We start from the raw sequence: 71,576 nt of genomic DNA, 5'->3' as shown, positions 1-71,576 counted from the left end.
TTATAGAATTCCACTTTCTCCCCTTTCTTAGCATATCAATTATATTTCTTTGTTTACTTTTTGTAATGGTTGCATTTGAATTTGCAATATACATTTACAACAGATTCAAGTCTTTTTTCAATTAACACTATACCAATTCACAGGTAGTGCAAGTACTTTATAATTGAGGATTCCTAAATCCTTCCTCTTGCCCCTTACAACATTGCTGTCATTTATTTCACTTCTCTATAAACTGTCATCACTGGATATTTTGTTGCTATTTTTTTGAACAAACTTATCTATTATATCAATTAGGAATACTACAAATAAAATATTTTACTTTATCTTCACTTATTCCTTTTTTGTTAAGAGTTTATCTTTATTTGAGACAGAGAGAGAGAGACAGAACACAAACAGAGTGGCAGGCAGAGGGAGAAGCAGGCTCCTCGCTGAGCAAGGAACCCGACGTGGGACTCGATCCCAGGACCCTGGGATCATGACCTGAGCTGAAGGCAGACGCTTCACCAACTGAACCACCCAGGCATCCCTCTCACTCTTTTTAAAAGTTTTATTTATTTGAGCCCCACCCAATGTGGGGCTCAAACTCATGACCCCTGATAACTCAGGACCCATGCTTCTTTGACTGAGCCAGCCAGGCACCCTTCTTTCACTTTTTTTTTTTTTTAAAGATTTTATTTATTTATTTGAAAGAGAGAGAATGAGAGACAGAGAGCACGAGAGGGAAGAGGGCAGAGGGAGAAGCAGACCCCCTGCTGAGCAGGGAGCCCGATGTGGGACTCGATCCCAGGACTCCAGGATCATGACCTGAGCCGAAGGCAGTCGCTTAACCAACTGAGCCACCCAGGTGCCCCGTTTCTTTCACTTTTTAAAAATAATTTTTCTAGTACAGAATTCTGAGTTGGTGGGTTTTCTTTTCTTTTTTTATTGCCTTAAATTTTTCACACCACTCTCCTTTTGCTTCCATGGTTTCTGAAGAGAGGTCTGGTATAATTTGTATCCTTTCTCCTCTACAGGTATGGTATTTTTTCCCTGTCTCTTTCAAGATTTTCTCTTTGTCTTTAATTTTTAGCAATTTGAATAAGACATGTCTAGGTAAAGATTTTTTTTTTGGTATTTATCTTGTTTGATGTTTTCTGAGCCTCCAGATCAGTAGTTTGGTCAGTAATTTGGAAAATTAATTAGTTGTTATTAATTTTGGAAAATTCTCAGTCATTATTACTTCAAATATTTCTTCTTTCCTTTATTATTTTTCTTGTATTTACATTATGTGTATGTTACACCTTTTTTTTTAGTAATAGTTCTGTTTTTATTGTTCCATTGATTTTTCTTTTACTAATTAAGAATGCTGTATTTTTGCTTTACTAGGTACATTTGTAATTACAAACTTGTGTATTTTATCTTTATTTACTTAGTATCAAATACTTCCATATTACTGAACCAATGATAAAATTAATTTTTTCTCTTTTTTTTTGTAGTTTTTAATTTTATTATATTATGTTAGTCACCATACAATACATCATTAGTTTTTGATGTAGTGATCCACGATCCATTGTTTTCGTATAACACCCAGTGCTCCATGCAGTACGTGCCCTCCTCAATACCCATTACGGGGCTAACCAATCCCCCCTCCCCCTCCCCTCTAGAACCCTGTTTGTTTCTCAGGTCCATAGTCTCTCATGGTTCATCTCTCCCTCCAATTCCTCCCTGCATTTTTCCCTTCCTTCTCCTAATGTCCTCCATGTTATTCCTTTTGTTCCACAAATAAGTGAAACCATATGATAATTGACTTTCTCTGCTTGACTTATTTCACTTAGCATAATCTCCTCCAGTCCCATCCATATTGATGTAAAAGTTGGGTATTCATCTTTTCTTTTCTTTTCTTTTTTTTTTTAAAGATTTTATTTATTTTTTAGAGAGCGAGCGAGAGAGAAACAGCATGAGAGGGGAGAGGGTCAGAGGGAGAAGCAGGCTCCCTGCTGAGCCGGGAGCCCGATGTGGGACTCGATCCCAGGACCCTGGGATCATGACCTGAACTGAAGGCAGACGCTTAACCATCTGAGCCACCCAGGCGCCCGGGTATTCATCTTTTCTGATGGCTGAGTAATATTCCATTGTATATATGGACCACATCTTCTTTATCCATTCATCTGCTGAAGGGCATCTCGGCTCTTTCCACAGTTTGGCTATTGCAGACATTGCTGCTATGAACACTGGGGTGCATATGGCCCTTCTTTTCACTACATCTGTGTCTTTGGGGTAAATGCCCAGGAGTGCAATTGCTGGGTCATAGGGTAGCTCTATTTTTAAATTTTTGAGGAACCTCCACACTGTTTTCCAAAGTGGCTGTACCAACTTGCATTTCCACCAACAGTGTAAGAGGGTTCCCCTTTCTCCACAACCTCTCCAACATTTGTTGTTTCTTTCCCTGTCCATTTTTGCCATTCTAACTGGTGTAAGGTGGTATCTCAGTGTGGTTTTGATTTGGATTTCCCTGATGGCTAATGATGATGAACATTTTTTCATGTGTCTGTTAGCCATTTGTATGTCTTCTTCAGAGAAGTGTCTGTTCATCTCTTCTGCCCACTTTTTGACTTGATTGTTTTTTGGGTGTTGAGTTTGAGAAGTTCTTTATAGATTTTGGATACTAGCCCTTTATCTGTAGTGTCATTTGCAAATATCTTCTCCCATTCTGTGGGTTGCCTCTTTGTTTTGTTGACTGTTTCCTTTGCTGTGCAGAAGCTTTTTATCTTGATGCAGTCCCAAAAGTTCATTTTTGCTTTTGTTTCACTAGCTTTTGGAGATGTATCTTGAAAGAAGTTGCTGTGGCCGATGTCAAAGAGGTTACTGCCTATGTTCTCCTCTAGGATTTTGATGGATTCCTGTCTCACATTGAGGTCTTTCATCCACTTTGAGTTTATCTTTGTGAGTGGTGTTAGAAAATGGTCGAGTTTCATTCTTCTGCATGTGGCTGTCCAATTTTCCCAGCACCATTTATTGAAGAGACTGTCTTTTTTCCATTGCATGTTTTTTCCTGCTTTGTCAAAGATTATTTGACCATAGAGTTGAGGGTCCATATCTGGGTTCTCTATTCTGTTCCATTGGTCTGTATGTCTGTTTTTGTGCCAGTACCATGCTGTCTTGGTGATCACTGATTTGTAATATAGCTTGAAATCGGGCAACGTGATGCCCCCAGCTTTGTTTTTCTTTTTCAACATCTCCTTGGCGATTCGGGGTCTTTTCTGATTCCATACAAATTTTAGGATTGTTTGTTCCAGCACTTTGAAACATGTCATTGGAATTTTGATCGGGATGGCATTGAAGGTATAGATTGCTCTGGGTAGCATAGACATTTTAACAACGTTTATTCTTCCGATCCATGAGCATGGAATATTTTTCCATCTTTTTGTGTCTTCTTCAATTTCTTTTGTGAGTGTTTTGTAGTTCCTAGAGTACAGATCCTTTACCTCTTTGGTTAGCTTTATTCCGAGGTATCTTATGGTTTTTGGTGCTATTGCAAATGGAATCGTTTCTTTAATTTCTCTTTCTACAGTTACATTGTTAGTGTATAAGAAAGCAACTGATTTCTGTGCATTGATTTTGTATCCTGCCATATTACTGAGTTGCTGGATGAGTTCTAGTAATTTGGGGGTGGAGTCTTTTGGGTTTTCCACATAAAGTATCATGTCATCTGTGAAAAGAGAGAGTTTGACTTCTTCTTTGCCAATTTGAATACCTTTTATTTCTTTTTGTTGTCTGATTGCTGTTGCTAGGACTTCTAGTACTATGTTGAACAACAGTGGTGAGAGTGGGCACCCTTGACGTGTTCCTGATCTTAAGGGAAAGGCTCTCAGCTTTTCCCCATTGAGGATGATATTCGCTGTGGGTTTTTCATAGATGGATTTTATGAGCTTGAGGAATGTTCCCTCTATCCCTATACTCTGGAGAGTTTTAATCAGGAAAGGATGTTGTATTTTGTCAAATGCTTTTTCTGCATCAATTGAGAGGACCATATGGGTCTTCTCCCTCCTCTTATTAATGTGTTCTATCACATTGATTGATTTGCGAATGTTGAACCACCCTTGCATCCCGGGGCTAAATCCCACTTGGTCGTGGTGGATGATCCTTTTAATGTATTGTTGGATCCTATTAGCTAGGATTTTGTTGAGGATTTTGGAATCCATATTCATCAGGGATATCGGTCTGAAATTCTCCTTTTTGATGGGGTCTTTGCCTGGTTTGGGGATTAAGGTAATGCTGGCCTCATAGAATGAGTTTGGAAGTTTTCCTTCTGTTTCTATTTTTTGAAACAGCTTCAGTAGAATAGGTATTATTTCTTCTTTGAATGTTTGATAGAATTCCCAGGGAATCCATCAGGCCCTGGACTCTTGTTTTTTGGGAGGTTTTTGATCACTGCTTCAATCTGGTTACTGGTTATTGGCCTACTCAGGTTGTCAATTTCTTCCTGTTTCAGTCTTGGCAGCTTGTAGGTTTCCAGGAAGGCCTCCATTTCATCCAGATTGCTCGGTTTATTGGCATATAGTTGTTGATAATAATTTCTAATAATTGTTTCTATTTCCTTGGTGTTAGTCGTGATCTCTCCCCTTTCATTCATAATTTTATTAATTCTCTCTCTTCTTTTGGATAAGTCTGGCCAGTGGTTTATCAATCTTATTAATTCTTTCATAGAACCAACTTCTAGTTTTGTTGATCTGATCTACTGTGTTTCTGGTTTCTAATTCATTGATTTCTGCTCTAATTTTAATTATTTCTCTTCTAATGCGTGGCTTAGGCATCGTTTGTTGCTTTTTCTCTAGTAATTTAAGATGTAGAGTTTGTTGGTGAATTCGGGATTTTTCTAATTTTTTGAGTGAGGCTTGGATGGCTATGTATTTCCCCCTTAGGACCGCCTTTTCAGTATCCCATAGGTTTTGGACCGATGTGTTTTCATTCTCATTGATTTCCATGAATTGTTTAAGTTCTTCTTTGATTTCTTGGTTGACCCAAACATTCTTGAGCAGAGTGTCTTCAGCTTCCAAGTGTTTGAATTTCTGCCAAATTTTTTCTTGTGATTGAGTTCCAGTTTTAGAGCATTGTGGTCTGAGAATATGCAGGGAATAATCTCAATCTTTTGGTATCAGTTGAGACCTGATTTGTGACCCAGTATGTGGTCTATTCTGGAGAAAGTTCCATGTGCGCTCGAGAAGAATGAGTATTCTGTTGTTTAGGGTGGAATGTTCTGTAAATATCTATGAGGTCCATCTGGTCCAATGTATCATTCAAAGCTCTTATTTCCTTGTTGATTTTCTACTTAGATGATCTATCCATTGCTGAGAGTGGAGTATGGAGGTCTCCTACAATTAACGTATTGTTATCAATATGACTCTTTATTTTGGTTAACAATTGGCTTATGTAGATGGCTGCTCCCATGTTGGGGGCATAGATATTTACAATTGTTAGATCTTCTTGTTGGATTGACCCTTTAAGAATGATAGAGTGTCCTTCTGTGTCTCTTATTACAGACTTTAGTTTAAAATCGAATTTGTCTGATATAAGAATTGCTACCCCAGCTTTCTTTTGAGGTCCGCTGGCATTGAACAATGATCTCCATCCCTTCACTTTCAGTCTGGATGTATCTTTAGGTTCAAAATGAGTCTCTTGTAGACAGCGTATGGATGGGTCCTGTCTTTTTATCCAATCTGCAACCCTGGGCCGTTTTATGGGAGCGTTTAGGCCATTCACGTTTAGAGTGATTATCGAAAGATATGAATTAATTGTCATCATGTTGCCTGTGAAGACCTTGTTTTTATAGATTGTCCCTGTAAATTCCTGTTGTATATCACTGTTGGGGTCTTTCTCCTTTTATAGAACCCCCCTTAATATTTCTTGCAGGGCCGGCTTAGTGGTCACATATTCTTTCAACTTCTGCCGGTCGTGGAAGCTCTGCATCTCTCCATCCATTCTAAATGAAAGCCTTGCTGGATAAAGTATTCTTGGCTGCATGTTCTTCTCATTTAGTACCCTGAATATGTCTTGCCAGGCCTTTCTGGCTTGCCAGGTCTCTGTGGATAGGTCTGACGTTATTCTGATGTTCCTCCCTCTGTACGCAAGGAATCTCTTCCCCCTAACTGCCCTTAAGATGGTTTCCTTGGTTCTAAGATTTGCAAATTTTACTATTACATGCTGTGGTGTTGGCCTGTTTTCCTTGATCTTAGGAGGGGTCCTCTCTGCCTCTAGGACTTGAATGTTTGTTTCATTCCCCAGATTAGGGAAGTTTTCAGCTACGATTTGCTCAAATACATCTTCTAGCCCTCTCTCTCTCTCCACTCCCTCTGGAATTCCAATTATTCTGACATTGGAACGCCTCATGGTGTCACTTATTTCTCTGATTCTATTTTCATGGATTCTGAGTTTTTTTTCCCCTGGCCTCCTCTTTTCCCTTTTTATCTACTATACTGTCTTCCAGATCGTTTATTCTCTCTTTTGTCTCAGTTACCCTAGCTGTTAGATTATCTAGAGTGGATTGGATCTCACTGATATCATTTTTAAGTTCTGCCAATTCACCTTTCATTTCTGCCCTTAGAGACTCTATGTTGCCATTAATTGATTTCTCCATTCTAGCCACTGTCTTCACAATTGCTAGCCTGAATTCCATCTCTGACATCTTGGTTATGTCTGCATCCATTTGTAAATCTGCAGCATAAGTCATAATCTCTGAGTCTTTTCTATTTTGGGGGTTCCTCCTCCTAGTCATTCTGTTGATGGGTGTTTGAGGGAATGTATAGAGTCGAAATTATTGACCAGAACCCAAGCAAGATGCACCTGTTTTCTTGGGACCTCAGCCTGTCTTCTGCGGGAGGGGCCTGCCGCGCTGTTACTCAGGCAACCCTGTTTGGGCGGAGTTACCCTGCGCTCCTGTGGTGGGGGATGGGCTCAGTGGGAATCAGTCTTTGGGGCTTTTGTTTTCTGGCACCTTTCCCTGGCGGCTTTCCGCGTCTCTTCCGCGAGTCAGAGCAGAAGAGACCGTTTCCAACCCTCTGCCTCAGAGCAGAGAGACCTCAGTCTGTTCTTCAGTGAGCTCTCCAGGCCACACTGTCTCTGTTTCTGTCCGTGCTGCTATAAACTGCAGCGTCCTGGGTTGTGAGCCCCTCCGCAGCACTCCCAGTCCTGCCTCCAGGTCGGAGCACATCTCTGCCCTTTGCGCTTCTAAAAGCGCCAGCCGCTCCTTTGCGCCCGCGCGACTGTGCCGCTTGGGGTTTCTACCCCCAGGGGTTGCAGTTCACCTGCACTACCCCGGCAGCCTGGGTTTCCGTCTCGGAGTCTGCAGTTCGCGTGTGCGCGACCGTCGCTCCAGTTTCTGTCGGGGGGGGGGGTTGCGGTTCGTGTGCGCATGACCCCACCAGTCTGGTTTTCCACCCCGGGGGCTGCCCTAAAGTTCTTTCCTGACGCTACCGATCTGCAAGTCTGTGCCCCGTCCACAGCGCGCGAGGCTGTTGCTCACCGGCGGTGTAGGATCCCCATGTCCAGGCATCCTCCCGCCGTTTATCCTCCGATATCTGCCCACAGGATCACGGCTCTCTGCTTTGTACCTCAAAACCAACTGCCTGTGATATTCTGTTTGTAGAGATCCAGATCTTACATCTCAGGCTGGTTTCGTGGGTGCTCAGAGTGGTCTGGTAGATATCCAGCTCAATTCCGGGGACCAGTTGAAATAGTGTCCCCTACTCCTCCGCCATCTTTCCCCTCCCCGCCATGTTACACCTTTTAAAATTGCCTCACAGTTCTTAGATATTCTGTTCTTTTTGTCATTCATATTTCTCTTTGTATTTCAGTTTTAGAAGTGTCTATTGACATTTCTTCAAGCTCACTGATTCTTTCTTGGGCTGTGATCAGTCTGTTGATAAGCCTGGCATTTTTCATTTCTTTATAGTGTTTTTGATTTCTAGCATTAACTTCCAATTCTTTCTTACAGTCTCCATCTCTCTGCTTACATTGCCCATCTATTCTTTCATGTTGTCTACTTTTTTTCATAACAGCCCTTAGCATATTAATCATAGTTATTTTAAATTCATAGTCAGATAATTCCCACATCTCTGCCATACCTGAGTCTGGTTCTGATGTTTGCTCTGTCTCTTCAGAGTGTTTTATGTCTTTTAGCATTTCCTTATAATTTTCTGTTGAAAGCCTGACATGATGTAGTGGTTAAAAGGAACTTAGGTAAAGATGCCATTAGTGTGAGGCTTTACCTGTCTAGGACTTAGACTGTGTTTACTGTTTGTTCTAGTTGTGTCAGAGGCTAAACTTCCTCTGTTTTTTTTTGGTTTTGCCTCCCTTTATTGCACAGGAGCCCACTGATGTCCCAGTAAGATGTGTGGGAAGGGAAACATTCTCTCAGCTCATGATTAGGGCTCAGTCTTTTAGTGAGCCTGTGCAGTGACCTGCTCAAGTGCTTCTTAGATCCACTGCCCACTTCGGCGGGACAGGAAGGCTAGCATGGGCTGCTGTTGAGCACTCCCCTTCCTGTAGGTTGGCTACGCTCCGGTAAACCCTCAGTCAGTTAGGCTCTTGTAAAATAGCTTTTCTTGAAAGCTGGCCTTATTAAAAACAGAGTGTTCTAATGTATTTCCCCTTGCTAATTTGCAACTTCTTTGGGAGAGTCCTGAGTGAAATCTGAAATCAGCCCCTGGTACATGGAGGGCAAGGAGAGACCAAAGTGAGAGGCAGAGCCCTCCCGATTGGTAGGTGGCAGGTTTCATATGCAAGGAAATCTACTAATGGGGCTTGTCTTAGGCAGCTCAAAATAAGTAGACTTCTGCACTTACTTCACCAGAATCTTAAAGTTTTTATAGATGCCTTAACTGGGTGCAGTCATGCATACCATCCAGATAGTCCCAACACCACATTTCTATCTCAAGGTTGTATCCTTGGGGCAGCTTCTGGAAACAGGAAAAACAAGTGGAACAGACATTCCAAAGGACAGGGGAGGGGTGGGGAACCTCCAAGTGCCCAGTTCCACTTGTAGGTTGACTGGTGGTCACATCTCAATGACTTCCCTCAACACCCCTCCCAATTCTGGAAGTATGGCGGTATTTTTCTCTGATCTTCATTGTCAGAACCTGGTAGGGCTCCTGGAGGTAAGACTCACAAAAGTTTGAGGCTTCCATAAGAGAGGACATCTGGTGTTTTAGTCTCAAACTTGCCCACACTGAGCCTCCAGCAGTTCATCATTTACAGTTTCAGTTTCCCTACTCTGGTTCTGCTTCCTGCCGAGCTTCTGCTCTTGGGCTTCATCTTTTGTATGTTGTGATTCTCTGTACTCATGTGTTGGTCTCATCAATGTATGGGGTAGCAGCTTGCCCTATGACCTCAGTTCTCTCTTGAATCTAAGAAACTTAGTTTTCAGTTTCTTGTTGTTGGTACAAGAGTGATGACTTCCAAGCTCCTTATATGTCAGACCAGAAACTGGAAATCTGGGTTGCCATTTCACTTTCCTTCACTTTCTTTGAAGCACAAGGATTTTAAATTTTGATGAACTGCAACTTACTTTTTTTTTAAGTAGGCTCTACACCCAGTGTGGATCTTGAACTCACCACCCCGAGATCAAGTGTCACATGCTCTACCAACTGAGCCAGCCAGTTGTCCCTTATTTTTCTTTTCTTGTCTGTGCTTTAGCTGTCATATCTAAGAAAGCATCGCCTAGGGGTGCCTAGGTGGCTCAGTTGTTAAGCGTCTGCCTTGGGCTCAGGTCATGATCCCAGGATCCTGGGATCGAGCCCCACATCATGTTCCCTGCTCAGCAGGAAGCCTGCTTCTCCCTGTCCCACTCCCCCTGCTTGTGTTCTCTCTCTCTGTCCAAAAAATAGAAATCTTTAAAAAAAATAAAATAAATAAATAAAAAAGAAATCATTGCCTAATCAAAGGTCATAAACATTTACACCTGTTTCCTTTCAAGGGTTTTATAGTTTTGGCTCATCACATTTAAATCATTGGCCTATATTTGAGTTGCTTTTTGCAAATGGCATGAGGTAGGAGTCAAACTTCATTCTTTTGCATGTGAATATCCAGTTGTCCCAGCACCATCTGTTGAAAAGAATTCTTTCCCCACTTAATTGTATTGGCACACTTGTTGAAAATAAATTGCCCATAGTTTTATGGGTTTATTTCTGGGCTCTCAATTCTATCTCATTGCTGAAGTGTTTATCATTATGCCGGCACTGCATCACCTTGATTATATAGTAAGTTTTGAAATGAGGAAATATGACTCCTCCAACTTTGTTCTTCTTTTTCAAGATTGTTTTGGCTATTCTGGGCCCCTTGCATTTCTATATCAATTTTAGGATCTGGTTGTCAGTTTCTGTAAAAAAGGCAGCTACAATTTTGTTAGGGATTACACTGAATCAATAGATCATTTGGAGGTATATTGCCATCTTAATGATATTAAGTCAGGTCTCTCAACTCATGTATATGGATGACTTTCCATTGACTATTTTTAAAATTTCTTTCAATGATATTTTATAGTTTTTAGTGTCCAAGTCTTGTACTTCTTTTGTTAAATTTATTCTTAAATATTTTAATCTTTTTGATGCTATTTTAAGGGGAATTGTTTTCTTAATTTTATCTTTGGATTGTTCATTGCTAGCGTGTAGAGATACAACCAATTTTGTACATTGATCTTGAGTCCTGCAAATTTGCTGAACTCATTTATTAGCTTATATATTTGGTGTGTATGGATTGGTATTAGCTTAAATATGTGTGTGTATGGATTCCTTACAATTTGTGAACACATGGTTTTACTTCTTCCTTTCTAATATGGGTTCCTTTTTTTTTTTTCCTTTTTCTTTTCCTTATCTAATTGCCTTGGCTAGAACCTCTAGTACAATGCTGAATAAAAATGGCAAGAACAGATATCCTTGTTTTTGATATTAGGGAGAAAACTTTAGTCTTTCTTCATTAAATATGAGATTATGGATTTTCTTATGGATGATCTTTACCAGGCACCCAATTATTATTGTCTCCATTTTTCAGATGAAAACACTGGGGCTCAGAGAGGTTGATTAGGTTGCTGGAAAACCCAGGATTTGAACCTGGTCAGTGGTCTCCAAAGGCTCTTGGTACTTTCCTCTTCTGCTTGGGAGTGGCCAGCAAGAAGAGGGCCCAGGAAGAGAAGGGAGACAGTGAGGGTTCAGTGGCTAAGAGTGGATTTTCTCCACCCTACAGGTGACTTTGGGAATCACCCATTCACATAATTAGCCTATGTCCCACCAGGCCCTCCTAGCCTGAGACCAAGGCAAGTTTTGGGTGTGGCCTCTCTACTTTTTTGTTGGCGGCGGTTGCTGAGCATTGGCAACATCAGTGCCATTTGAGATGGGTCCTGTCCACTGTCTCTGTCTCTTCTCCTGAGGCTGTAGAGTCCCCGGGTAAAAGTGCTTGCTGGGGAAGTAATGTGCTTGCTGGGTGCAAACAAATGATCTTTTACTTTTTGCTTTTCTTCTTCCAGTTTCTTATCTGGAATTTTTGTTTTCCTTTAAAAGATTTCCATAGTGGATCTTCACTAATAATAAACTCTACTGCATCCTGACAAATTTCTCATCTTAAAGAAGGTTTTCTGAGATATATTAAGATCTCAGTTTAGAATTCAGATATTTCTTCAGACCATCCTTTGTTCTTACCTAATAAATGAGATAAACATATCTGACAGGGCTAAGAGGTTTGGGTGAATTCCCCAAGGTCAAGTAGTAAGGTACAGGCTTGGTCAAAACTCAGATCTGGGTCTAATATATGGGACATTAGATGTCTACAGAACTGTTTTTTCCATACAGTATTGCTTCCTACATGTTAGGGCATTTTTCAGAGACCATTTACTGCTCCTGCTTTGCCCTCTGATGCTGTTGTGTGAAAGCTTAGCTGAGAGTGTACAGTGCTTGGCTAAATTTATGGGCTTGGAGCCCAAGGCCTGGTTGAATCCTGATTGCACTGCTTACTGCTGGGTGACCATGGGCTTATTGAACTTCTGTGTCTGTTTTTTCATGTATAAAATGGAGATTTTTATGAGCATTGAAAAGCTGCGTGAGGATCTCTGTGTAATGCCTGGCATATAGTAAATGCTCAATAAATTACAGTTATTATTAACACTGTTCCTTCCACTGGTGAAGGGAGGACAGTTTGATTCTGAGTAGGTCTGTCTTGCACAGAACATCTTGCTATGGTCTGCTTTCGTCAGGGTGTATTTCAGCACCTGGGCTCCTCATATTTCAGGGCCTGCTTTATATGCTGAGAAGACTTTTGTGGATAGTGGAAGCCTGTGCACTCTTCTCATTGGCCTGGCAAGGGCCTCAGGCCTCCATGAACTTAGGGTGATTTTGTGGGGAAATACTGATTCTCAGGCTAGGGAGAACTGTGGATCCTTAAAAAGGATTAGACATAAAATAACAATAATGCAGTGACAGACCCAAGGCATCCCTGAGTTGAGAGTCAACCAGAGGTCTGCTTCTCTTCCTGTTTCCTGTGGGCATGCCGGTCCCAGAAGCCCATACCCCACTGCTGAACACGCTGAGGTTTCCAGGTTATCCCTTTGTTCCTCTTGAACATGGGCACATGGGGAAGGGAAGGCCAAGGGTGGCAGGAGGCTGCCTCCCACGCCTAGTGGTCTACCACTGGGCACCCCTGCTCATGCCCAGCACATCAGTTAGCCTTTGTTCGCTCTCTGCCCCATAAGTTAAAGGTATTTTGGCAGCTAGACAACCACTTCTAAAGCTTTGCTGGCTAATGAACCTCACTGGAGAATTCCCACATACCTTTGAGGAAGAGGGAAGTTTTTCTCTTTGCCTCAGCTGACGTGGATGGTTGGGGCTACATGTCAGCAGTGGCTTAAAGAGCCCCAGCTTACTCACAGAAAGAGGATTTGAGATCTCCCAGTTCTGTCTTCCAGAACATCTTCATTTCATTTTCTTTCTGTTTTGTCTTTTAATTGACGGGTGTGGGGAAGTAGCAAGATCATACCATTAATTTTTTTTAGAGGCATCATTAATTCTAAAGATGGAAAATGAAACCAATCAGGGGCAAGGAATCAGCACGGGAAGCCAGCATGAGGGAGAGATATTCCCCCAGACCATATGAAGCTTGGCAAATTATTCCTGCCTCACCGTGACCAGCAAGTTTGGGTTTGGGAATGGAAAGCCTTGCTTCCTAGAACATCTTGTACACTAGTTCTCTTTTCTGAGATTGTTTGATCATCCCTACTCTATTCCACGAATACACGTCATTAAGCTTTTTTTTTTTTTTAAGATTTTTATTTATTTATTTGACACAGAGAGAGACAGCAAGTGCAGGAACACAAGCAGGGGGAGTGGGAGAGGGAGAAGCAGGCCTCCCGCGGAGCAGGGAGCCCAATGTGGGGCTCGATCCCAGGACCCTGGGATCATGACCTGAGCCGAAGGCAGACGCTTAACGACTGAGCCACCCAGGCGCCCCTCATTAAGCTTTTTTTACCTACCAGCCCCCACATTCCAGTTTTGCATCCTAGAGATTCATCTGAGGTCACCTTTGATTTGAGTTCTGGGAGATTTTAAAGACTATATATCTTGGTTTTACTTCCACAGATAGATAGTTAATGTGTGTAGAGTTTATTCGTCCAACTTCTAGAGGGCAACTTTATTTCCCTTTTTTTCTCTTGGGTAAGGGCACCTCATTGTTTCCCTATGTACTGCCAATAAGCTGGTTTTGTTGAAGGAAACCAGCTGTGCAAAATCTCCTGGTTTCAGGTCAGATGAGGACAGAGAGTGCTGTCCTGTCTACTAGAAATCAGAGTCTCATTTTTGTTTCTCTTGTTCACTGGGGGAGAAAGGAACAAACAAACGAACAGTATTTTCCTATTTGGAAAAAAATTTTTTTCAGTCATTTTTTACTTGCATTTCAGATTCTTATAACAGTCCACCCTTTATTTTCTCCCATTAAACTTCCCCATAACTATGAGAATCATTCATTTCAAATAAACTATTTTTTATTATAAAAGCAATATTCATTGAAAAAAACTGCACAAAGACCAAAGTAATAGTTACTTTATAATTTTTATTTATTTATTTATTTAGGTTAGAGTGAAAGAAAGTCTCCCAATCAGAATGATTTATTCTATTTCTGGTTTTATATACATTTTCCACTAATAATAATAATTAGCTACAAAACAGTAATAAGAAAACAGGAAAAAACAACAACAACATACTATTCTATTGAAGAATTTCAGATTGATAATTTATACCACTGTACTGAGATTCTAAAATAGCCTTTGGCTCAGTTTCATTAGGGCTTGAAGCAAATATGAAGAACTGATAACTTTATCTGTATCCACAATTATGGAATGAGCTTTAGACATCATCAGAGATGACATCCTAAGACATAGGAGAGCAAGAGTGCTCCCTGAAAACCTGTTTCTGTGCATGATTAAATCTTTCTTCCTCCTTGTCTTTCTCTGTATTCTTTTACTCCCCTCTACCTTCCTGTCTTCAACCACAGGCTTTTTCTTAGTTAGCCCTAATAAAGATGTAGCCATGTTTTAAATCACTATATTTTTTTAAACACATTTTATTTATTTGAGAGTGAGAGAGTGAGCATGAGTGGGGGGAGGAGCAGGGAGCCCAACTCAGGGCTCATCCCAGGACCCTGGGATCATGACCTGAGCCCAAGGCAGATGCTTAACCAACTGAGCCACCCAGGCGCCCCAAATCACTTTATATATAATTCTATATTTAACAGTTTCTTGTCTAGAATGGACTGAATTGCCTTTTATACGTAAGGTCCCTTTAATGAAATCTTCATTCCGGAGGACCAGTAACCCTCAGAAATACTTAAAAAAAGTCTCTCAAAACAAAGTCATTGTGCCATTCTTCATACTCTCCTCCAACAACGGCTGCCCCACTTCTGATTAGTGAAATTGAGCCCGGTCTTCAAACCTTGCCGGAAATGCTGCTTCTCTTGGGAGGTCTTTCTTCTGCACCAGCCCTTCAAGTAGGTGTGATCGCTCCTTCCCACAAAATCCAATCATATTCTGTACCAGCTTTATGACACTGATGGTAATCCCGCTTGGATTTGTGTGCCTGTTGTATTCCTCTTATAGGTTATGAGCCCTCACGGGCAGGTTCAATGGCTTACTCTTTGAATCCCTTGCAGCTACAATGCTTTATAAATAAGAGTTGCTGATTACTTATTAGTAAGTTCTAGAAATTGAATAACTGTGGCCATCTTTGCTTCACCTACATACTTACAATTATTATAAGCCCAGTATAGATTTAACAGAACTGTAAAGGCATAAATTATTAATCAAAAAATAGATCTAGTTTTGCTTAGTAACAATACTTGGTGTTTGTAGTTGGTGTGTGTGTTTTTTTCTCCTTCAGCTGCATGAGTACAAACTGTATAAAATCTTTAAGTAACGTTCTCAGTTTTCAGGGTAAGTTGTTGAACTGCTCATTCAGAATCTGGGCTCCCTTCCTGAAACCAGATGACACACTTCTTGCCCTTCCCATGCCAAGTCCCTCCCTCAGTGGCCCACTTCCTCTCTGAGTCAAGGCACTGGGCTCTGAACCTATTCTGGCAAGATCCTCTCTCTTCTCACTTTCCCCTGTAGGTGTGTTCCTTTCTCTAAGCATTGCGTTTAACAGGACTGAGCCTTGGCGATCCTTGCCAGAGACCAGAAACTTGACAAATGCGCAAGCCAATGTTCAAGCACCACACTTCCTCACTACTTGCAGTGGTGTGCTGGGATAAAATCCAGGAGACTCATAAAAGCCAGACGGAGACTGCACAATTCTTTTTTTTTTTTTTTTTTAAGATTTTATTTATTTATCAGAGAGGGAGGGAGAGAGAAACAGCATGAGAAGGGAGAGGGTCAGAGGGAGAAGCAGGCTCCCCGCTGAGCCAGGAGCCCAACGTGGGACTCGATCCCAGGACTCCGGGATCATGACCTGAGCCGAAGGCAGTTGCTTAACCAACTGAGCCACCCAGGCGCCCCTGAGACTGCACAATTCTTATGGAAACTTATGGTAAAATAATAATGTGGCCATTTTACAATATCACGAACTACATGCACAAATCATCTAACATTTTTGCATGTTGAATTATAACTGTATAGCTTGAAATCATGAAGAGCGGTTTCTAAAACATATATATATATATATGGTGAATTAGATTTTTTGGGTGTACTCTCCATAGTAATTTTTAAGGAAGAAAATACTTTTGAAAATTCCAGTAGACTTTTCTTTTTTTTTTGGCCATGGTCGGAAGTGGGGTTGAACTTAAAATTTTGTGGTTTTGAAGAACGCTTAAGTGGTGAATTAATGTGATGTGAAGAAAAGGTAACCGCCTCATTCTCTTGCAGTCTAATCACAGACCACCCCCCTTTTTTCCCCCCAGCCTTAGGGGAGGGAGCCTTTAATAATGGTCTGTGTAAACTGATGCCCAGGCGGTATGAGTTCGAAGTGCTGCTCGAACACACTGAAGCAAAGAGGAACCCCAAAGGGCAGCATCTCCCCAAACAAAACAATTGCTTCGACCAACCAACCAACCCAAACGGCTGCAATGGCTCTCCTGGCGCGAATCCTGAACGCCCGAGTGAGCCCGGCTGCCGGGCGAGGCGGGTTCCTGAGCGCCGGGGCTTCACGGCCCTCCCGGCCCGAGGGCGCCCGGCTGCCGGCGGGGACGCGGGCCGAGGACAAAGGAGCGGGGAGGCCGGGAGCGCCGCGGGCCGGGGGCCGGGCCGAAGGGCCCCGCAGCCTCGCCGCCATGCCGGGGCCCCGCAGCCTCTCCAACCTGGTGGAGTTCTTCTGGAAGGACGGCTTCAGCCGCATCCACGAGATCCAGGTAGCAGCGCGCGCGGGGTGGGAAGGGGAGCGGGCCAGGGGACTGTTCCTCTGAGCGCGGAGGCCTCGCGCGCGCCGGAGGGCGTCCGGAAGGAGGCGCCGTGGAGGGTGCCCGAAGGAACTCCAGGGAGGGGGTACCGGGAGGGGGACGCCGGGGAGGGGGCGCCAAGCCCGGCCGGGAAGGGGACGTCAAGGAGGGTCCCCCGGGAGGGACCCCAAGAAGGAGGCACCGGGCAGCGGATGCCGGGGAGGGGACGCCGGGCAGGGGGCGCCAAGAAAGGGGCTTCAAGGAAGGGCGCCAGGGCAGGGTCTCCGCGCTGGGCGAGCCGGGGAGAGGGTTCTGGGGAGTGAGCCCGAGGAGGGGTGCCTGGGAGGTGTCCCCAGGTAGGAGACCCGCTCGGGGTGGACCCCCGCGGGCGGAGGCGCGGGTTGAGGCTTGCGGAGCCCAGCGGAGGGAGTCGCGGTCCAGCCCCGGGATGGCCCCGAGGGGGGCCCAGAAGAACTTCTCTCGCGGGGACGTCGGGGGCCCGGCCCGGGAGCGCTGCGAGCAGCTCTGAGCTCTACAGAGCACCGTGTCTACGCGGCCGGCCGAGGTCATGTTGCGTCCGTTTCTGGTCCTTTTTGCTTGTATTTTATAAATGGAAAACAAACACGCCCCCCTCCCCCAAACATCTGAGGTTCGGAGGCCACAGGTTCCTTAGCCTCCAGGTGATGGGGTCGCCACACGAATGTAAATGAACCTCGGCTGCAAGCCCGGACTCGGGCAGGGATCTAGGAAGAACCCAGTCGTTCCAACAACCTGTGGGAGTTTTGGGACACGTCAGCCTACAGTTTCTCATCTTGACCCTGAGTTTTCCCTTCTTTTACCCATCCCAAATTGCGCCTTTCATTGCAAGGTGGGACCCTCCACCTGCAAGGGTCATGGGATCTCCTTTCCTCTCGCTCTGGCAGCTGCTTCCTTACTTGACTTCTTCATTTCCTCAGGCTCCCACCCCTGCGCACACTTCTTTCTGGGATCTGGGCCTTCTAACCGCTTCCAAGAACACCCTCCCTCCACCCCCGTCCCACTTACTTTTGTTCAAAACTCATGGGTCATCCTTCAAAGCACTTCTCCAAGGAAGCCTTCCGTGACCACCCACTTGGCCTGTGGTCATGGTCATTCATTCATTCCCTCAACCAAGAAACATACCTGATGGTGCAGAGGCCCTGATTGGGCTAGAGAAGCAGAAACCTCATTGGGAGAAAAAACCCAACTCAGGAGCAAGTTTAATTTGACTGAAATTCCAGACCCTCCTCTCCATCCCCCACACCAACCTTACACAGTTTTCCACCTGACATGCTTCTAGGGGTCAAAAAGGATTTTCTTTCTTTTCCCTGTGGGATCTGGACATAAGATATCAGGATGTGATAGTTTTCAAATGGGGAAAAACATGTTTTGTTATTGACTGTGAACAAGTCAGTACAGCTTGGTATTTTTGTTTCTGCTTTTTTTTTTTTAATTTTAATTAATTAATTTTTTTTTACTTTTATCCACTTCTGTTGCCATCTGCTTTTATCCTCACAGCATAAGCCCACAGTTTGTTCCGCAGCACAGGTTTCTTTGAGAAGCTGACCACTGTTAAACCTGCATGTCTAGCAGAAGCGGCCTAGAGAGCCACCTCTCCACCGCCAGAAAGTGTCTCAGTTCAGAGGGGCATTTTCCCTGCATCTGCCCTGCTTCCCGCCATCACCCGACACGCAACCCTCCTGCCCAAGGCTCAGACTACACCTATCACCGTGATGGTCCTGAGTGGTGGCACACACCTGCCAGAGGACAGTCACGGAACTGACTCACCCGTGCTTTCTCAAAACACAGTAGACAGGCCCCAACTGTTCCCAGCTCCGTTGTCCTTCTGGGCTCCCCTTTTCCTTTATTCTCCAAATAGCACTCATTTACAAGAGCGGGAATCCTCCTGCAACCCCTCTGAGGACCTCAGGGAGTGCTTTATGGCCTGGGGTTACCCCACTGCAGGTGTGCTCAGGTTGCTCTAGACTGAATAAGATTCTAGTAAAACCCTCTGCCCTGCTCTCCAGCTTGCTCCTGAGACCCTTGTAGGAGGAAGACAGTTACTCTGTGACCATTACCTCCAGTATACTTTACTAGACTCGTGATCACAGTGTTAGCTTGCCAGTCATCTATATGGTTCAAGTCTTTCCCGTACAGGTGGGAAAGACCCAAGTGTTGGCTGAGTGACTTGCCCGAGGTCTTGCAGCTAATTAGTGACAGAGCAACATCCTAGCCTGTGTCGCTAGAGGCTGTTTCAGATGTGACAGAGCAGGAGGGCCCTGTGTTCAAATGCTGGCCCTCTACATGCACCTGTGGAGTCTTGGCTAATCACTTATTCTCTCTAGACCTCATTTTCCTTGTCTGTGCAGGAATCTGACAATCCTCATCCATCTCACAAGTTATTATGTGATCAAATGAGATTAGGGCTGTGGAGGGGCTTCGTAAGCTATAATCATAACATGTAAATATGAATAATGAACATTTCTAGAACTCTTTTCATGTGCCAGGCACAGTTCTAGTCCTACACATGAGGGAAGTTCTATTATTTGTTCATTTCACAGGTGAGGAAACTGAAGTACAGTGGGTAAGTTTGCCTAGCTAGTACACACTGAGCTAAGATTCAAACTCCAGTGTCTGTGCTCTTAATGTCTATGCAAATTCTAAGTACCAGGACTGACTGTACTCTTCTGTGGTCCACTAGCAAAAAAGTGCTGTACACTATCTGGGTCATCCATCTTGTTCTTTCTCGTGCCTGGTCAGTTGCTCCTTAGTGCTGATGGTGCCTGTTCAGTAGCTGGATTTGCCTGGGGAGTGACCCATTTCCCAGTAGTTGGCTATTAACAGTCATCTCAACCATGGCACCCATTCAGAGACCCAGAGGAACACCTTCCAGTTGAGTCTGAGTGTTTTCATCTCTGGGTGGGAGGACTTCACCCAGGTTGATAAGAAAGTGAGTATCTTCTACCTGAGGAGTAGAAGGAAGAATGGAGAGACAATGGACTCTTTGGCCTGCTATTTTTGAGGTTGAGAATTGGGGTGATGAGAAATGTTGGCAGACACCAAAGAGAGACTTAGTCATTTTCCCCATATGCTCAGACCTGGCTGTGCCATGCTGAGCCAGGCTGGAAGGGACTTTCTCTCTCTCTCTCGTTTATTTATTTATTTAACCCATTTACATTTATTGTGATTTCTCTTTGTTTTTTGGTACTAGAGCTATTGAGATATAATTCACATACCATACAACAGTCACCCCACTTAACCTTAGAACATGTTCATAACTTTATTTATTTTTTATTATTTATTCATTTATTTTTTTCAAAGATTTTATTTATTTGACAGAGAGAGAGAGACAGCGAGAGAGGGAACACAAGCAGGGGGAGTGGAGGAGGGAGAAGCAGGCTTCCCTCCGAGCAGGGAGCCCGATGCGGGCCTTGATCCTAGGACCCTGGGATCATGACCTGAGCCAAAGGCAGACGCTTAATGACTGAGTCACCCAGGTGCCCCAGAACATGTTCATAACTTTGAAAAGAAACCCCATATTGTTTCATTTAGCTGTCACTCCCCAACTCTCCATCCCCCCCAGCCATAAGCAACCACTAATTTACTTTTTGTCTTTGTAGACTGGCCTATTCTGGACATTTCATATAACTGGGTCATAACATGTGGTCTTTTGTGTCTGGCTTCTTTCACTGAGCATCACATTTTCAAGGTTCATCTATGTTGTGGTGTGTACCAGTGCCTCATTTCTTTTTATGGGCAAATAATATTCCAGTGTGAGGACATACTACATTTTGCTTGTCCATTCATCAGTTGACAGACACGTGGATTGTTTCCACCTTTTTCCTAATTGTGAAAAATGCAGCTATGAACGTTCAATATAAGTTTATTTTTGTATAGACATATGTTTTCATTTCTTTGGATATATATCTAGGAGTGGAATTTCAGGGTCAAATAGTAACTCAATTTTAACCTTTTGAGAATCTGCCAGACCGTTTCTCAAAGTGGCTGCAGTATGTACATTCCAGCCAGCAAGTGTAAGAGGTTGTGATTTCTCCACATTCTTGCCAGGGCTTGTTATTACCTATCCTTTTGATTACAACCATTCTAGTGGGTGTGAAGTGGCATCTCATTGTGATTATGATTTGCATTTCCCTGATGACTAATGATGTTGAGTTTCTTTTCATCTGCTTATTATCCATTTGTATATCTTCTTTGGAGAAATGTCCATTCAAATAATTGCCCAGTCTTTAATTGGTTCATTGTTTTATTGAGTTGTCATAGTTCTTTATATGTTTTACATACAAGTCCCTTATCAGATATGTGCTTTGCAAATATTTTCTCAGTTCTGGGGATTATCCTTTACTTTCTTTATAGTGTCCTTTGAAACACCAAAGTTTTAAATTTTAATGAAGTCCAATTATCTACTTTTTCTTTTGTTGTTTGTGGTTTTGGTATTATATCTTAAGACACCATTGCCAAATTCAAGGTTATGAAGATTTACCCCTATCTTTTCTTCTAAGAATTTTATAGTTTTGGCTCTTACCTTTAGGACTTGAACCCTTTTGAGGTAATATTTATATCTGGTATGAGAGAAGGGTATAAGTTCATTCTTTGCCTGTAGATACCCATTTGTCCCTGCATTTGTTGAAGAGACTATTCTTCCCCTATTTAATTGTCTTGGCACTGGCACCCTTGTTGAAAATCAATTGACAGAGATGTACGGGTTTATTTCTGAATTCTCAGTTCTACTCCCGTGGTTTAGATGTTCATCCTCATGTCAGTATTACATTGTCTTGGTTACTGTTGCTTTTTTTTTTTTTAATTTTATTATGGTACGTTAGTCACCATACAATACATCATTAGTTTTTGATGTGGTGATCCACCATCCATTGTTTTCGTATAACACCCAGTGCTCCATGCAGTATGCACCCTCCTTAATACCCATCACCGGCCTAACCCCTCCCCCCTCCTCTCTAAAACCCTGTTTGTCTCTCAGGGTCCATAGTCTCTCATGGTTCATCTCTCCCTCTAATTCTCCTCCCCCCACATTTTTCCCTTCCTTCTACTAATGTCCTCCATGCTATTCGTTATGTTCCACAAATAAGTGAAACCATATGATAATTGACTTTCTCTGCTTGACTTATTTCACTTAGCATAATCACCTCCAGTCCCATCCATGTTGATGAAAAAGTTGGGTATTCATCTTTCCTGATGGATGAGTAATATTCCATTGTATATATGGACCACATCTTCTTTATCCAATCACCTGTTGAAGGGCATCTTGGCTCTTTCCACAGTTTGGCTATTGCGGACATTGCTGCTATGAACATTGGGGTGCATATGGCCCTTCCTTTCACTACATCTGTGTCTTTGGGGTAAATGCCCAGGAGTGCTATTCCTGGGTCATAGGGTAGCTCTATTTTTAAATTTTTGAGGCACCTCCACACTGTTTTCCAATGTGGCTGTACCAACTTGCATTCCCACCAACAGTGTAAGAGGGTTCCCCTTTCTCCACAACCTCTCCAACATTTGTTGTTTCTTTCCCTGTCCATTTTTGCCATTCTAACTGGTGTAAGGTGGTATCTCAGTGTGGTTTTGATTTGGATTTCCCTGATGGCTAATGATGATGAACATTTTTTCATGTGTCTGTTAGCCATTTGTATGTCTTCTTCAGAGAAGTGTCTTTTAGTATCTTCTGCCCACTTTTTGACTTGATTATTTGTTTTTTGGGTGTTGAGTTTGAGAAGTTCTTTATAGATTTTGGATACCAGCCCTTTATCTGTAGCGTCATTTGCAAGTATCTTCTCCCATTCTGTGGGTTGCCTCTTTGTTTTGTTGACTGTTTCCTTTGCTGTGCAGAAGCTTTTTATCTTGATGCAGTCCCAAAAGTTCATTTTTGCTTTTGTTTCACTAGCTTTTGGAGATGTATCTTGAAAGAAGTTGCTGTGGCCGATGTCAAAGAGGTTACTGCCTATGTTCTCCTCTAGGATTTTGATGGATTCCTGTCTCACATTGAGGTCTTTCATCCACTTTGAGTTTATCTTTGTGAGTGGTGTTAGAAAATGGTCGAGTTTCATTCTTCTGCATGTGGCTGTCCAATTTTCCCAGCACCATTTATTGAAGAGACTGTCTTTTTTCCATTGCATGTTTTTTCCTGCTTTGTCAAAGATTATTTGACCATAGAGTTGAGGGTCCATATCTGGGTTCTCTATTCTGTTCCATTGGTCTGTATGTCTGTTTTTGTGCCAGTACCATGCTGTCTTGGTGATCACTGATTTGTAATATAGCTTGAAATCGGGCAACGTGATTCCCCCAGCTTTGTTTTTCTTTTTCAACATCTCCTTGGCGATTCGGGGTCTTTTCTGATTCTATACAAATTTTAGGGTTGTTTGTTCCAGCACTTTGAAACATGTCATTGGAATTTTGATCGGGATGGCATTGAAGGTATAGATTGCTCTGGGTAGCATAGACATTTTAACAATGTTTATTCTTCCGATCCATGAGCATGGAATATTTTTCCATCTTTTTGTGTCTTCTTTAATTTCTTTCATGAGTGTTCTGTAGTTCCTAGAGTATAGATCCTTCACCTCTTTGGTCAGCTTTATTCTGAGTTTTCTTATGGTTTTTGGTGCTATTGTAAATCGAATCATTTCTCTAATTTCTCTTTCTACAGTTGCGTTGTTAGTGTATAAGAAAGCAACTGATTTCTGTGCATTGATTTTGTATCCTGCCATATTACTGAGTTGCTGGATGAGTTCTAGTAATTTGGGGGTGGAGTCTTTTGGGTTTTCCACATAAAGTATCATGTCGTCTGTGAAAAGAGAGAGTTTGACTTCTTCTTTGCCAATTTGAATACCTTTTATTTCTTTTTGTTGTCTGATTGCTGTTGCTAGGACTTCTAGTACTATGTTGAACAACAATGGTGAGAGTGGGCACCCTTGACGTGTTCCTGATCTTAAGGGAAAGGCTCTCAGCTCTTCCCCATTGAGGATGATATTCGCTGTGGGTTTTTCATAGATGGATTTTAAGAGCTTGAAGAATGTTCCCTCTATCCCTGTACTCTGAAGAGTTTTAATCAGGAAAGGATGTTGTATTTTGTCAAATGCTTTTTCTGCATCAATTGAGAGGACCATATGGGTCTTCTCCCTCCTCTTATTAATGTGTTCTATCACATTGATTGATTTGCGAATGTTGAACCACCCTTGCATCCCGGGGCTAAATCCCACTTGGTCATCGTGGATGATCCTTTTAATGTATTGTTGGATCCTATTAGCTAGGATTTTGTTGAGGATTTTGGAATCCATATTCATCAGGGATATCGGTCTGAAATTCTCCTTTTTGATGGGGTCTTTGCCTGGTTTGGGGATTAAGGTAATGCTGGCCTCATAGAATGAGTCTGGAAGTTTTCCTTCTGTTTCTATTTTTTGAAACAGCTTCAGTAGAATAGGTATTATTTCTTCTTTGAATGTTTGGTAGAATTCCCCAGGGAATCCATCAGGCCCTGGACTCTTGTTTTTTGGGAGGTTTTTGATCACTGCTTCAATCTGGTTACTGGTTATTGGCCTACTCAGGTTGTCAATTTCTTCCTGTTTCAGTCTTGGCAGCTTGTAGGTTTCCAGGAAGGCCTCCATTTCATCCAGATTGCTCGGTTTATTGGCATATAGTTGTTGATAATAATTTCTAATAATTGTTTCTATTTCCTTGGTGTTAGTCGTGATCTCTCCCCTTTCATTCATAATTTTATTAATTCTCTCTCTTCTTTTGGATAAGTCTGGCCAGTGGTTTATCAATCTTATTAATTCTTTCATAGAACCAACTTCTAGTTTTGTTGATCTGATCTACTGTGTTTCTGGTTTCTAATTCATTGATTTCTGCTCTAATTTTAATTATTTCTCTTCTAATGCATGGCTTAGGCGTTGTTTGTTGCTTTTTCTCTAGTAATTTAAGGTGTAGAGTTAGTTGGTGAATTCGGGATTTTTCTATTTTTTTGAGTGAAGCTTGGATGGCTATGTATTTCCCCCTTAGGACTGCCTTTTCAGTATCCCATAGGTTTTGGACCGATGTGTTTTCATTCTCATTGATTTCCATGAATTGTTTAAGTTCTTCTTTGATTTCTTGGTTGACCCAAACATTCTTGAGCAGAGTGTCTTCAGCTTCCAAGTGTTTGAATTTCTGCCAAATTTTTTCTTGTGATTGAGTTCCAGTTTTAGAGCATTGTGGTCTGAGAATATGCAGGGAATAATCTCAATCTTTTGGTATTGGTTGAGACCTGATTTGTGACCCAGTATGTGGTCTATTCTGGAGAAAGTTCCATGTGCGCTCGAGAAGAATGAGTATTCTGTTGTTTAGGGTGGAATGTTCTGTAAATATCTATGAGGTCCATCTGGTCCAATGTATCATTCAAAGCTCTTATTTCCTTGTTGATTTTCTACTTAGATGATCTATCCATTGCTGAGAGTGGAGTATGGAGGTCTCCTACAATTAACGTATTGTTATCAATATGACTCTTTATTTTGGTTAACAATTGGCTTATGTAGATGGCTGCTCCCATGTTGGGGGCATAGATATTTACAATTGTTAGATCTTCTTGTTGGATTGACCCTTTAAGAATGATAGAGTGTCCTTCTGTGTCTCTTATTACAGACTTTAGTTTAAAATCGAATTTGTCTGATATAAGAATTGCTACCCCAGCTTTCTTTTGAGGTCCGCTGGCATGGAACATGGATCTCCATCCCTTCACTTTCAGTCTGGATGTATCTTTAGGTTCAAAATGAGTCTCTTGTAGACAGCGTATGAATGAGTCCTGTCTTTTTATCCAGTCTGCAACCCTGGGCCGTTTTATGGGAGCGTTTAGGCCATTCACGTTGAGAGTGATTATCGAAAGATATGAATTAATTGTCATCATGTTGCCTGTGAAGACATTGTTTTTATAGATTGTCCCTGTAAATTCCTGTTGTATATCACTGTTAGGGTCTTTCTCCTTTTATAGAACCCCCCTTAATATTTCTTGCAGGGCCGGCTTAGTGGTCACATATTCTTTCAGTTTCTGCCAGTTGTGGAAACTCTGCATCTCTCCATCCATTCTAAATGACAGCCTTGTCGGATAAAGTATTCTTGGCTGCATGTTCTTCGCATTTAGTACCCTGAATATGTCTTGCCAGGCCTTTCTGGCTTGCCAGGTCTCTGTGGATAGGTCTGATGTTATTCTGATGTTCCTCCCTCTGTACGTAAGGAATCTCTTCCCCCTAACTGCCTTTAAGATGGTTTCCTTGGTTCTAAGATTTGCAAGTTTTTCTATTACATGCTGGGGTGTTGGCCTGTTTTCCTTGATCTTGGGAGGGGTCCTCTCTGCCTCTAGGATGTGAATGTTTCATTCCCCAGATTAGGGAAGTTCTCAGCTACGATTTGCTCAAATACATCTTCTAGTCCTCTCTCTCTTTCCACTCCCTCCGGGATTCCAATTATTCTGACATTGGAATGCCTCATGGTGTCACTTATTTCTCTGATTCTATTTTCATGGATTCTGAGTTTTTTTTCCCTGGTCTCCTCTTTTCCCTTTTTATCTATTATACTGTCTTCCAGATCGCTTATTCTCTCTTCTGTCTCAGTTACCCTAGCTGTTAGATTATCTAGATTGGATTGGATCTCATTGATAGCATTTTTTTTTAAAGATTTTATTTATTTATTTGAGAGAGAGAGACTGAGAGAGAGAGAGCATGAAAGGGGGGAGGGTCGGAGGGAGAAGCAGACTCCCTGCCGAGCAGGGAGCCCGATGTGGGACTCGATCCAGGGACTCCAGGATCATGACCTGAACCGAAGGCAGTCGCTTAACCAACTGAGCCACTCAGGCGCCCTCATTGATAGCATTTTTAAGTTCTGCTAATTCACCTTTCATTTCTGCCCTTAGAGGCTCTATGTTGCCATTAATTGATTTCTCCATTCTAGCCATTGTCTTCACAATTGCTAGCCTGAATTCCATCTCTGACATCTTGGTTATGTCTGCATCCATTTGTAAATCTGCAGCATAAGTCATAATCTCTGAGTCTTTTCTATTTTGGGGGTTCCTCCTCCTAGTCATTCTGTTGACGGGTGTTTGAGGGAATGTATAGAGTCGAAATTATTGACCAGAACCCAAGCAAGATGCACCTGTTTTCTTGGGACCTTAGGGTTGCTGGCCTCTTGTTTTCTCAGCCTGTCTTCTGCGGGAGGGGCCTGCCGCGCTGTTACTCAGGCAACCCTGTTCGGGTGGAGTTGCCCTGCGCCCCTGTGGCAGGGGATGGGCTCAGTGGGAATCAGTCTTTGGGGCTTTTGTTCTCTGGTGCCTTTCCCTGGTGACTTTCCGCAACTCTCCCATGAGTCAGAGCAGAAGAGACCATTTCCAGCCCTCTGCCTCAGAGCGGAGAGATCACAGTCTGTCCTTCAGTGAGCTCTCCAGGCCACATCATCTCCGTCTCTGTCCGAACCCTCTCCGTCTCTGTCCGTGTTGCTATAAACAGCAATGTCCTGGGTTGTGCGCCCCTCCGCAGCGCTCCCAGTCCTGCCTCCAGGTCAGGGCACGTCTCTGCCCTTCGTGCTTCTAAAACCACCAGCTGCTCCCAGTTCGCCCCCTCGACCCCGCTGCTCCTGGTTTCCACCCCGGGGGCTGCCCTAAAGTCCTTTCCTGATGCTACCGGTCTGTGAGTCTGTGCCCCGTCCGCAGCGTGCGAGGCTGTCACTCACCGGTGGTGTAGGATCCCCATGGCCAGGCACCCTCCCGCTGCCGTTTTTCCTCTGATATCTGCCCATGGAATCACAGCTCCCTGCTTCATACCTCAAAACCAACCACCTGTGATATTGTTTGTAGAGATCCAGATCTTCTTACACCTCAGGCTGGTTTCGTGGGTGCTCAGAGTGGTCTGGTGGATATCCAGCTCAATTCCGGGGACCAGTTGGAATAGGGTCCCCTACTTCTCCGCCATCTTTCCTTCTCTCTTACTGTTGCTTTTGTAGCAAGTTTTGAAATAGAGAAAAGGGAAGTCTTCAACTTTGCTCTTTTTTTTTTTTTAGGGTTGTTTTCTATTCTTGGTCCCTTGCATTTCCATTTTAAGCTTGTTAATTTTCTACAAAGAGGTCAACAGAAATTCTGATAGAGATTATGTTGAATCTATGGGTCAATTTGGGGAGTATTCCCATCTTAATAATATTAAGTCTTCCAACCCATGAACATGGGATATGTCTCCTTTAATTTCTTTCAATGATCTCTTATGGCTTTCAAAGTATAAGTTTTGCACTTTCTTTGTTAAATTTATTTCTAAGCATTTTATTGTTTTTGATGCTATTATAAATGGAATTGTTTTCTTACTTTTCTTTTGGGATTGTTCATTGCTAGTATATGGAAATACAACTGACTTTTGTATATTGATCTTATATCCTGCAAGCTTGCTGAACTTGTTTATTAGCTCAGATAGTTTTCTAGTGGATTCCTTAGAATTTTCTATATGGGAGATCCATGTCTTCTCTGATTAAAGGTAGCTTTACTTCTCTCTTTCTAATCTGGATGCTTTCTTTCATTTTCTTGCTGGGGGCCATTTTTACAGGTTCATTACAGATTGCCTGCAGAGGGCTCTCTCTCTGCAGAACAGGGTGGCAGAGCTGCTGAGGGTCTGGGTCAGGGGCTGGCACAGTCTTTTCGGCTCAGGCCATTGAAGGCTCTGCAGTTCATTTCCATCCATAATGACATTTCTCTCCTGTTGCTCCACACAGCTAAGTATTGTTAAAAACATAGCTCTAAAGAATAAGAAAACTTATGTGAATATGGTTAATGACGTTCAAGTACATTTATCTCAGGAATATGTAAAGTTACAACTCTGATTCAGCTCTGTATAATGTAGAGCTTTCCTCTGCCCCAATTTTCTCTCCCCTAACACATAGAAATGTTTATGTCAAAGGTATATCATATCTGTATTTTTTCCTTTTTTGGTTTCTCCATGGTATTGCAGCAGAAGCACACACAGGAATATGGAAAAATCTTCAAGTCTCACTTTGGTCTTCAGTCTGTAGTATCTATTGCAGACCGAGACATGGTGGCTCAGGTGCTCCGGGCAGAGGGGGCCATGCCCCAGAGAGCCGACATGGGGTCCTGGCAGGAGTACCGACACTTACGAGGGAGATCCACCGGGCTCATCTCGGCGTGAGTATGTGGCCTGGGTGGACCATGGTTGGGAGACCCCTGCCTCGAGGCTGGGCTCTGAAAACCAGTCTTTAATAAACTGCACAACTCCCAGTGGAGTAGTGTCAAAATAGCGTCTTTGCATGATCTCCTAAATACTGGTGCTGAGGGCCCTGTCCCTTCTCCTCTGGGAAGAGATTTGATGGCAGGGACAAGGTCGGGTCACACGAGCTTGGGAGAGGGGAGGAATTGTTTCTCAAGCAGTGCTCGGAGGCTGTAGGTGTCCTCTCAGTGACAACCAAGTGGGGGGTGGATCACAGAGCTGATCTGTGGGCAGGGAAGGAGGCAGGCAGCTGCTTTAGGAGGCCCTGAAGAGGGGCTAAGATCCTTCCTGCATGGATCACTATGTGATGCAGTTCTCGTCTCATAACAGGCTATGATTATTACTTGTAAACAAGGCTCACCGACACCTCTGTGCCCCTAAGAGCTAATCAGCCCAGTCCCAGGCAGGAAGGAGAACACAGAGCATCTGTGGATCCCCTGGTCCAAATCCCTTTGGTTAGGAATTTTATTTGTGATTCTTTATATATATATATATATATATGCCCTATGCATGAATTGGGGAGAAACACAACCATAGGATTCTCAAATGAGGTAAATAAAAGCTGGGACTGGACATCACCAGAGTCCCTCAACTTCTGCTCTGAGGGAAATAATCAAATACCTCCTCCCCATTGGTCCAGCCCTGGAGGGGAGTGGCCAAATGCTGCAAAAGCTCTTTGCTCTCTGCACCATCACCTGCGGCTTGGCATCCACTATCCACTCTCTGCCCAGGAGCTCAGTTCAGGACTCAGGGTTCAGGAGTTTATACACATAAACCTTTTTCTCTTTTGCTAATCACAACAGCCTCGTGTCTCATTATTATAACAGTTTTGCAAGGTTTTTCAAAGGAAATCATATTACTTTCATAAAGATGATTCCCAGGGGCAGTTTTTCCCCTTAAAGTTTGCTTCAAGGGGAACAGACGGCAAGGCTGAAGTTACTCTCCTCTCCCTGCACAGTATCTTAATTCCATTTGGATCGGAAGACCTTGTTGGCTTTTTTATTGCTGGGGAAACTCTTAGAGGTTCCCTGAGTTCTTTTCCAGAATGTCAGTGGAAGTAAGATTATTTGAAGCTCACTTTACTCTTCTAGGGAGGGTGAACAGTGGCTCAAGATGAGACGTGTATTGAGACAAAGAATTCTGAAACCAAGAGATGTGGCCGTTTTTTCAGGAGAAATCAACCAAGTTATTGCTGATTTAATTAAAAGAATCTACATCCTCAAGAGCCAGGCAGGAGATGGAGAAACTGTGACCAATGTCAATGAACTTTTCTTCAAATATTCAATGGAAGGTGAGGTGAAGTCAGGAGGTAGATGGAAGAAAGGACATTTGCCCAAAATGATAGTTCTCATCCACTGGGCATGCCCTGTGTCCCCGGCAGGCACTGTGCTGAGCCCCGCACATACACACCCATAGCCCTCACGGTGCAAACTTAGCCAGGTGTTCCACCGCCACTGGTTTACAAGTGGGGAAACTGAAAACCTGCCTCCATTTTTAGTGACAGAAACTTAGTTTCAAATCCAGGTCTATTTAACTCAAGAATCATGCTCCTTATTCCTGCACATTTTGCTTTAGCACAGTTTGTAGCAAACAGAAGTTTGGAGGGCCTCTACCACAGTCATTCTGGCTTTTAAAATTCATGTGGGATGGGTAGGACATTCCCATCCATGTCCTAAAGTCAAAAATCAAACCCCAAAGGTAGTCATTGAAAAGTCCCCGCCCTCTCCCTCTCTCTTGACCTGGGGAGGTCACCAGTTTCTTTAAGGGATACATGTGAATATTCTTTTTTTTTTTTTTTTTTTTGGTTAGAGGAGGAGAGAGAGACAGAGCACAAGCAGGGGGAGGGACAGGCAAGGCAGAGGGAGAAGCAGCCTCCCCGCTGAGCAAGGAGCCTGATGTGGGGCTCCATCCCAGGACTCTGGGATCATGACCTGAGCCGAAGGCAGACGCTTAACCTACTGAGCCGACAGGTGTCCCTACCTTTTACTTAAAAAAAAACCAAAACAAAACAGTAGTGAACCAAACATCTTGTTTTGTACTTTGCTTTTTCCCAAGGACCTTCCTTCTATCAGGGTTCTCCTTTTTTAAAAGTGAGTTTACCTTATTTCAAATTTAATTTTTAAGTTAACTTTTTAAAGTTATATTAATGCTCCCTGAACAAAGTAACGAAATCAACAGAGAGATGAGTTGTAAAAACAGTGGAAAATCCTGCTTTTCCTGATTCATTGAGGCTGTTTCCTCTGCTCCTGAGGCTCTCTGGGGCTCCCCCCTTCCTGGCCCAGAGGAGCCACCTTTCAATTCCCCAACGTTGGGCAAGTGGCCAAAAGGTTGGGGACTTTGCATCCTGGGTCTTGAACAAACCCTCGGGAGGGGAGGGAGGGAGGGGGTGTGATGCGGCTGAGCCCTGCCAGGCAGAAGGAATGACCTGCCGACCTGTTTTCCATCAGCACTGAATACTCAGAGCCCTGTAGCTCAGGACCTGGTAGAGGAAACCTCTGGTGATACAGTAGAACCTCGCTGGAGGAAGGCACCTCGATTACTTTTGCAACTTACTTTTATGGCTGGATATTGCATGTTGATACTGTGAGTAATGGAGAAGAAGAGGGTTTTTAAACTCTCTCTCCTGTGCAGGGGTGGCCACCATCCTTTATGAGAGCCGCCTGGGCTGCCTGGAGAATAGCGTCCCACAGCCCACCGTGGACTACATCGAGGCTCTGGGGCTCATGTTCAGCATGTTCAAGACCTCCATGTACGCGGGCGCCATCCCCAGGTGGCTGCGCCCCTTCATCCCGAAACCCTGGCGGGAGTTCTGCAGGTCCTGGGACGGACTCTTCAAATTCAGTAAGAGAAGAATCGAGGGGCACCTGTTGTCTCACCAGTTGACACAACTGCGTGGATCGTGGTGCATCTGATGCTCATGCCGCCGGCGGGGTGACGTTCCGGAGGGTGGCCTGATGCAGTTGCGCGTTTTTACTTGGACCCGGTCGGTATTTGGCTCGGCTTCTCAGATGACGAGATGCATGTGGGTTGCCACTATCAGCAACACGACGGAGTTCTCCTTTTTAAATTCTTTTTATTGTGACAAACATGCTAGCGGTGATTTATGCAAGTAAATGTTGTCTAAGGGAGATGATGACTTTGGTCCAGTAATTCTGTCAGTGCTTGAGATGGACAGCGTTTTGGGCCTGTGCACTTTCACTCGAACATTCTCATTTGCAGCTTTTTGGAAAGAGACAACTTCCTCTGGCAAAACAAACTAGGAAACAATACTGTGTTCAAACCCAGCAAAGCGAGATTAGTTTCCCTACATAGCTAACCAAGAATTTCCAAAAAGAAAAGCTTTGCAAAATGTTTGTTAGAACAATGTTTTTAGAACAACACTGACATTGAAAGATGTGTCCCATAGTGTCTTTTGAAGGCCAACATTTATTTGAATATGTAAGTTCTAATGGATTGAAAGTGCCACTATCTTTTTATGTAACATGGCCTTTACGCTCACTCCATTCTGTCTTCTGGAAACATAGTAGGAAAAAAAAAAAAGAAGGGATCTGTAGTTTTGTTACTCCAAAGCTTTCTTGGCTCTTTGATGAGTAAAGCAAACATTTGCAAGTATCTTTTGCATTATTTTTAGAGAGGAAGAGATGCTTAGCTTGTCTTTAACTTTTTTTTCAAGATTTTATTTATTTACTTGAGAGAAAGAAAGAGATAGTGAGAGAGAGCATGAATGGGGGTCGGAGAGGGAGAAACAGGCTTCCCGCAGAGCAGGGAGCCTGACCTGGGACTCGATCCCAGGACCTTGGGATCATGACCTGAGCCAAAGGAAGATGCCTAACCGACTGAGCCACCCAGGTGCCCATGTCTTTAACTTTTCATTCATTTATACAAACAAGCACGTGGATGAGCTTCCCAGGTTGACAGTAAATCGACCTGGGTTTCGTTTAGCTTTGGAACCTGCCACAGATTAAGTTATTGGGAGGATGAAGAGATTACTCTCAACCAAAACTTTTTTCAAAAGAAATAACTCTTTTCAAACAGGCCAAATCCACGTTGACAACAAGCTGAGGGACATACAGTGCCACATGGACCGTGGGGAGAGCGTGAGTGGGGGGCTGCTCACATGCCTCTTCCTCAGTCAGGAGCTGACGCTGGAGGAGATCTACGCCAACACCACAGAGATGCTGCTGGCTGGTGTTGACACGGTGAGCATCTCAGCCTTGCTCTCTTCTTGATAAGCAAAGCACAGCTGAAGCCGGGGGCCTTTCCGAGTAATCTCATATGTGCATTTGTGTTGGTGCTAACTGAACATCTGCTTCACTGCTGAATGTCTCCAGGAGGAAACTCTAACATTTAAATAATATACATGTATTTTAAAATGTAAAACCATAATTCTGCAAAAAAATGCAACCCCCATTCAGTTATCATGCACACAAAGTAACAATATGTTTTAAAGTTTAAAAATCATTCCCGATTTGCAAGCATTGGTCCATTGCTTCATAATATCAAAAATGAAGAAGGCACAGACGTTAGAAACCTTATTATTTATCATTTAAAGTGTTGCAGGTCATGGAGGACTCCCCAATTCATTTTATAAAGCCACCGTCACTTTTAAACCAAAACCTGCTAATGAGAGCACAAAGAAAGAAAAGTTTAATAAACAGTTCGACTTATGAATATGTGTCTATCAGTCTTTTTTTTTTTAAGGTTTTATTTATTTATTTGTCAGAGAGAGCGAGAGAGCGCATGAGCTGGGGGGAGAAGCAGATGGAGAGGGAGAGGCAGACTCTCCACTGAGCAAAGAGCCCAAAGTGGGACTGGATCCCAGACCCTGGGATCATGACCTGAGCTGAAGGCAGACACTTAACCAACTGAGCCATCCAGGCACCCCATGTCTATCAGTCTTAAGTAAGATCCCGATGAATAGATTTATTGTAACAGATGAATAACCTACTGTGACCAAGGAAGGATGAATATCCAAATGAAACAAAGCACTGTCAATGGACTGGGTGGGAATTGCATCCCCTGTTGTTAAGTGAGAAATGAAGCCACAGAAACTGTGTATGCCGTGCTCCCGTTGGTAAAACAAACAGTGGCCCGGCCCCTGCCCGTCTGTGTGCACGTCCGTACCTGTATGTGATTTTATGAGTGTGGAGGAAGTATGGAGGGTGCACACTGGGTTGTTAACATGGGTTACCTGCCTGGGGGGTGGGGAGTGGTGGGGGGATAGGAGCCAAGTTTCCTTCTAAAACATATGTGTAATAGGATACATTTATTCATGTATGAAAAATGATATACATATGGATATATGTACAGAGAAATTTTTAAATTTGCTAAAAGAAGTAGTGAAACAGGAAAAAGCAGGGCTAGGCTTTTAGTATTTGGTGGAGGAAAAGTTAGTTGCGTGAAATAATTAAGATTTGCCTGGTGCTTTACTCTTTCCAAAGCCCTTCAAAACTAAACAAATAAGCTCATGAACTCAAACCTTTTCCTTTACAGGAGTGCTTCCTGAACTTGAATAAGGCACAGACCTTCTGTTTAAAGGGAGAACCCCCTCCCCCAGGGTTGACATTGTTTTTATTATGATGTCACATAAACATGTAAAAGCAAAAAACAGTAAAAACTCCTTATTCTTATGGATCTTCTACAACAATAAAACAATTTAACCAATGAAATCAATGTGATCAATGAAAATTCTAATCAGTCATGTGAATGTGATGGGTGGTGTGGGTTTGCTTGAATGGGGAAGGGATGAGTGAGTGGTTGACCTTGCCTCTGAACGGATTTGGGTGCGTTGTCCCTCCTGCCCCCTTGTGGTAACTAAGAGCATCACATGAGGTGGAGCGCAGAAAGGACCGTTCCTACCAGAGGCCCCTGGAGGCCACATCAGCAGAAGCGTTCTTACAATTCATATTCATTTTCTAAAATATTACTTAAAAAACTTTATTTCAGTATAATTTATGCAAAAGAAACTGCATCCTTTTAAACCGTACAATTTGATATAAGTTGTTGGCAGATACTGGATAAGCACAAATGCAATCATTTATGAAACTACCACCACCATCAAGATCCTGAACATTTCTACCACCCTTGGAATTTCCTTACCCCCATTTCCGTCCGTCTCTCCCTGCCCCAGGCAACCGCTGATCTGCTTTCTGATGCTGAGCATCAGTTCGCACTTTTCTAGAAATTTATAGGAATGGAATTATTCAGTGTGTATTTTGCATCCAGCTTCATTCAGTCAGCAGATGATTTCAGGATTCACCGATGTAGTTGCATATCAAAGTAGTTTATTCTTTTTTATTATGGAGTACAGGCATCCCTCGCTTTACTGTGCTTCACAGATTAATGTGTTGTTTTTATTTTACAAATTGAAGGTTTGTGGCCACCCTGCATTGAGCAAGTCTATCGGCTCTATTTTTACAACAGCATCTGCTCACTTTGTGTCTCCATGTCACGTTTTGCTAATTCTCATGATATTTCAAACATTTTCATTATTATTATATCTGTTATAACAATATATAATACACGTTATATTGTATAATATATAAGTATATATTATATTTGTTATAATAACATATAAAAATAGAATCATTGGTCTGTGCTCAGTGGGTGATTAGGACTTGCTGAAAGCTCAGGTGATGGTTAACATTTTTTAGGAATAAAGTATTTTTAAATTAAAGTGGGCACATTGTTGTTTTAGACATAATGTTATTGCATACTAAATAGGTTACAGTATAATGTAAACATAGCTTTTATTTGCACTAGGAAAGCAAACAATTCATTTGACTTGCTTTATTGTGATACTTGTTTTATTGTGGTGGTATGGAACCCAATCCACAATATCTCCAAGGTACGCCTGTAGTATTCCATTGTATGGATATACCGCATTTGGTTTTTCCACAGAAATGTGATTTTAATAGAAATTTCTAAATTTTTTCCTTATCATTTATAAGGAAGAACTTGAACATTATATATTATAGGAGAGCTTGCCCTCTAAAAATTTAAAATATCTATTACAGGGAAATGATATCAGTATGGTCTACTGACTTTTTTAGGTAAAAGAAAAGGCATTTATACTGTGGACTTTCCTTGTTTATGAGAGTGAAATACAGTCACATAGATAATTGGGAAAATTGTAGTGAGAGTCTTGGAACCTAGGAGAATAAGATATAATTATTTTCAATAACCAGAAATTTAATTCTTCAGTCTGAGACGTGGTATAAAAAAAATGGTACTGTTTTGCATAAATGATCTATTAAATTCTTATAAGTTGCTTTACTTGAGAAGAGCATGGAAACAGTGGAGGACAAATACCGCCCCTCCCCCCACCAGGAGGCAGCCAGAGCAGGCCCGCCCAGCCATCGTGGGCCTGCGCAGTGCCAGACTGAACAGTTCTGGGCTGACCGGCAGGCTCCGGCCCTTCCTAGCAAAAAACCAGATGACCCTTGCAAAGAAGGTCACGGAAAGTTCCAGGCACCACTTCCAGGCTTGACCAGCATCCTTAGGTCCTCTCGGACGCCATCGAAGAGGATTGCTCTTATGTGATCCAAAAAAGTTCAAAAATAATTTCTCCTGCAGCCCTTCATTGAAAGAGCGATTGAATCACATAGCTGATGCTACTTTCCAAAAATATTTGTTTTTTTTCTGGCGTGATTTAGGGAAAGTCAGCTTTTGCTTTGCTAAGCCCTAACGTGCTCAGATAGAGTTGAATGGACATGACTTTGCACGTGGGCTTATGCTTACGTGACTTCCTGGCCGAGGTTGCCTGCTGCTTAAGCCCTGGTGTTATTCACCTACGTGCCCGTGCCTGCCTGTTTCTTTATCAGACATCCTTCACCTTATCCTGGGCAGTGTATCTCCTCGCGAGGCACCCAGAAGTGCAGCAGACCGTGTACCGGGAGATCGTTAAGAATTTGGGGGAAAGGCACGTCCCAACGGCAGCCGACGTCCCCAAAGTCCCACTGGTCAGAGCTCTGCTGAAGGAAACGCTGAGGTAAAAGGCTCACCAAAATTCATGTCAAAAACTGTCTTTTACGATGGACTCTGAAAAACAAACAGGGTTCTGGAGGGGAGGGGGGTGGGAGGATGGGTTAGCCTGGTGGTGGGTATTGAGGAGGGCACATTCTGCATGGAGCACTGGGTGTTGTGCACAAACAATGAATCATGGAACACTTCATCTAAAACTAATGATGTAATGTATGGGGATTAACATAAGAATAAAAAAAAAACAAAGAAAAAAAAAACAACAAAAACTGTCTTTTAAGTCTCTGATTCTTTATCACTATGATTTTGTGCTTTGGACTTAAAAACCAGGTCCAAAACAAGTGGGCCAACAACCTTCAGGGGCCAAAATGTTAGGGAAGGAGATGGTTACAACTATCTGTTTCCTCTCTGCCCTTGTCAGAATAGCAGACAGGCTGTTCTGCTTTACGGCATGAAATACTCGTTGTTCTTCATAAAGCTCTTTGGAGCCATCACCCCATGACATGGTACCTGCTTTAGTCATTTGGTTCACCAAGCTCCCCAGCATGCTCCGGGATCAGTACTCCATGGTTCCTGTTCCTCTGAAAGCAAAGCAGAACAAGACGGATTGATCAGGAAAATAGTTTGGGCTGTTTGGCTAATTACCAAACCTGCTTACTGTGGTTCTTGTGTGGCTATGCTAGTTAGATTGGTGACACCAAGTGGACTCGTGCGCTCCTGGACAGGGCTTTACCAACACTTGGAAAAGCCTGGACGTGAGGGATATGGGTGGCCTTGGGTGGGTTTGGGTGGGAGGTAGGATCAGGTGGCCAGTGAGATTTCTTCCTCCTTTGAGGTTCGAGGATTCTGAGGTTCAAGGATTTTGTTGAGGAACTGCCACGTAGAAGAGCAGAAGTGGATACATGGTATACCCTACAATAATTCTTTTAAACTTGACTTGATAATGGTGTTTCAAGTTGTGGTGCATCCTTAATCCACAGCATGTTGTTTAACCTCGGGGGGGAAAAAGCTAGCTGTGTGTTTACTGGTATTCGTCGATTGCAGCTTTATTCAGAGTTTTCTCTGGATTGCCTCTCGGAGACAGCCCAAAAGCTGAAGTAGAGCATTTCTCAACATGTGTTTCCAGGGCCCCTGAGTCCTGTGGACTGTTCCTTGATAAAGGGGGTCCCATGCACACATAAATTTCCCAGACTTGGGATTATCCCTTCTGGGAACACAGTAGCACGTTCAAAACTCTGCTTTGTGTTTCATAAACATTTTTGACTAGGGGACCTGTTTTCCCATTCCTTAGACTACTCCCTGGCCAAAGCTAAGGAGCCACGAAGATCCTTATGAGATTTCCTAGTTGAAACTGGACCGCAAGTTACGTTTTAGAAAAATGAAAATGGCAAAATGTCCAGATTTTTGAAAGTTTAGCAAAGTAATTTAAAAGTGACCACCCCATTCCTACTTCTTTTTTTTTTTTTTTAAAGATTTTATTTATTTATTTGACAGAGAAAGACACAGTGAGAGAGGGAACACAAGCAGGGGGAGTGGGAGAGGGAGAAGCAGACTCCCTGCTGAGCAGGGAGCCCGATGCGGGACTCGATCCAGGGACTCCAGGATCATGACCTGAGCCGAAGGCAGTCGCTTAACCAACTGAGCCACCCAGGCGCCCTCCCATTCCTGCTTCTTTTCCAGGCTGTTTCCAGTGCTGCCGGGGAATGGCCGAATCACCCAGGAAGACCTGGTCATTGGCGGGTACCTGATTCCCAAAGGCGTGAGTTTGGTTGCCAGGGTATGGGACTTGGGCTCTGCCATGGTGGCTGAGAGGGAAATCTGCTGGTATATTAGGAAGTCCTTGAGCCCAAGCAAATATCAATAAGTTCCTTTCCTACTGCATGTATTTTATAATGAAGATGGGGCTTTGGAAGCAAGGAGGTGCTCATTGCCCTGGCAAAAGCAAAGCCAGATGTTTCTGTAGCTCGCAGGCCTTTCTCCTCCTCCCTCTCTCAGGGGCTGGTGGACACAGCAGCTGTGGGGGTGGGGGGAGAAGTTTGAAGGACTTGAATCTCCTCAGTGGCTGCAGTGGCATGAGAGGTGGGCGTCCACTGAAGGAGGACTGCTCTCCGTGGGGGCCCTTATGTGGCTCCTCCTGGCCAGAAGCACCTCGGGAGGGACTGGCCAACCGGGTTCTTGCCTCTGCTCTGCTTTTGCCTGATCCTATTCTTTATTCCTTTAATATTGCATATGGTGTCCTCAGACCCAGCTGGCCCTCTGCCACTATGCCACGTCCTATGCGGATGAGAACTTCCCTCGGCCCAGGGAGTTCCGGCCGGAGCGCTGGCTGCGGAAGGGAAGCCTGGACCGAGTTGACAACTTTGGGTCCATCCCCTTTGGGTACGGGGTTCGGAGCTGCATCGGGCAGAGAATCGCAGAGCTGGAGATCCACCTCCTCTTGATCCAGGTAGGCGTGTGGGGGCCAGACGTCGGCCTTCTGCCTCGGCCTCATTTCCTGGGCTCCACCAGACCAAGGCTTAGGTGGGAAAGGAGATGTGATTTGGAGAACTCAAGTGCACCAGCTTCATGTTAAATCCCTTTTATATTTTAAAATGCCACCTCCTTGGGTCCCCTGACCACCCACCGAGCCTCTTTTTTCCTTGGAACCGTGGAGCAGCAGTTGGGGCTCTTGGAGGCCTGAGGGCTGGGAGGTATGCATGCTGTGGTGGGTCTACAGGGGTCCAAGAGCTCAGCTCTTCATCGCATGAGGAGCTCTCGACAGAAATGAATGGGAAGGTGTCAAACCAGTGGTCTTTGAATGTTTTGGAGCAGCGAGGGCATTAGGAGGACCCTTAGAATGCAGGTTCCTGGGCCAGCACAGAGAGAGGGATTGGGTGGGTCTGGGGTGGGGCTGCCAGGGGGTTCTGACGCCGGTGATGGCTGGGCCGCACTCTGAGAGACGTGTGAACCAGCCACTTAGGCCGCGCGGCGGTTCTCACGCTTGTTTAGGTTGTGAAACAGCAGGAAGGCTTGGCTTTGTTATATTTAATCTCTTACTATTAAAATGTTGCTCTTCTGCCTATACTGTATTTCAGTTTGTGCTGTAGCATGAGCTAAATCATCTCTGAAGGAAATTTTATAAAAGAAAACACTTTAGTAGAGAAAATTCTACTCATTAGGTTTCCCTGCAAGTTTAGGAAGACTACTGTTAACATAGCCGTGGAAGACCTTGGCCCAAGGTTTGGGAGCTACTGCCATTGACATTGCATTGGAAGAATGTAGAGATTACCTGGTGACCCAGGATCCCCATTTTATTGAGGGGGCAACTGAAGCTCAGAGAGTTGGAGCCACTTGCCACGGTCACAGAGTGGCAGGTGCGTGGCACGATCCAGGTGTCTCGACTCCTTCCTCCATTCCCCCCCATGTCACGGGGGTGCTCTCCTGCAGCCTCACAGAGCTTAGGGCAGGACACTGAGCGGTTAGGACCTCGATGACAGATGGCCTGAGAGAGCGTAAGGCACTATGGAAGCCTGGCCAGCCTGGCAGGGGTGGAGAGGGATTCTGGACGGTCAGCACTTGGGGACGGCTCTGAGAGCTGGGAAGTTGAGGGGCTTCTGCCCAGCCAGAGAGCATGCGGCAGGAGGCGTGGGAGCAGAACACCTCTCCAGGTGGGTGGCTCAGGTGGGAGGAAGCCCGGTGACCAGTGTGTCACATGGTCATCTCCCCCTCAGTGGAGATGCGGTGGCTGCTGGCCAGGCTCAATGGTGTTGCTACCAGCGCAGCCGTTCCTGGGGACGGTGTGGGCCCTGCGGACACTGGCCCATCCCGGCGGCGTCTGACGTGAGAGGCAGCTCGGTGCGGCGTGGATGGCAGTTCCGGGGCAAGCGGACTCAAATCCCAGCTCTGCTGTTTGCGGTTCCGACACTCCGGGCAGGTTTCTCAGCCATGCGAAGCCTACTCCCTTATGCACGAAATGGGCCAAATACCTACTTCTTGGGTGTGTGAGGACACAGTCTGTGCCAGAGAAGTGGAAGCGGCGGTTGTCCCTGCACCTGCTCTGAGTGTCTGCCCTTGGGTGTTCAGGAAGGTCTCATGTTCCGTAAAATTGGCTCCATAGATTCTGCAGCCGCCTCCAGGACAGGCAGAGGCCGCTTCCTACGGAGAGTCGGCCGTGGAGCTTACTGCTCCCCCCGCTCTGGCTGCCTGAAGAACCAGAGGGGACACCACGAGAGCAAGATGGCAGCTGAGGGCACAGAGGCCAGCCCTGCCCGGTGCTCCCGTTGGAAGGGGTCAGAAATGGGGTGTTTGGTGGCAGCGGTGGGGTTTTGTTTGTTTGGTGCTATTAACATACAAATGTACCTGCTGCAGTTTTTCCTTGAGTCCTCATTTCTACTTGTGCAAATAGAGAAACGGAGCATCATTATTCGTAATTGTCAAGGAAAAAAAAAGAGAGAGTGGGCACAAATGAGCCATGCTAGGAATGAGAAAGGAGACATGGCTAAAAATGCAGTCGTTGATTTTTTTAAATCAAGAAAATACCACAAATGGCTTTTTTTTTTTTTGCTAATACATTTGAAGACTTAGATAAAATGTACAATGTACTAGAAAACGTAGGTTGCCCAAATTGACTCAAAAGAGAATAGACCTCAGATACCGAATACATGGAGTTGGTGTTAAGATTTACCTCCCAAGTGTTCCAGACCTAGACAGTTTCATTGCAAGTTTTATCAAACCTTGATGAATGGGTAATCATCATCTTATACAAACAGAGACTAGAAAAAGGAAGTCTCATTTTTATGAGACTGGCATAGCCCCAATATTCAAAACCTGGAGAGGATAATACAAGAAAGGAAAACTACCGGCCAATCTGATTTATTAACAAAGACGGAAAAGGGCGCCTGGGTGGCTCAGTTGGTTAAGCGACTGCCTTCGGCTCAGGTCATGATCCTGGAGTCCCGGGATCGAGTCCCGCATCAGGCTCCCTGCTCGGCAGGGAGCCTGCTTCTCCCTCTGACCCTCCCCCGTCTCATGTGCTCTCTCTCTCTCATTCTGTCTCAAATAAATAAATGAAATCTTTAAAAAAAAAATAAAAAACCCCCCCCAAAAAAACAAAACAAAGACGGAAAATATCCTAAATGAGAAATTGGTAAACCGAATCCAGCAGCGTAGGAAACAGAAGTGCATCCCCAAGCACATCACGTGTATTCAGGAATGCAAGGATGGCCCACCTCAGGGACATCTGTTGATATCATTTGCCACAGTAGCTAATTGAAGGAGGAAAATTATATGACCACCCCCAGAAAGAATTGATAGCATTCCACACACATTCATGAAGAAAATCTCTTAGCACACTTAACGGACGGGCTTTCCTTAACCAAATAAATGGAGTCTCCCCCAGTAGGACAGGGCACATGCCTTTGGCTTCGGAAAGGGAAAGGACATTAATGGAGCTCCGTCAAACGGGAACAGGGTATTTGTATCACACAGAGAATTTTTAGGAAGTACGCTTTAGCTCCTTGGGAGTTGGGATTTGAGGCGCAAGAGGGCTTTGTGTTTTGCTCGTACGTTTCCTGTGTAGTTTGGATTTTTTTTAGTGAGCATAGTGTTGCCCACTCAGAAAGGGAAGAAGGCCATGTGGCATATTGGCCCTGAAGTGAGGAGACCTACACGTGAGTTCTCCTGCCCTGTGGGATGTGCAAGCAGTTCTGCAAAGTCAGAACCGAAGGTCAGAGGTTCGATGTTGTGCTGAAGCTATCTCGATGCTATAACGTGTTGGAGCTGCCGAAATACGGGTCATTCAGCTTGGCTTTTGAAATGTGACAACGAAGGGGGTCCAACATATGTCCCCAGTCAGCCCTGCCCCTTCCCCTGCCTGACCTCCCCTGGAACCCCAGCCCACCTGAGGACCCGTCAGTGGGTCCTGCTGCTTCGCTTGGGGGACAAGGCTAGAGAGGGAGTCGGGGCAGGGCGGGGGTGGGCAGCTTGGATCCCATGTGACATTATATGTTCTCCAAAACTGACACTTCGTTAGGCTGGACTTTATTCTGGACCCAGTGGGCAGCAGGGTAGGGGCCAGCAGCTAGTGTGCTTGTGAGCACGGCCCTTCCACCCCCACCAGGAACCCATGTGTGCTCTGACACGGTCTTTTTTTTTAAGATTTTATTTATTTATTTGACAGAGAGAGATACAGCGAGAGAGGGAACACAAGCAGGGGGAGTGGGAGAGGGAGAAGCAGGCTTCCCATGGAGCAGGGAGCCCGACGTGGGGCTCGATCCCACGACCCTGGGATCATGACCTGAGCCGAAGGCAGACGCTTAACGACTGAGCCACCCGGGCGCCCCTGACATGGGTCTTTAGAGCAGGTTGCCTTCAGTTCCCTAAGCCAACCTGACCTTGAACATCAGGCCAGGGCCAGTTGGTGGCAGAGGTTATTGCTTTAGGCTGATGGATATTTTGGTGCTCTTTAAAACTCACTGTGTGTGTGTTTTTAAAGATTTTATTTATTTGAGAGAGAGAGAGAGAGAGAGAGAGAGAGAGAGAGCATGAGTGGGGGCAAGGGCAAAAAGAGAAGCAGACTCCCCTGCTGAGCAGGGAGCTAGACACAGGGCTTGATCCCAGGACCCTGAGATCAGGACCTGAGCTGAAGGCAGACGCTTAACCGACTGAGCCACCCAGCGCCCCTAAAACTCACTGTTGAGGTACTTTCCAGTTTACCCTGAATGGTAGAGCTGGTTCTCCTTTTGAACCGCAGAAATGAGAAATGGAATCAAAGGTACAGATGGAGAATATTTAAATTGAGGACATTAATCACTGAAGCCTGTTTGGATGATTCACCTGCCAACAGCAGTATGCTCCCCTGGGCCTATATCACCTCAGGTTCCCAGCCGGAGGGAAACCTTGTCCCTCTGTCCTCTTTGCTCCTTTGATTCCTTCTTTACCTCAACCTAAAGAGGAAGCAGAGGAGTTGGAGTTTTGAAATGGCTGAGAAAATGGAAGTAATTTGAATATTGTGTTTGCATATCTTTGTCACGTGAACTTCCCAGTTGCTCAGTGGACAGGCTGGGCTCCTGTGCAGGACCTAGTGCTACTTTCAGACCCACAGCATCCCCCTGACCGGCGATTGGTGTCCTGCACCATGGCCGTGCCCGCTTCCTGGGTTCCCTGCAGCCCATGGCCACTGCAGGAAGATGAGGGGCACTTATTCAGAGCACTGCGAGGCCTCTGTTGTCCCCATTTTGAATCCCCCCTCTCTCTTTCTCTTCTTAGTTGCTTCAGCATTTTGAGATCAAAACATCCTCTTGGACTAAAGCCGTTCCTGCAAAAACCCATGGGCTGCTGATGCCAGGGGGGCCCATCCACGTGCGTTTTGTTAACAGAAAGTGAGCCTGGATTTTTAAACCCAGCCAGCCTCCTGACACAGACCGGGTGTTCCAATGTCACTGATGATGGCGGAGGAGGGAAGCCATCCCTTTTAGAGGCCGTCTTGGTAATAAACTGGCCCCCCATGTTCTGGGGAACTTGTACATCTTTATGCAGAGTAATTTGAAAAGATTATATGACTTTTGCAAACCAGTGTTGCTTTTTCTTTGGAGAAACGACTGTTTAAAAACGAGGGGCACTGAATCCTGGTGTCTCCTCTGTGGTCTTACCCTTGTGCTATACTTGATATTCAATAGTCTCCTATGCATTTGTGCAAGGAAATGTTGGTTTACTTGTAAATTCCGTGCTTGAATATATGTTCTGTCATACTGTACCAGGACTCTATATCAGGAGGCAAATGCAACTTACTGTTTCTAATTAGAAGAGGGAACATTACGAATGTCTCTGTAATACTCTGAGTATGGGAAGAAAGCACCAGAGTCAACATTTTATCCTGAGCACCTGAGATTTAGATCCTGCCGAAGGGTTCAAAATTAAAAGAACCATATTCTTATTTTTCTCTCCAAACTGTTGCTTCCTTTTCTAGTAACTCCTAAAGAAGTTGAAGATTAGCTTTTGTTTGAAAGAAATTATCAATAAAAAATAGAACTCCTTTGAAATCCAGAATAATTGGATTTTCTAACCAAGTGTAAACACTAAGATGTATAAGAAAATCTGACTGTGTGGAATTTCATTGCCTCAGTTGAGAAAAATGAATTAGACAAGGATTGTGGAAAGCCATGTAACTTTAGAACATTTTTATTTCAAGGAAAAATAAACATAAAAGTGGACATGCTATAGATAAAATAATATTTTGATCTTCATGGTGTTATTTTAAATATCTGAACCGGAAATGTGATCCAGCTGTTGGTGCTTATGTAAGGCTCCAACCGGACGCCTTGGGCCTCAGGATTGTTCGCTCACGCCAAGCTCTGTTGCCTTTCATGCTACTTGCTGATCGCTAATAAGAAAGAACACCATTTTGTAACATTCTCCCTGCATAGTCATGCTTGAAACTGCTTCTTCTCAATCCCACAAATCTTTTCACAGAGTCCTTCCCCCAAATCACTTGCCTACTAATACATACCATACATCTCCCCCTGCACTTTAGTCATGCCGCAAAGTAACCCTTAAATAAAATAGAAATAATAGCCATTTCACATACCATCTTTGTTAAAGTATGTAGAAATCTTTGTTAAAGCTGGAGAAATCCCCCAGAGGATTTTGAAAACAGGGGTTGGGTCTTAAAAAAAGGAGTTCATGTTTCCTTAAGCCTCTGGAGTAAGCCAATTTGTGTGCAGGTCTTTCTCTCCTCTCTTTTATGGATAAGAAATCTAAGACAGAGAGATGAAGTATTTTGCCTGATATGTCATAGTTGGTAAGTGGCACAGCCACAGAGCCAACTGCAGAACTCCAAAGTTCATGGTTTTTCACCAAATCTTATTGCATCTTTTTTTTTTTTTCTAAGCCTTTTGTGGGGCATGGGAGTCTTTCCTTTCAGTACTTGGAAGACTATATTTCTGTACTTGCACCATCTCTCAATCATACCAGTTATTTTCTTTTTCTTTTTTCACTCCACAGTATAAAATAGGTATCTTTTTTGATTAAAACAAAACAAAATACTCAAGATGAAAATTAAAATCACCCATATTTCTACCACCCTAATAAACCACTGTCAACTTTCAAAAAAAAAAAAAAAAAAACAACATGACAACGTTAAATCTGCATGTGAAGACAGAATAACTCTAGTCTGAGCGCAGTAAAAATATGTACAGTTAAATACGAAATTGTGTCATAATGACTGACAAGATGTTGGATTACTTTGAGGTTTATAGACTTTTATAAGCTAGCTACAATTTTATTCTGTTTGTGACTGAAATTAAGAAGTATTGAGACGAATGAAGCAACTTGAAGTGACTCTTATTCTGCAAAGCGACCCCTCTGGTGAAGCGGGGCCGCGCCCGGCGACGGGCCTGCGGTGAAGGTGGTGGTAACACTCGAGCCCGCTGTCCCATCTCCCTGGGGAGAGGGACAGACAGACCTTAGGAGCCTCCTGATGTGACGCAACAGGAAGCACCCAGCACAACTATGGTATTCTTACTGAAGAAATGGAAATTGTATCGGAGAGGTCTGTAGATCGACTACCAGTTTGTAGAAACACAAGTTATAGAGGGACATGTTAAAACTCCAGGACAGATACCATATCATTTCCCTCATAAGTGGAATCTATAAACAAAAACCAAATGACAACAAAAAGCAGTGTCAGACCTGTAAATACAGAGAACAAACTGATGGATGCCCGAGGGAAGGGGGCAGAGTGTGGGCAAAATGGGTGAAGAGAGAGAGAGGCACAGGCTTCCAGTTATGGGATGAGTAAGTCACTGGAGTAAAAGGCCCAGCACAGGGCACACAGTCAGTGGTATTGTAATGGGTTGTATGGTGACAGATGGGAGCTACATGTGTGGTGTGTGTAACGTAATGTATCAAGTTGGGGAATCACTGTGCTGTACACCTGAAACTAAGGCAACACTGTGTCGACTATACTCACATAAAAAAATGGTTTTGAAATGAAAAAAAAAAAGTGGTCTTTAAATGGAAAAATTATGTTTTTTAAAGATTTTATTTATTCATTTGAGAAAGAGAGAGACAGCACAAACAGGGGGAGAGGCAGAGGGAGAAGGAGAAGCAGACTCCCAGCTGAACTGGAAGCCCGATGCGGGGCTCCATCCCAGGACCCTGGGTTCATGACCTGAGCCGAGGGCAGACACTTAAACATCTGAGCCACCCAGGCGCCCCTAAATGGAAAAATCATAAAATACACAACAGCTTTCAAAAAAAAAACCCCCCAAAACCCCAAAACAAAACAACTCCATGCAGATGCAGTCAGTAGAATCCAGAATATGGTGAAGTCTACATGACAAATGACTCCATTTTTTTCAGCAAATAAGTGACAAGGAAAAAGAAAAAGAGGAAGGAGACTGTTGCAGATTACGAGAGAATTAAGAGACGTATTGACCACACGTGATGCTGGACTTTGAATCCAGATTTAAATAAACCGCTCGTAAAGAGACATTTAAGAAATAATTAGGGAAATTTGGACGCTGACTGTGCATTTGAATGATATTAAGGAATTACTGGGTTTTTTTTTTTAGTGTGCTAGTGGTAGTTATTACATTAAAAAGAGAGAGATCTTATCTCTTGGAGACAGCTCTTAGAGATACCAATGGGCCATATTTGTGGATGAGCTGCTAAGACATCTTGGATTTGCTTTAAAATAGTGCCGCTGTGGGGGGGTGAGTGACGTGTGGGGGTGGTGGGGGGTGTGGGGAGGACGAGGTGAACCGAGATCAGCCCAGTGCTGAGAACTCTTGGAGCTGGGTGAAGGGTACATGGAGGATTCATGACATTCTCCCAGCTTTGTGTACGTGTGTGGGTGCATTTCCATAATAAAACGTGTCTTCAAAAGCCAGCGACTGGATTGATTAATTACCTCATTATTCATTTCTTTTTCATTACTATTCACTAACCAGCCAAACTGACTATAAATTAGGTTCTTCAGGGAGCTACACCTTTTTTTTTTTTTTTTTCAGTAATTGTTAGCAATGATCGATTTAGGTACCGGATAGCTGCTGTGTTAGGATTCTGGGGACCTGCCAACTTGGGTCAGCCTTCGGAGCTGAGGACAGATCCAGGGATACGAGTGAGGAAGGGAGGAGCAGGGTGGGCACTGCAGCCAAGCTGGGACTGGGATGGAACCCTGGCTGTGGGACAGCAGAGTGGTGGGCCCTGCAGAGTCTGTTCCCTGCCTCAGGGTTCTCAGACTCCAAACTCCATTTCTTTTCTTTTCTTTTTTCTTTTCTTTTCTTGTCCTTTCCTTTCCTTTCCCTTTCATTTCTTTCTTCTTTCTTTCTTTCTTCCTCTCTCTCTTTCTTCCTCTTTCTTTCTTTCTTCCTTTCTTCCTTTCTTTCTTTCTTTCTTTCTTTCTTTCTTTCTTTCTTTCTTTCTTTCCTTCTTTCTTTCTTTCCTTCCTTCCTTCCTTCCTTCCTTTCTCTCTCTCTCTTTCTTTCTTTCTTTTTCTTTCCTTCTTTCTTTCTTTCTTTCTTTCTTTCTTTCTTTCTTTCTTTCTTTCTTTCTTTCTTTCTTTCTTTCTTTCTTTCATTTATTTATTTGACAGAGAGAGACAGAGCACAAGCAGGGGGAGCGGCAGGCAGAGGGAGAGGGAGAAGCAGGCTTCCCACGGAGCAGGGAGCCCGATGCAGGGCTCCATCACAGGACCCTGGGATCATGACCTGAGCTAAAGGCAGCCGCTTAACTGACTGAGCCACCCAGGCGCCCCCAAACTCCATTTCTAAAAATGTGCCAGTCCCGTGAAAGGCGTCCGCGCTGGGGGTGTCTGAGAGCTGATGGAGGTGCCGGGTGCGTGGTGAGAATCAGCTCAAAGCTGCTCTGCCAAGGTAGCAGGGCCGACGGCACAGACTGACTGGAGGGACACTGGCCATCCTCCACACTGAGCGACAGCTGAACAGCCAGACACCAGGAAGGTCAAGGCCCTGGGCTGCAGGATCTGTAGGCGACCCCCTCCCCACCCTGGGTTCATCTTCCATCAGGTGTTTGACTGGCTTGGCCTGTGACAGGCACCTTGACCCAAAGTTACTGCTGGAAAAGTTTCCAGTTACTCTTAGCCATCATAACCCTCTCATTTAATAATGAAGATATCCAGTCCTGTAGAAATAAAACATCCCTGAACCTCACTCACAGACAAGCCCCCAGCCCCCTCAGCTCTGGGTGGTTCAGGGAAGCCAAGGAGGGAGGGACAGGCTGGTGCCTCTTTTCTGCCATGCCCCCTCCCCCCTCCTCCTCTGGGTTTGGAGCTGGCAGAGGAAGAGGAGGTGGCAGGAAGGGGAAGGGTGGCTTCTGATGGCCACAGGAGATCTGGCTTCAGGCTCTTTGGCCTGAGTGGACATGCAAAGCTCACTCTCCCTCCTTTGGAGTTTTTCTAAATGAGGAACCTCTAAGTGTACCGCCAAGAAGCAGGCAGTGCCTTTCCTCCAAGTGGCTTCTTACGACTGTCCCCCCGCCATGGGGCACCCAGGGTCCACTTCTGCCTGGGTCCCATGGCCCATCCAAGCTCTCCCCTTGGGCAGACTCTAAAACCCCTGCCCGACTCCGTTGTCCCCACTCTTGGTGGATCTAGTTGCCCTCCTGCGTGCCCAGGCTTGTGCGGGGACTCTCACCAGTGCCGCACCCCACAGCCTAAGGGCAACGAGGGGCAGGCTCCCTGTGAGTGGCTCACTCAGCCTGGGGTGAGGAGATAACCCCAGGCTGGGGTTGCCTGAGTGTGAATGCAGGGTACTCGCCACCTGCTGCCTCAGCTGAAAGAGATAGAGTCCTGTTGCCCCAGTCATAGCTGCTATCCGGGGAGACCCTGTGATGCTCCTCCTTGGGACCTCCAGGAACCCACAGGGACTGGCCCCAGTTGACACCAGGGACAGGACAGACCCACACTGGACAAAGTGACAAGCATGGAAGTCTGTGCTAGGGCTTCCTTACTTTTTTAGATAAGGGTCAGGGCTGTTGCCTGGAATGGGCCATATGAATCTGCCCAGGGTGGAAAGGGGGCCATTTAGAGCCACACCTGTTGTCATGTCTTCTAATTCTATGACCGTCTTTTTTTTTTTTTCTCTGTAAGATTTTATTTATTTATTTGAGAGAGAGACAGGCAGAGACAGCGAGAAGAGAGCATGAGCAGGGAGGAGAGGGAGAAGCAGGCTCCTGCTGAGCAGGGAGCTCGATATGGGGCTCGATCCCAGGACCTTGAGATTGTGACCTGAGCTGAAGGCAGATGCCCAACTGACTGAGCCACCCAGGTGCCCCTTAAGATTTTGTTTTTAAGTAATCTCTAAAGTAATCCCAACATGGGGCTTGAACTCACAACCCTGAGATCAAGAGTCACATGCTCCACTGACTGAGCCACCCTGGTGCTCCTCTGTGACCTTTTGATTTAAATTGCTAATTTGATTGTATTTTGATCTGCATGATGTTGAGACTTGCTTTGTGGTCTCATACAGGGTTAATTTTTAAAAATGTTGCATGTATGCTGTTGAGTGCAGAGTTCAACATATGTTTATTAGGCCAGGCTTGGTGTTGTGTTGTTGAGAACATCTGTCTACTTACTAATGTTTGCCTGCCAATTAATTGAAAATGCTGTGTTAAAAATTCCCACTATAATTGTGGATTTATCAGTTTTTGCTTAATATATTCTTAGTTCATGTTATTAGGTGCATCCAAGTAAAGTGTTGTTTTATCTTCCTGGGGAGCTATCCCATTTGTCATTACCATTGTCATTATTATTGATCCCCTCCAGGTACTTTTGCCTCAAAGTCCATTTTCGTCTGCCATTTCTTTGGCTACTGCAGCTTTATTTATTTGCTTGGCATTTCTATTCCCATTTTATCCCCCGCCCCAGTTCTTTTATTTTCAATCTTGCTGTGTTCTTATGTCCCAGATGTATCTCTTGTAAACGGAACGTAGCTTGATTGAAAAAAATCTCATTTGGTGATCTCTGTCATTTAACTCTTAACATTTTGTTACCACTGATACATTTGGATTTATCTTACATTTTATTTTGCGCTTTCTTTTTAACTTCTCTCTCTCTGTCTTTGATTCTCCTTTCCTGACTTCTTTCTGATTTGATTGAGTTTTCTTTCCCTTTCCCCTCCCCACTGGCTTGGCAATGACATATTCTTTTCCTACTCTTTTTAGTTTTTATTTTATTATTAAGATTTTATTTATTTATTTGACACAGAGAGAGAGAGAGAGAGAGAGAGAAAACGTGTGCACAAGCAGGAGGAGGAGTAGGCAAAGGGAGAGGGAGAAGCAGACTCCCCACTGAACAGGGAGCCCAACACGGGGCTCCATCCCAGGACCCTGGGATCATGACCTGAGCTGAAGGCAGACATTTAACTGACTGAGCCACCCAGGCACCCCTGCCCCCTGCTCTGTCTTATATATCTCTCCTGCCTTGTCTTTTAGGTTCACCTTTTCTACCCTCCATATTACTTACTATTATAATTATGGTTTTATGGCATAAACACTCATTTAGATTTACCCACATATTTACCTGTCTCTCTGCCATCCATTTATTTCTTGCATCTCAGATCCTCCTTCTGGTTTTAATTCCTTTTTCCTGAAGTACATCATTTAGAAGTTGTAGCAATAAAAATCTGTTAGTGGTAACCTAGGGATGTCAGTCAACACGATGACTGCAGTTAACACTGCCATCTGGTATATTCAAAAATTGTTAAGAGAGTAGATCCTAAGAGTTCTCATCACAAGGAGAAAACATCTTTTTTTTGTATCTATAAGAGATGAGGATGTTAAGTCAATTTATTATGGTAATCATTTCACAATATATATAAGTCAAATTGATATGCTGTACACCTTAAACTTATATAGTGCTGTCTATCAATTGTATCTCAATAAAACTGGAAAAAATCTAAGAAAATTCCACATAGAACAAAACAAAACAAATTTATTGGTAGTGAACTCAGCTTTGTCTGGAAATGTCTTGTTTCATGCTCATTTGTTTTGTTTTCAAACTTTATATAAATAGTGTCATACTCCACAGCCTGCTTTATTCTCTCAACATTATGTTATGTACTCATGTTGTTACATGTTGCTGTTTCTTTAATTTTAATTCACCATAATGTTTCATTATATTAATACGGTGTAACATATTTATTCATATACTTGAAAGATGTTTTTCAACTAATGATTTATTTTATTATTACTGCTATTATACTTTTACTGTGAAAAATTTCAAGCAGCCACACATATAATGAGCTCCCTTGTATCAGCCTCAACAATCATCAACTCACAGCCAATCTGGTTTTATGTTTATCTCCACTTACTAGATTATTTTGAAGCAAACACTATACTTCATATCATTACATGTGTTAATAATTCAATGTACATCTCTCAAACATAAAGATTATTTAAAACAGATAGCCATAGTACCATAATAACACCTAAAAAGTTAATAGTGATTCGTTATTGTTATGAAATATCCAGTTGGTGTTCAAACTTCCAGTTGTCTCATGAATATAATTTTTAACATGGTTGAATCAATTCAAATAAGGTCCATTTGTTGAGATCGGCTGATACGTCTCTTAAGTCTTTTTTAGGGCTCTCCTTCTCTTCCTCTTCTTCTTTCTTCCTCAAATTCCCTTGCAATTTGTTTGTTGAAGAAACCAAGTCATTTGTCCTGTGAAAGGCCCCCACCCCCAATATGAATGTTGGTGATCTCATTCTTTTGGTATCATTTAGCATGTTCTTCCATCCTCTCTTTTTCCTATGTATTTGTGGCTAGATCTAGAGGCCACCCTCCTCCTTGAATAATTTAATTGAGTATGAAACTGCATTGGTGATTATTCTCTCTCAACACTTTGGAGATATTATTCTGTTGTCATTAGGCTTCAGTTAGTGCTGTTGAGAAGTCTGAAGTCAGTCTATTCTTACTTTGTAGGCAATTTATCTTTTCTGTCCAACAGTCCTTGGTCTTGGCCTTCGAGTCCTCCAATTTCATTATTTTTATTGATCTTACATACAGCTATTATAAACCCCTGAACTAGAAGATTCTTGTCCTTCATCAAATCTGGAAAATTCTCAGCCATTATTTTTTAAAAAAATTTTCTTTTTCCTATTCTTTCTGTACTCTCCTTCAGGAACTTCTATTAAATGTTAGTTGGCTCTTCTCATTCTGCCTTCCACATCTCTTATCTTTTCTTTCAGAATTTCCATCTCTGTCTCTCCTGATTGGGATTCTTGGGGATCTCTTCAGACTTATTTTTCAGCTTACCATTGTTCTTTCAGCTGTTTTACCTGCTACTGAACACATACACGGAGTGTTCCAGTTCAATAACCATTCTCTAAACACTGTTTAGTTCATTTTCTTGCATACCTGGTAATATTATTTTTTAAGATTTTATTTATTTATTTGAGAGAGAGAGAGCACAAATGGGAGTGGCAGAGGGAGAGGGAGAAGCAGGCTCCCTGCTGACAAGGAGACTGAGGGCTCGATCCCAGGACCCTGAGATCATGACCTGAGCGGAAGGCAGATGTAACTGACTGAGCCACCCAGGTGCCCCCTGATAACATATTTTAATAATATGTTACTCTTTTGTCATGCTTTGATTCCTTCTTTTATTCTTTAATAAATGTAAAGATAGGCACTTCTCCCTCTGCTGTTCCCCTGTGCTCTCTCTCTCTCTTTCTCTCTGTCAAATAAAATCTTTTAAAAAAATAAATGTAAAGATAATTATTTTATAATCAGATCAGCTTGTCCTATTATCTGGAGTTCTTAGGAGTCCAGTTCAGTGGCTCACTGTTTCCTTTGACTCTTGCTCACCATGGCTAGTTTCCTCACTGCTTCATGGTTTTGGATTATGCATCCCTGTTGGTGGTGCCTCATCTGTAAAGCACATGCAACCCAGATGAGGGTGTTCCTCCAAAGGAGCTTTACATTTGCGTTTGCCAGACACATCCAGGGTATTAAACGCTTGGGACAGCTATTTTCTTATTTCTCGGCAGTGGGGTTCCTGGACAAGGCATGATGGCACCCCTGTGGCTATGTTATTCTTATGGGAACATTATGAGACATTCTGGACAATCTTCTTTGTCATTTTGCCACTGGGAGAATTTTTATTTATCCCTGAAAGTGTAGCCCTTCAGGGCCCTTGGCTTTGGAGGGGGTGGGGCTCAGTTCTAATTCTTTGCTCAGGACATGTCTTCTGTCTTCACAGCAGGAGGGCCCCCTTCCTTGTATTCCTCCTTCTCAATCCAGTGTGTCCTGTATAAGCTCCTGGAGCATAAGAGCAAGAAGGACAGCTCGGTTCTCCATAAGGGGCACATTTTGGAACAAACACAAGTGCAGGAAGTGAGGCCTTGAATAAGAATGATCATGACGGGTTCTAAGGTCAATGGTGTCACACACAATGGCAATGGCCAAAACTCCCATTGTATGCATCTCTCAGGGTGACATATAGAAGAGGCAGAAGATTTTAGTCACTGACAAATGCTTTGTTTTCTCTAAAGGCTCTAATTTAGCTTTTGGATAATAAAAAACCTTCTCTAGAACTTTGTTGACTTGTTTCGTCCTTAAGCTGTCTGCCGAGGAGCTGGTCCTGCTTTGGCCGTCGGGTGGGCAGGGAAGGCCCCGTAGAGAGCAAGCCTGCTGTCATGAGTAAATGCTGGCTGCCAGGGTAGGTCTGCATTTGCGGGTGTGGTAAAACCACGAGTACTCCCTGGGTACCCAGCGTGGGTTTTTAAGTGTCAGACATGTTGTAGGTGGTTGTGTTAATATTACCACCCATACGGATTTTAAATTACAGCCTCAGTGAAAATTTAGGATTACAGTGTTGCTTACAGAGGCCCTCCTGGATCCCCCATAGCCCTAGTGGGATTGGAGAGGCAAGAGCTAGTGGGCTGCTCCTGGAACAGGATGTTAAGACAAGCCCCAGGGACCCCCAAGTGTGTTTGAAAGTGCCTTCTGTATGACAGAAAATATGGCCAGAACATATTTCTCTTAAAACTAAGTTTTTTAAAAGAAAACAAAGTGTTTTGACTTTTGGTAGAGACAGAAAGAGATAAATAACACCCTCCTCCAGGGTGTGGAAACAATTTCCATAAATAGGTTATTCGGGAAGAGCAGCATGGGGCTCCCTGAGCAAACGACTCCCAGCTAGCCCTGCTTCAAAGGAGGCCTGGGGACAGGGTGCCGTGAATGTGATCCATCTTGGCAGCAGGTGGGCATCTGTTGGGTCCCAAAGTTCTATCTCCTCACTCTTGTCCCAAACACCGGTGCCAGGTGAGGGTTCCCCAAAAGCTTGCCATCTTCCCCCTGCCCTGAAGCTCCTGAGATGAGCAGTAGGATGCCGGAGACACCTCTGAGGTTTGATGCAGACACATGGGGGTTTGGGTCTGACTAGACCTCAGGTCTGTCCGGCACTTGACCTTGGCAAGCCCTTAGGGACCTTGAGGCCTTCACATAGACACGAGGGATGGCACGGCTATTTTGCTGGGTGGGGATTCGTTAGGTCATGAAATCAAAGCACCTGGCACATAGCTGGGACTCAGGAAAGGGTAAGGGCATGGCTCCTCCCATGGGGCTTAATGAAGCAGGCCTCCCAGGGCAACCACTCAGCACTGCCTGCCTCGGGGAATGGGACACAGTCTGAGTTTTGAGCTGCAGGTTAGTGTGCTGGCTCTGAGGACAGGAACAGCGTGTCCCATTAGGGGTTGTTCTTAGGGACTGAGCCATTACAAAGTTATGGCCCAGATGGGAAAAGGGCACAAGTGGCTGAGATGAAGGCCAGGTGGCATTGGAAGCGCACAGCATGGTTTGTGGGCTGCCTGGGCTCGAGTCCCGGGCTCCCTGCTGACACATTGCAGGACTTGTGAAGTGACCCCACCTCCCCCCACCGCCCTGTGCCCCAGCTCCCCGTCAGCTCCCCTCTGGTGGCAGTGTTGACCTCTCGGAGCTTCCTCTGCAGCTGCCTGGCCATGGGAAGAAGGTTCCTATTATCATGACTCTCTCTGAGTCTGCTTCTCTCCTCCCTTCCCCTCTGCACATCCTGTCTTTACCAGAGCCTCAGTTGACCTGCAGCTCCTGACTACATGGCACCTTGGCTTTCCTGCATGGTCCTGATGCTCCTCGGGGCTTCTGTCCCTGTTTCTCAGCCAGCCACCCAGAGATGGGCCAAACTTCACAGGTTAAGGGCACTGTCCTTCACAAGATTGCCCTTACTTTAGACACCAGCCACAAGTTCAAGGGTCCCCAGGCCACCCTCACTTCTGATCAGCTGGCTACAAATTTGGGGGCATTCACTACCCTCTCATGTTCAATAATTTGCTAGAAGACTCACAGAAAGTGTTCAAGAAAGTGCTGTACTTCCAATTACAGTTTTATTAGGACACCGGGATGCTAGTCAGAACCTGTCAAAGTGAGAGATGCATTAGGGGGAGTCGTCCACAGGGACATATTTTCTTCCTAGCACATTGAAGTGTGACCATATGCAGAGCATTGCTAACGGAGGAAGTTCACCTGAGCTCTGGTGTCAGAGTTTTTATTGGGATTTTATTTGTAATCATGATTGATTGAACTGGGCCCGTGTGACTCCATCTCCTACCCCTTTTCCCCCCAAGGTCAGCCTCATATCACGTTGCTCGAAGTCCTAACCCTGTAACCACATGCTTGGTCTTTTTGAGGTGACCAGACTCCTTCCTGAGTCACCTTGTTAGCATAAACCATCAGGCATGGTCCAAGGGACCCGCCATGAATAATGCTTGGGAAATTCCAAAGGTTTAGGGGCTGCCTCCCAGGGACTAGGGGCAATGGCCAGCCAATTTCTCTATTATATATAATACACTCCAAGTTAGTGCCCCCTGTCCCTCCCACCATTGCTCCTTTCTGTGGTTCCCCACCCCTGTTTCTAAGAGCAAGCCCTGGACAGACAAAGACTCATTCCCTACCAGGCAATGTCTCAAGTTGACAGCAAGCCTCTGGTCACGAGTCACTGGTTCAATCAGGGGGGTGAGGTGGGGGAGAGGGGAAGGGTGTCATAGGGTATAACCATGACCACCTAGTCCTTGTCTTCAGCTATGGAGTGGCCGTTTCCCCATCACTAGGGCTCCCTGATTGGTGTATTTGCTGTGTTAGGGAAGAAATGTCAGATGAGGGATCAGGTGGGCGTGGTTCTCATTTTGGCTTCTTAAAGGGCTCTGACATCACACTGTTCTCCCAGGGGAGGCTGATCCTGTGTGTATGTGTGTGTGTGTCTTTCTTTTAAAAGTTTCTTCACCAGTGTTCTCAGTCTTGTGGCACACCACACACAGCATGGTCTGTGGGGTCTCCTTCCCACTTGCAGTTCATTCTTCTGAGGCTGAGGCCAAGGAGACTGGATCAAGTGTATTTTCAGAAATCAAGACATCAATCAACATTTGTCTCAAAAATGGCAAAAATTATGAAGCACCTACTAGGCAGCAGGTCACAAGGAAGAAGAGGTGTATAAAACTCCAGAACGGTGCTGTCTGATCGAAAGAAAATGTGAGCCATGTATGCAATTTAAAAATTTTTTTGTTTGGTACCATTTACTTTATTTGAAGGAATGGTACAAATGAAAGAAGTTAAGTAGATGTTTTGGTACAACTTACAGAGCAATTTTAAATTTTCTACAACCACACTAAAAAAGTACAAAGAGATGCAAAATTAATTTTAATAATGTGTTTTATTTAACCCAATATACCCAAAATATTATCTTTTCAACATGTCATTGATATAAATATTACTAATCTGGTATTTTACAGTTTTTAAAAGATTTTGATTGATTGATTGATTCCCCGCCCCCCAGAGAGAGCACGCATGCGCATGGGGGAGGCAGAGGGAGAAGCAGACTCCTTGCTGAGCTGGGAACCCCAGACAGGGTTCGATCCCAGGACCCTGGGATCATGACCTGAGCTGAAGGCAGACACTTAACCCACTGAGCCACCCAGGTGCCCATATTTTACAATTTTTTCGTGAAAAAATTCTTTTGTTGAAAAAAATTGTAAAATACCACATTGGTAATGTTTATATCAATGTGGGCTAGCCCCAGTTCAAGTGCTCAGCAGCCTCCTGTGGTCAGTGGTGGCCATACTGGACATACAACTACATGTTTATTATATATATATTATATATTACATGCTTTAATATATTTACTATATTTATGTTATAGTTTATATATTGTATGTGTGTGTATATGCTCACTGCTTCCTGGCAAGTTACCAGTCCTGCCGAGCCACTGTTTCTTCTCTGTGGCGCACGGATAATAATACATACACAGCATGGTTGGGAGGGGTAAGTGAGATTCTACATGGCTTGGGGCAGGTGATTAATAAATAGCTTATTCTCTGTTCTCAGAGACTTGAAGCAGTGACACAGATGAAGATGGTAAGTTGGCTCCTGACCCACTTTGACCAGAATTCTAGTGAGGAAATCCTAAGGTCACATCCAGCCGACAAAGACCACTGTCCGTTGTATGGGCTAAGGCTTCCCAGTGTGTTAGTTAGCAGCTAGAACGCTCATTTCATGGGCTGTCTGTATAACCTTGTTAATGTAGCAGAATTATTGGTGATCAAATACATTTGGGGAACAATCAGATTTCTTTACTGCAGGACTTCTCAGGAACTTAATGTTAGCATATTAGTAGGCTTCATGAATCTCTAAAAGTGGGATATGTCCAGATGTATTTGACCATAGATGGGAAACACCTTTCTAGGCTTCCTGCCACACACACATACACACACACACACTATAGTGTGTGTGTGTGTGTGTTAACAGAAGTTTAATTCCTCTTAGGTGAATGCTTAAAAGTGGGATTCCAGGATCATATGGTAATTACAATTTTAACTTTATAAGAAACTACCAAACTGGGGCGTCTGGGTGGCTCAGTCGTTAAGCGTCTGCCTTCGGCTCAGGTCATGATCCCAGGGTCCTGGGATCGAGCCCCCACATCAGGCTCCTGGCTCAGCGGGGAGCCTGCTTCTCCCTCTCCCTCTGCCTCTCTCCCAGCTCATGCTCTCTCTCTCTCTGTATTTCTGTGTCTCAAATGAATAAATAAAATCTTTAAAAAAAAAAAAAAAAGAAACTACCAAACTGTTTTCCAGAGTGGCTGTACCATTTTGCACTCTCATCAGTAATGTATGAGAGTTCCTATTTCTCTACATTTTTTTCCTTTTTTTCCCCTTTATTTCTTACTTTATTCATTAAATATTTATTTAACACTCCACAGTGGAGCCATGTTCACTCAAGGTGGGGTTCAACAGAGAAGCAGCACCAACATTTCTGGGAACTTGGTTTTTTTTTTTTTTTTTCCGTCATGACAGGTGCACTCCTTAATCCCAATCACTTACTCTACCCACCCCCCTCCCCACCTTCCCTCTGGTAATCATCAGTGTGTCTCTATAGTTAAGAATCTGCTTTGGGGCACCTGGGTGGCTCAGTTGGTTAAGTATCTGACTTTTGATTTCGGCTCAGGTCATGATCTCAGGGTCGTGAGATTGAGCCTGGCATTGGGCTCCATGCTGGGTGTGAAGCCTGCTTAAGATTCTCTCTCTCCCTCTCCCTCTGCCCCTACCCCCCTTGAAAAAAAAGTCTGTTTCTTGGTTTGTCTCTCTCTTTTTTTCCTTTGCTCATTTGTTTGGTTTCTTAAATTCCACATGTGAGTGAAATCATATGGTATTTGTCTTTCTCTGACTGACTTGTTTTGTTTAGCATTATACTCTCTAGTTCTATCCATGTTATTGCAAATGGCAAGATTTCATTCTTCTTTATGGCTGAGTAATATTCCATTGTGTGTGTGTGTGTGTGTGTGTGTATGCCACATCTTCTTTATCCACTCATCAGTTGATGGACACTTGGGCGGCTTCCATAGTTTTGTTATTGTAGATAATGCTGCAATAAACACAGGGGTGCATGTATCCCTTTGATTTAGTGTTTTTCTATTTTTGGGGGTAAATACCCAGTAGTTGCAATTACTGGATCATAGGTAGTTCTATTTTTAATTTTTTGAGGAAGCTCCATATTGTTTTCCACAGTGGCCAAACTAGTTTGCATTCCCACCAAGAGTGCAAGAAGATTCCTTTTTCTCCACGTCCTCACCAACACGTTGTTTTTTGAACTTTTGATTTTAGTCATTTTGACAGGTGTTAGGTGATATCGCGTTGTGGTTTTGATTTGCATTTCCCTGATAACTACTGATGTTGAGCATCTTCTCATGTGTCTATTGGTCATCTGTATGTTTTCTTCAGAGAAATGTCTGTTTATGTCTTCTGCCCATTTTTTAATTTGTTTATTTTGGTGTTGAGTTTGATAAGTTCTGTCTAGATTTTGGATACTAACCTTTTATTGGATATGTCATTTGCAATAATCTCCTACCATTCAGTAGGCTATCTTTTAGGTTTTGTGTTTTTTTTTTTGTCTTTTAGTTTTGTTGATTGTTTCCTTTGCTGTGCAGAAACTTTTTATTTTGATGTGGTCTCCTGCTGTTTATATTAATTCTTCAAGAATCATATGGAGCATGCCTTGGCTTCTCCTTATTTCCTTGATCACCCTGGTTTGGGTTTAACAAGTAAAGAGCAATTTATGCTCAAATGGAAAGATTGCCTAGGAATATGAGTCTTAAGATAGGTTAGACTAAGCATCCAAGATTCATAGAAGGATGCCGTGGTAGAGGGGGAAGACCCGGGGGGATGCCTGCGCTCCCCTCCTCGTTCTGGCCCTCCTGAGTGTAGGCACATGGCTTGACTGCCTCCTTCCCACGACCCGTGGCTGTGCAGGGAAACCAGCAACTTCACTGTGCACCAACCCTTCCTCACCCAGGCCAGGTGTGTGTCCCACAGTGGATCCTCTCCTTTCCACACGGCAGCCCCTCAGTCAACATGTGTCATGCTGTCACTTGTGTCTCCACAATGTCTTTTCTTCTCCAGGTCTTCTCCTGGCCATGACACGTGCTGTGGCTTTTAGCCCCTTAAGCCGCCATGCCCCCTTCCTTCTTCCTTTGGATGTGTTCCATCTGACATATCCCTGCCCTCCTTAAAGCGTGGTCCTCAGAGCTGGGCCCAGGACCCAGGGGAAGCCTGGGATGTGGCCAACCCTGAGGTCAGGTTGGCCGATACCTCCCTTGTTTGGAGTGTTGTACACCCACTGATCCAGCCAGGATGTGGTTAGTCTTCTCAGTACCCCATCCCCGTCAGTCCTCTGGGAGGCTGAGAAAGATGTAGCTCCGTCTGTCCTCCCACAGGAACCACCTTTTACCGGGGGTTCTCCCCCCAGTTCTGTCCCTGCCAGATTTGATGTTTGCTGGTTTTAGTCTGTTTAGCTGATTGGATCATTTTTATATCCTGGTTTTGTTAAGTGAAATGTTGAATGGTTCGGCTGGCATCGTGTGGGTCACAATCTTGGCAACCACAGTCCCTATGTTCGTGCAAGTCACTGGCAAAAGCACATGAAACTGATTGCTGTAGGCCTCCTCAGCCTCTGGGTGGGAACTGGGTCTACTGCATGGCTCCCCACACTTCACCACTTGGAGACCCTATGACTAAGAGCGTCTGCCCCTCTCTTCTGTCTCCAGTTCTCTGGGGTTATTGTTCTGTCCAACCTCAGTTTAGGTCCCCTGCCCTCTGGATGCTGCCTCAGATGCCACCTCTTTTGGCTGCCTGAGCTTTGAGCCCACACCCTGCATTCCTGCTGTCTCTTCGTGCAGAGCTTGGCCAGGATCAGTGTGGACATGGGGAGAAGGCTCCTTTCCCCCACTTTGAGCCTCTTTTGGCCCTTCACCCTGAGCCTTTGCAGATGGGGCACAGACACCAGGCTCACGTCTCCCTTGCCTCTGTCCCCAGGGACCTTGCACAAAACTTTCTCCTTAACTGGGGGCTTCTCTGGCTGCACTTAATTTGGACAATCACGACTGAAGAATTACTGCCTTTTCCAGGGCTTCCATCTTCCTCTTAGTCTTCACCACTGCCACCTGTATTGTGTTTGTTTATTTATTTATTTATTTATTTATTTATTAAAGATTTTATTTATTTATTTGACAGAGAGATAGATAGCGAGAGCAGGAACACAAGCAGGGGGAGTGGGAGAGGGAGAAGCAGGCTTCCTGCGGAGCAGGGAGCCCGATGTGGGACTCGATCCCAGGACCCTGGGATCATGACCTGAGCCGAAGGCAGACGCTTAACGACTGAGCCATCCAGGCGCCCTGTATTGTGTTTATTATCCCCACTTTTCAGATAAGGAAACAGAGGCTCAGGGATATTAAATAGCTTGCTCAAAAATTGTAACGACGGTAGGTCGAGGGTCTAGGTTTGAATCCGAGTTGTCCATGCAGTCAACAGATATTTATTGGGCACCTCCGCAAGCTGTCTGCTTCCAAAACCCATGTTTTTTGTCTGCAGCGTGCTGCCTCTCAAACTGCTGAGCAGGACCCTTGAGGAAGGGAGGCCTGGGGTGGGTGCCGGGCCCTCAGGGGAGGCGCTGGCCCGGTCTCACCACTAGGTGGAGCTACTGGTCTGACCCGTGGAGGCGAAGGATGGATAAACCGTCCACGCTCAGCCCCGCTCTAGGCCCTTGTTGTTCCTGAAAGCAGGGACACTCCAGTCATGCCAGCAGAGCACTTTCAGGCAGCCAGGAAGCCACCAAGAGAGTTATTGCATCTGGAAAGCTGGAGGCTGAGGGGACTTGGAGTCCCCTGTCTCAGAACATGTATTTTGATTTCTCACAAGTTGCAGCTCTAGAAGACTCCAGAAGGCTCCAGAAGGTGGGTGAGCCCAAGAAGACGCTGGAGGATAGACCCTAAGCCACACTTCTACTGACAGGAGGTCAACAGAGATGACCCTGGAACTGTGGGATTACTTTAGAGGGTTTCATTTTTTTCCTGCAAACTTAATTTTGAAAAATTTCAAGCCTGTAGAAAAGCTGAAAGAATCGTACAGTGAACACCCATTTCTGTCTCACCAAGATTCACTACTTGTTAACATGTGGCCAGGCCTGCCTGGTCTCTTTCTCACACTGTGTGTGTGTGTGTGTGTGCACCACACAACAGTCAGTTGCCAACATGGGACTTCTACTCTGAACATTTCCACATGCGTCCCCTAAAGACAAGGACATTCTCCGACACAACCCTGATGCTGTTCTTGGTGGTATTACTTTTTAAGAAGGGAAAATGTACTTGGCTTAAGAACTTGAATAATCCCCAGTGAGATCTGCTTGCCAAGAATGAATACATTAGGAAGCCAGCTTAAAGATTCAGCCCTCCCTCACGTGCTTTGAGAGAAATTTTAGGCTTGGCCATGGATTAGGCTGGGTGCTCCCGAGGACAGGCCTGTGCCTGACCACCGCCCCCCCAACAAAAGGTGGATTTACAAAAGACACAGCCCCTGGGGCCTTGCAGGCAGGAGCTCTGTGCATGGTGGATAGCACAGAAATGGCCGCAGCCCGGCCTTGGCCTACGCTCAGGAGGCCTGAACGCAGAGGCATAGCCCACTGAGAGTTCCAGGCGCAGGAAGTGGCTCAGCTGTCCCAGGATTCCAGAAAAGCACCTGGAAGGGTGATTCTCAGAGAAATAATGGCTGGGACAGAGCACTGAGGAAATGTCTTCTTCCAAAGCAGAGAACTGGGGTGGGGGGCTGGTGGTCAACATGGCATGCTGAACACTGCTCCTGCTAAAGGAAGCAGGGACTGGGAGCTCTGGAGAGGGGGCTTGTCACCATGTTTCTTTGTGAAGAGGATGGGGGAGAAGGCAGGGCATAGAGCTGGGCTGAGGGCCCACTGTTCCAGACCCAGCTCGTGCTGGCCTGCATGTGAGGGGCAGGGAAGAGCTGCTGTTTGTTTGTTGGGAAGGAAAACTTCCATTTAGAGCACGTAGACCCCAGCTTGAGTGGAAGCTTCTTGGGGCCACTACCCTAAGCACTGCCCTGGCCAAGAAGCCTGTCTGTCACAGAAGACTGGTCCTTGCTGGAGGACAGGCAGACCCTTGGGAGGTCAGGAACCCTCTCTAGGTTGCTTCTTGCATGTTCAGTGGCCTCTGGAAGGACCTCTGAGTTTCTGTCCACACCCTTCAAGCTGTCTTGGGCAGTCCCTCTTGATTGCACGCCATGAGGCCAAGCTTGGTTTTCAGCCCTCTTGACATTTGAATGCAGACCAGGCTGTGTTTGGCCCTGCCACACAGGGAAAGAAGACACACACACTCAAACTGTTCTCAGAATAAAGAAAAGAACACATAGATACACTCAGTCCAGCACCCAGGTATTATAAAACTGCCAGGAATTAATCCAGACTAATCAGGCATTGATATTTGGTAATATTAACTCAGAGGTGGGGAGGGGCCTCGGTGGTGTCTGGTCCCCAGAGTACACAGTCCAGAGGGCCTGCGTGCCCAGCTCATGGGCCTCACTGGGCTTTCAGTGCCCTGGGGCACCTGGTCCTCATGCTTCTATGCCCCAGCCTGCCTTTGGTGGTCTCCTCGCCATGCCGGTATTCTCCTGGGAGATGCCCTGTAAGGATGTAGGCCTGAACCTCTTGGTATGTGCTGTTTGAGCAGTCTCCCGTGCTCTGGGAGCAGGACTGTTTCCGGAGTCTTTTATCTAAGAAATAATTCTGGGGACACAGAGCAGCTGGGGTCTCCCTTTTTTTTGCTGCCCTGCCCTAACTTCTTTGGAAACGCGCCGCAGTTCACTCTTGCCCTCCATGTGGGATGGACCGACCAGCAGGGTGCTCACAAACAAGCTTTCCTGCATCCATGTGTTGGTGGCCCGGCTGTGATAGAATTTCAGGGCAGATGGAGGACTGACTGCTGGGAACAGCAGTCCTCCCCCTTCGGATGCTTGCTATGAAGCTGATGAGTAATCATGGCACCCAAGTGAGACCTAGGGGTGCCTGGCCACCACCATGGAGGAGTGGTCCTCCAACTGTTTGGTCTCAGGAGCTCATTCAACTCTTAAAAGTTATAAAAGACCCTAAAGAGCTTTAGCTCCTATTGATCATATTTATAGTATTTAGCATATTAGAAATTAAAAGAGAAAGTTTAGAAATATTAATCCCTTCATCGAGTGCTTTTATTCTCCGGCCCTCAGTATCCTTAGCCACTTCAAGCGTGTCCTCTGCTCCCCACTCAGAGGTTGCAGGCTGAGAGACGATCTACCCCTTCTCCCCATGTGCCCGTGTAGCAAAAGTCTCACTCGGCCAGTCAGCTGGTCTCAGGGAAGAAAAGCTATAGTTCACCTCAGTATGTCTTACTAAGGTGTACATGACTGCTAGCCCCAGACCTTGTAGGAAAAACCTGATCAGAAAAGGGGTCAGGTTAATACAAATAATTCTCTCCCTCTTTGGCTTTTCCAGCAAGCTGACAATGGAATGAACATTCTACCCACCTCTGTGGGAGTCTTTAGACTCCAATTTCCTAGACCCTTTCTGCTCTTCAGAGCTGCTTCTACTCTTCCACTTTAAGCCCTTTAAAATGATTTTCCCCACTTGGGGGTTGCCTGGGTGGCTCAGTTGTTAAGCATCTGCCTTTGGCTCAGGTCATGATCCCAGGGTCCTGGGATCGAGCCCCGCATTGGGCTCCCTGCTCCGCAGGAAGCCTTCTCTCTCTCCCACTCCCCCTGCTTGTGTTCCCTCTCTAGCTGTGTCTCTCTCTGTCAAATAAATAAATAAAATCTTTAAAAAACGAAAAACAAAAAACAAAAACAAAAACGATTTTCCCTACTTGGGCCTGGAGCCCCCAGGGTGTCTAGTCATGAATGGACGTGCAGCAGTGGGCACCATGCCAACACCTAAGCCCGGGAGTGAATGAACCAAGTGCCTGTCATGCGTCAGGACCTCCATGAGGGCGCAGCTGGGCTTCACCTCTCGCCTCATGGATTTCAGTTTGCATTAAAGCTGCAGGTCTCAAACTTTTTGATCTCAGGTTCCTTTTCAATCTTCAAAATATTTCAGGACCCCAAGGAGCTTTTGTTTGTGTGGACTATATCTACCCATATTTTTCCCATTTGAACCTGAGCAAGTTTTAAATATTTATTTATTAATTAATTAAAAAATAAAGCCATTGCATATAAACATAAAATAACATATTTTGTGAAAAAAACCTTCAGGTCTCAAAATAAATTTAGTGTCTTTTTTTTTTTTTTACAGATTTTGCAAGTCTCTTTAACATCTGGCTTTAACGGGAAACAGCTGGATTCTCCCAGCTGTCTCTGTAGGCAATACGGTGCCGTGGGCTGTTCTGGTTGCAGCGTTGAGAAAACGTGCCACTGGAGAAGGGGGCAGATTTTCTTTCAAAGCCTTTTCAGGTAGTTGTAGATGTGCTTCCTTGTTACTGTGCCAAAATGTGACAGGTAGTGGTTTCTTAAAGGTTAATTTCCATGTGGAATCTGAAACCATTTATCCTCTGTTTGCCCTTAAACCACTTGTCTAACTTGCTTTGTGAACGGATATCTTACCCAGGCATGCACAGTCACGCATGAGTCCTGGGGAAGATTCATGGAGCTACGCAGTGTTTCCCCACTGTTGACCCTTTTCACCTTCATACAATATCAAAAAATCAAATTTGGTAACACGGCCACCGATTGCATCAGAAAAGTCTTCATATATTCAGAGGCTGTCAAGCTTAGGATGGCAGTTATAGTTTTGCAAAATTCTAATTTTTCCTTGAATGCTCAGATTTTATTATTGGCAACAAAAACTGTCATTGTTTCCCTTGAAATGACAAGCTCACTTTGTTCATTTTCCAAGAAATGTCTGTCAAATACCCAAGTCTGAATAACCATTGTTTGTTTGTCATTCTTTCAAGTAAAATGAAATTTCATTCTCTCAAGTAAAAATGGTATTCTATGAAAAAAAAGCAGCCAGATCGACTTGTAAGGCACACAGTCCCACAGGTGCTTTCTTCGGGACAACTGTCACCCTCGCTTGTGGGTTCTATGCCAACTTGAATTTAATACAATTAATATATTTTACTGCTTAATCAAGGACAATCTTAAGGAGAACAGGCACTTTTAAGAATTTGTGAGTGCGTGTAGTGGAGAAGAAAATGACTACAGTTTGGAACCACTGCATGAGTCGTGCAAAGACCCTACAGCTTTATCCACCAATGTTTGTGGCTTTCAGTGCAAATGCTGATAAAACAGTTTTGACCTCTTGCATTCCCATAAAGGTCTCATGGGATTTCCAGCCTGCCTGGACTGTACTCTGAACACCTGCAGATGGAAGCATCTTCAAGCCAGTGATAGGTATGTTCTCTCACTATCTCTTAGCACGTCTCCAAGTCCCCGTGGGCTGGGCACCCAGCAGAAGTTCCACAAATGCGTGCTGGCTGAATGTTTGGCATCTCTGTGATGCAAAGTTAGGGGATAGAGTCTGGATAAAGGTACTTGTCATGGGAGTACATGTCATTAATGTCCAGAGCCTGAGAGATACTCCCTGGAGACTGGTTGGTTTGGGGCAGTGCCCAGGTATTGGAATTTTTTAAATATTTAAAGTATTTAAAAATCCTGCAACAAGAGAACTCACTACAGGGCTGTCAGGCCAAGAACAGAAAGGCAACCTAACTATAAGGCATAGAAACCAATTGGCATCTCTTGCCTTCCTTTGCTTCTGCTTAAAACAGTCAAGACGGAGCACCTTGACCTTGGACCATGCAGTCTTGTACGTTGTCAGGTGACTTTCAGGGCCTTCCTGCAGAATGTGTGGAGAGGGGTGAGGGGGCGTGAGGTGGGCTCTCGAGGCCCTGGAGGGACTGGGGCGCTGGCTCCTCCGGGTGCTGTTGGAATCATAGGCGGATGGGATCTTGAGCCAGGAGCAGATGGGGCTCCAGGGCAGATGCCTTGGTTCTGCTACAGAAGTTTGGGGCCATGCTGGGCAAGGTGCTGTTCATGCAGCTCTGCCCTCCAGCCCTCTGCTGGGGGTCTGCCTACTCTTCTCACTCTGAGAGAGGTCCCCCCAAAATTCCAAGAACCTTCTCTGTGGCCCTGCTTCTTCCCAAGGGACTCTTAGCAAGTCACCCAGGTGGGAGTGATTTTAATTCTGTGCCCATGTCGCACTTCAGGGCAGCCTCCCTGCTCTCTAGTCCTGGGCTCTCTCTGTCCAAACGTAGGGCTCAAGGCCTGGAACCCTGCAGGCTCCACCACCCATCTGTGAGCCTCCCTCCTGAGCATATTTCTGTGGCTGTGACGGGGCAGAAGAAGCCAGTGAGAGCAAGGCTATTTTTGTTCCTGGTGATGCTTATAATTTCTTTTTTGCAAGTGTCTTGTGCCCTCCAGAGAGCAACTCGGGGCTGCTTGTCTAAAAACCTTCCTAGGTTATCCTAATGCATGGCCAGGGGGAGGACCTGGCTTTGTTTATTATTTCTCAATACTGATTATTCAGTAGGGAAACCAGGGAAGATATTTTGAGATCGAGGTGGAAACCAGAGATATGTACCCCACATGTGGTTATGCAATTAAAAAAAAAAAAGCAGTATGTTTCTATGTAGTTTACCTATATAGATTAGTAAGCCAGAACTGTAGTTGAAATTTGGTTAACACTTTCATTGCTTATGTTTGTCTTTCTGTGATCAGTACCAAAGAAGTGTATGAAATCTTGAAGACCCAGTTTCTCAATAGCAGTATGGGCTTGTAAGAAAAGTAGCATTATTTTATAATATTGTGGAGTGTAGAGAAGATATTTTTGTGTTTCTATAGGCTTTCTGAACAAATTTTGCTGAAACTTGGAATTTGGTTGTCTTAGTGGGCTCAGGGTGTTGCAACAGAATACCACAGGCTGGGTGGTTTAAACAACAGAAATGTATTTCTCACAGTCCTGGAGGCTGGGAGTCACAGATCCAGGTGCTGGCTGATTCAGTCCCTGGTGAGGGCTCCCTTCCTCCTTGCAGATGGCCTCCATCTTGCGGGTCCTCCCAGGACAGAGCGAGTGAGCAAGCTTGGGGTGTCTCTTCTTATACAGGCACTAATGTCATCGTGGGGCCCCACTCGAGCAAGCTCATCTGGCCCTAACCACCTTCCCAAGGCCCATCTCCAGGTATCATCACATTGTGAGGTAGGACTTTAACACAGGAGTTTAGAGGGTAGGCAAGCAGTCTGTCCATAATACTGGGCTAAAAGCAAGCCTTAGAAATTAATTTACAATTGTGAAGCTAGTGAGACAACTCTAGAGAGGCTTACCTTTCTAAGCTGGGGATATGTGTTTACATTTCAGCCAGGAGTGAGGCCTAGGCTTGGAGACAACTGACTCTAGGTTATCTGCCCTGGAGAGGTAAACAGTTGGCTCTTGAACAACAAGGGTGTGATCTGCGTGGGTCCACTAACAGGTGGATTTTCTTCCAAGAAATGCAGTACATTTCTATTAATGTATTTTCTTTTCTTTATGATTTTCTTAGTAACATTTTCTATTCTCTAGCTTACTTTGTTTACAATATACTGTATATGGAGTATTTACTGTATATTTACTATATACTGTAAGAATATAGTATATAATACATACTTCCAGTCAACAGTAGGCTGTTAATAGTTAAATTCTGGGGGCGTCAAAAGTTATATGATGATTGTTAACTGTTTTGGAGTCAATGCCCCTAACCCTGGTGTTGTGCAAAGGTCAGCTATATTTACACTCCAGAAAGTAAGAGTAAGGATCCAGGTTACCTGCCATACGGTCTCTAAGGGGCAAGGGTATTTTCCCTCCTTGTAGGAGAAGAGGGCTTATAGATGCATCATTCTCCATCCATCAGCCAAGGGGTGTCCTCTGCTCCCTGGAGATCTTCTTTAGAGGGTAAGCAGTCTGTCTATAATACTGGGCTAAAAGCAAGCCTTAGAAGTTAATTTACAATGTGAAGATAGTGAGACAACTCTAGAGAGGCTACCTCTCTAAGCTGGGGGTACATTTCAGCCCTCGGTGGGAGGCCGGGAGTGGGGCTTTCCTCGTGGCACCTGGGTGGAGCAAGGAGGGGCCACAGGCTTGTTATTTACTGTAAGATCATTAATGAGAACTCTGTCTCAGATTCAGGACACCTTTATTGCATTTAGAATAAAATTAATAAAGACGAATGTTAATAACAAACCCCAAAGTTTTAAGTAATATATACTGAATGTTGATACCTTCAAGTAGAAAAAAAAATAGAAATAGAATCAAATCATTAATATGATGGCAGTTGCATGGTGACAAACGTGGTGATTTTAATTTGTCTTTCCTCCTAAAATTTTCTTAAAATTTGACAATGGAAAGAATTAAAAAGAAAGTTTTGTTTTGTTTTTTTTTTTTGCATGATGGTCATGATAGAGAGGATCTCTTAGTTATCCATTGCTGCATTACAAATTAAGTCGAAACTTAACAGCTGCAAATAATACACCTTGATTATCCCCCAGTGCCTGTGGTCAGGAGTCTAGGCCCAGCTGAGCTGGGTCCCTTGGCAGCCCCACTCCAGGCCTCCCACTGAGGGCCCCAGAGCCCACCACCTTAGCAGCACAACAGGTAAGTATTTCAGTATTGAACTCGTAAAGAAAATCATATTAATTCATGAAATATGTTTGAGTGCCTTGTGGTTCTTTCCTGTTGTTCTGTTTTGGGGTTTTGTATACGATTTCTATAATGTGTCGTTGTGGCCATGCTACCCTGTCTTCTGGAGGCCTCCTCACTCCAGCCCTGCAAGCTCAATGTGCTTGCGCTAATACAGCTCTCACGAGCTCTGGAGGCTTGTGTTGCAGTGCTTGGTCTTTTTGGCAGAGTTCATTGTGTGTTTGGAATCAGTCACAGTAGTGGCTGGAGAGACTGTTACACAATTTCTTGGCAGTGAGTATCTTCATTAGTGATCTGCATAATTAGGCACGATGGCGTGGGGTCAGGGGGGAATGTGGCTTGGACTTTGTATTAAGAAAAAAAGCTGAGAATGAAATAGAAAAGCCACTCTTTGGAAACACAGAAGCTAGCCATGCAGAAGCAGTGCCCTTTACCTGGGATCTTGGTGACCAGAGCTCTCCTGGCCTCTGTTCCTTACCTCCCTCCCCAGGGACCAAAAGCTTCTGACCTCCATCCACAGAAGAAGCCCTTGGGGACCCCTCCAAGTTCCAAGTAAGGCCTTGAGGGACTCAACTCCAGGGCCTCCCTTCCCAGGCTTCGCTGGGCTGACCTGCCCTTGACTTAGACCCTAGTGGGCAGTGGGGGCAGGACCATGAAGGAGCTCATTTTCCTCATCATCTCTTTGGGGAATCCCCTGGCCAGCCCAGAGGGAGACACTTCTTAATGTATCTGAGAAAGCAGCATGGTTCCCCTGAGGGGCCCCCAGGGTCCTACCACCGTAGCAGCACAAAGAGTGTCAGGTGTGCACAAGTGTAGTTGTGTCTGTGAGGCCCCTGTGAGGCTGACTTCAAGACCTGAGCTGAGGAGGAGGATCGGGAGGAATTGCACATGTAGGGATTACTCCAGCACCTGAGGGTCCTGAAAAAGCTTTTGGGATCCAGAGAATACATGTGTACATT

General features: G+C 44.5%; 1 protein-coding gene across 1 annotated transcript; it reads left to right on the top strand.

Moving 5' to 3' along the window:
- Positions 1-16,566: 16,566 nt before the first annotated feature.
- Positions 16,567-45,320, top strand: LOC118012566 (cytochrome P450 27C1). The gene is made up of 9 exons (XM_035008238.1): positions 16,567-16,848; positions 28,872-29,062; positions 30,236-30,435; positions 31,776-31,985; positions 33,180-33,343; positions 36,968-37,134; positions 38,805-38,883; positions 39,367-39,570; positions 44,370-45,320. Exons 1-9 carry the CDS (start codon positions 16,567-16,569, stop codon positions 44,484-44,486), a joined length of 1,614 nt encoding a protein of 537 aa, XP_034864129.1. The 3' UTR covers positions 44,487-45,320.
- The last annotated feature ends 26,256 nt before the right edge of the window (positions 45,321-71,576 follow it).

The sequence above is a fragment of the Mirounga leonina genome, unplaced genomic scaffold (genome assembly GCF_011800145.1).
Source record: "Mirounga leonina isolate KUSES-001 unplaced genomic scaffold, KU_Mleo_1.0 Mir_151, whole genome shotgun sequence".
Classification (NCBI taxonomy): Eukaryota; Metazoa; Chordata; class Mammalia; order Carnivora; family Phocidae; genus Mirounga; species Mirounga leonina.
This window is presented reverse-complemented; position numbering and strand designations above follow the sequence as displayed.

Excerpts from the sequence above, each read along its gene's own strand:
- LOC118012566 (XM_035008238.1), top strand. The coding sequence starts at position 16,567 with ATGGCTCTCCTGGCGCGAATCCTGAACGCCCGAGTGAGCCCGGCTGCC. Across the intron at positions 16,849-28,871 it reads GCCGCATCCACGAGATCCAG|CAGAAGCACACACAGGAATA; the intron begins GTAGCAGCGCGC and ends ATGGTATTGCAG. Across the intron at positions 39,571-44,369 it reads TCCACCTCCTCTTGATCCAG|TTGCTTCAGCATTTTGAGAT; the intron begins GTAGGCGTGTGG and ends TTCTCTTCTTAG.